At 49.3% G+C, this 69,031-nt stretch overlaps 1 protein-coding gene across 3 annotated transcripts; it reads right to left on the reverse strand.

The window, feature by feature from the left end:
• Nucleotides 1-21,146: 21,146 nt before the first annotated feature.
• Pcdh1 (protocadherin 1) lies at nucleotides 21,147-48,582 on the reverse strand. Of its 3 annotated transcripts, XM_070036272.1 has the most exons (6): nucleotides 47,892-48,087; nucleotides 38,683-39,545; nucleotides 32,853-35,048; nucleotides 27,422-27,641; nucleotides 26,438-26,476; nucleotides 25,104-25,186 (listed from the first exon to the last, which is right to left on the reverse strand). In XM_070036272.1, the coding sequence occupies exons 1-5, from the start codon at nucleotides 47,929-47,931 to the stop codon at nucleotides 26,451-26,453; spliced, it is 3,345 nt and encodes a 1,114-aa protein (XP_069892373.1). In that variant the 5' UTR covers nucleotides 47,932-48,087; the 3' UTR covers nucleotides 25,104-25,186; nucleotides 26,438-26,450. The 3 variants fall into 3 exon arrangements, with proteins under 3 accessions (XP_069892371.1, XP_069892372.1, XP_069892373.1); XM_070036270.1 differs by lacking the exon at nucleotides 26,438-26,476 and having other exon boundaries at nucleotides 21,147-25,186; XM_070036271.1 differs by lacking the exons at nucleotides 26,438-26,476; nucleotides 47,892-48,087 and adding an exon at nucleotides 48,575-48,582 and having other exon boundaries at nucleotides 24,095-25,186.
• Nucleotides 48,583-69,031: the final 20,449 nt, after the last annotated feature.

Here is a 69,031-nt window from a genome sequence, read left to right on the forward strand (position 1 = left end):
GCCTCTGGATACAGAGATGTCTCTCCATCTGTTTTTCTAACTGACCTAGAGTTTCTTGAATGCAAATGACAGAAGTCCAATTGGTATAAGCTTTTAGGCTGAGAGCTCAAGGATAGACTTCAGGCCAGCTAGATCTAGGGACTCAGACAATGTCATCTGGCCCTTGAATTGCTCTCACTTGGGCCCTTGTCCTTTGTGTTAGCTTTACTCTCTGGTAGTCCCACTCCCAATGCCTCAAGCAGCCCCAGGCCTACACCTTCCAATGCAGCAAACCCACAGAAAGAAAACAGCCTTTCCCTACATCAAAGGCTGATAATCTAGTTCTGTTGAGTTACTGTGGCCTAGAGATGAAGGCACAGATTGGCCAAATCCAGTCAGATGTCCCCAAGCTTAGATCTTTGGGTAAGGAAGATCAGGACTGTCCGTCCTCTGTAAACAGACCCAGGGAATGGGTAGGCGTTTTGGTCATGCTCACCAGAAGCAGGAAGCTGAGGGTTGGGCAGCAAACACCTGTACAACCAGCGCACTGATTCTGGAGTCGTCTTTACCTTTCTAGGTCTGTTTTCTAGTGTGGAAAACTGGGAATGAGATACACACTTGAATCTCTGCTCTTGGGACAGTCTGATAGCCCGGTTTCTTTTCCAAGCTGCCATTTTGGATGGATATTTCCGTTTGAAGGGGTTCCCGTAGACAGAAAAAGGAGAGGCAAAAGCTCGTGACAAATGTCCAAAGCTGTGCAGAGCCTGGACCATCTCTGTCCCTTCTTCTGCTGCCTGAATCCTCAGCCCCTGGGTGGTACGTGATGGCTTACTGATGGCGTAGCTGTGCCCACAGCCTGGCTGGGCTGGACTCCAAGTTCCTGATGCCTTGTCAGGGTGTCATTATCCCTGCTCTGCAGCTTTCCTCACCTGGAGGTTCTTTCTTCTCCTTTGGCCCCCAAGCCAAACCTCACAGGTGCTCCCTGCTCACCTCCTGCTCAGCCATCAGCTCCTAATTGCTGCTTTCTTTCAGGGCCCCCTCACTGCAGTCTCTGCCAACAGGCCAGGGCCTTTACCCCTGTGGCTGCCATCCCTCCCTAGACCCATTCCCTCTGCCTTTCCTCTCCCTCTCATCGCCTTCTCCACACTCTCTAAAGAGACCTAAGAACTTTGCTTGGTGGATCCACCTTTTCACCAGGGTGGGGTGCGGGTGAAAAAGAAGGTGACAAAGGTACTGGGTGCTAGGCAGATCCAGTTACATACCTCTGGGAAAACAGCATTTGCCACAGCCCAGTCTGGGATGCCCCCATAATCTGCCCCACAGCTTCCATCACCGGTGCCTTTACTGTTATCCCCCCATGTAGGATTTCCAAATTTCCCACTCTCCCTGAGTCTCCTGTCTGTCTCTAGTTTTGAAACTACACTTGGGTTTTCAGAGACAGCAAGCAGCTTGAGATCTATCTGCCACTCACTGTATAAACCCTACACAAATCCCCTCCTGGGTTCCTCAGTTGCTCTTCAATAAAGAAGTTGCAAGCTCAGACAGGCACCAGGCACTGGTGGCTCATGCCTATAATCCCAGTTCTCAAGAGGCTGAGATCTGAAGATCACAGTTTGAAGGCAGCCCCAAGTAGGAAAGCCTGGGACTCTTATTGCCAATTAAAGCCAGAAGTAGAGCTGTAGATCAAATAGTAGAGCACTAGCTTTGAGCACAAAGGCTCAGAGACAGTGCCCAGCCCTGAGTTCAAGCCCCAGAACTGTCTAGGGGAAAAAAAAAAAAGGAAGTTGCTAGCATAGAGGAATTCTAGCACACAGGCCACCCTTTTTGATCCATTGGCTATAGCACACATTGCTAATCAACAACTGCAATTCTCTTCTCCGGATGCACTGAAGGCAGCTGCTGTTCATCATTCCATATTAGCTCTGGACATTAAGCTTTGTTGTCACTCCTACATGGGCTGATCTCTGAGGGCCTTCCCACACAGACAGGCAAGGATTCTTTTGGCCTGGCCAAATCAGTATCACTGACTCCATTTCCCTGTTCTCCCTCTAGCTCATTTCTTTTGATCATACTCCCCCCTCCCTCTCATCTTGCTGTGTTTCCACCTTTCTGTTGCTGAGTCCCCATAAGCTCTAGGTGATGTCTGGGTCTCCGAGGTTCTGTTTGCTGTCACTCAATTTCAGACTCTTTGAAGGTTACATTTTCCAGGCAGTCACACTTACACATGTTGGGTGGTTTCGTGGCATCAGCTCAGGGAAAGAAATCAGTGATAGAGACACCAGGGACAGAGGAGGGCAAGAGAGATCGGACCAGAGAAACATTAGAGGTAACAGACTGGATAGAGAAGGGGCTAGAGTTCGATTTATGTATCAAGGTCACCCTGATATGAATAGGGAGGGGCAGTTTGAATGGAATTTTTTCTGGTACCCTAAGGGGGAGGATCAGGTAAGATCCTAACAGCAAAAGACAAAGGGAGCTGGGTGCTGGTGGGTCAGACCTGTAGTCCTAGTTACTCAGGAGACAGAGATCTGAGGATCACAGTTTGAAACCAAGGCGAGCAGGAAAGTCCATGAGCCTCTTACCTTCAATTAACCATCAAAAAGCCAGAAATGGAGCTGTGACCCAGGTGGTAGAGAATTAACCTTGAGCTCAGGGACAGTATCTAGGCCTTGAGTTCAAGCCACAGGACTAGCACAGAAAAAAAAAAAAAAAGACAAAGGGAGCGTATAAATTAGTAGCTTAAATGACAAACATGAAAGGAACAAGAGTTTTTGGTAGGTAGGGGGCAACTATAAGAATTGCTATAATGAGATGGACCTAACGGTGATTCATAGGCATAAAAGCATCCACCGATCAGAGGAGTTGGATACAAGAAAGTAGGTGCTGGCTAGCAGCCAATTAGAGACTTAAAGCAAAGCCTGAACCAGGTTACTGGACATGGTTTATCTCACTAGAACTGCTTGGAGCAATTTCAGAATTTCAGGAAATGCCAACTTTACCTGAGAGGCAGATGCACAAACCAATCAAGCAGGAGAATAATAATAAAAAGTAAAATAAAATATAAACAAAGTCTGAGGCCAGGCACTGGTGGCTCATACCTGTAATCCTAGCTACTCAAGAGGCTGAGATCTGAGGATCATGGTTCAAAGTCAGCTGGGCAGGAAAGTCCATGAGACTTTTACCTCCAATTAACCACCACGGACCAAGAATGGCGCTGTGCTCAAAGTGGAAGAGTGCTAGCCTTGAGTGAAAAAGCTCAGGGACAGTGCCCTGGCCCAGAGTTCAAGTCTCACAATTGGCAAAAAAAAAAAAAGTTGAAAAAATTATCAAGCAAACAAAGTCTGGGTTCAAACCCTAGCTACACCACTTACTCTGGTCTCAATTTTCTCATCTCTAAAATGAAGATGAATAATACTTAAGTCTTAGGCCTGTAATCCTAGATATTCAGGAGCTACTGAGCTTCTGAGGATCCTGGTTCAAAGCCAGCCTGGGCAGGAAAATGTGGTACTCTTATCTCCAATTAACTAGTGAAAAGCTGGAAGTGAAGCTGTGGCTCAAGTGGCAGAGCACCAGTCTGGACTGAAAAAGCTAAGGGATGGCACCCAGGCCTCAAAGCTCCAGTGCTGGCACAAATATAACCCACCAGGCATTGTTTTCTCATGCCTGTAATCCTAACTACTCAAGAGGCTGAGATCTGAGGATCCAGGTTAGAAGCCCAATGGGGCAGGAAAGTCTGTAAGACTCCTATCTCCAAATAACCACCAGAAAACCAGAAATGGCACTGTGTCTCAGGTGGTAGAGCACTACCTTGAGCTGAAGAGCTCAAGGACAGTGCCCAGGCCGAGAGTTCAAGCCCCACAACGATCTGGCTGGAAATGTAGCTCAGGGGCAAATCACTTTCCTAGCATCCCTGAGGCCTTTAGTATACAGTTATCCCAAGCAAAGAAGAATAAAAATACAAATTAGAGGAGGGGAGAGAGGAGGGGAAGGAAAAGGTAGAGGAGAAGGGAGAGGAAGAGGAAAGGGGGAGGAATAGAGGTGGAAGAGGAGGAAAGAATGAGGAGAAAAAGGTAGAAGAAGAAAAAGGAGGTGAAGGAAGAAGAAGAGGAAGAGGAGGAGGAAGAAGAGGAGGAGGAGGAGGAGGAAATGGATATAAAGTGTCAGGCTTATGGTTGCTGATATATCTATATTCACATTCATATATATGAACTAGTATATATGTGTGTATTTACCTATGTCATCAACTTTAAGGGTGATATATACATGTATTCATAGATACACATATGTTTATGTACTGATACTGTTTTTTATATGTGTGTGTGTATATGGGGGTGTTTACTATGTTATCCACTTTAAGGATGGGCTCTTGCCATACCCACCATTTCCCATGTGATAGATTAATTTGGTCTCAACCAAAAAGACTGCAATCCATAGTGTCTGCTCTTGGGAATTGTTCAGGGTACAGGAAGAGCCAGGAAGCTTCTGAAGGGCCTAAGGGCTAATTCTTCTCTAGGATGCAAAAGCCAGATGTGGCAGAACAGCACAAGAGCCGGCCTGACTGTGGCTAAGAATGAAAATACTAAGGGGAGAGCGTGGCAGCCTCTTAAATCAGTCTTTTCTCCCCTGCAATTGTGCTGAAGGATGCCAGACCTATCCAGCCCCCACCCTGAAGGAGACAGGAAGGAACACAGGATTTCTGCTCTTGGTAGGCTGCCACCCACCAAAGGCTGCTTGTCTGGGGTCAGCAAGGGTCAGCCGGCCCTGCAGGATACAGCAGACTACAAGGTGCCAGGCGCTCCAGGATGCTGGAAGGATCCTGGGATGAGGCTAGTGGGTAGCCTTTCAGAGCTCCTGAAGCTGGTCTCTGGCCATCCAGAGGCTTAAAATGAAGGTGGCCAGGAGTAGAGGGAACCAGAGATTCCCTGACCCCATGTCTGGTGCCCAGTAAATGTGCCACACAAGATAGAATAGGAGCTTTAGCCAGGTAGAAGAAAACTGTAGCTCCTAGCAAGCTACTCTCCTGGGGATACCATCAGAGCCACGAGAACTTGGGAACACCCCTGCTTTCCAGATATCTTTGCTTTCCTGCTATGTTCAGTACCCTGAGGCTATGGGGAAAAGGCTGTGGAGTCAAACTGACCTGAGTTCCAATCTCAGCTTTGGCATTTACCCAAGGGCCCCAGCTCGGCTCTGCGAGCAATCTGTAAATTAAAGATGATAAAAATTGACTTCTGGACGGGTGCTGGTGGCTCATTCCTATAATCCTAGCTACTTAGGAGTCTGAGATCTGAGGGTCATGGTTCAAAACCAGCATGAGCAGGAAAATCCATGACAGTCTTATGTCCAATTAACCACTGAAAAGCCAGAAGTAGAGCTGAGGTTCAAGTGGTAAAGTGCAAACCTTGAACACAGACGCTCAGCAACCAGACCTTGAGTTCAAGCTTCAGGACTAGTACACACACACACACACACACACACACACACACACACACACACACACACACACACACACACACACACACACACACACACACACACACACACACACACACACACACACACACACACACACACACACACACACACACACACACACACACACACACACACACACACACACACACACACACACACAGATTAAGAATGAGAAAATGATGCATTTGTAAAGGAACATTGATCCCAGGTTGGCCATGCTCCATACTACTTACTCTATAGTAAGGAATGATGGAAGGCTCTGTATGGGAAAAATCCTCACCCCAGTACAGTGTGGTAAGTCTCAGCTCTTTCTGCCACTCCCAAACTATGACCCCAGACCTCAGGGAGGAATTGGGTGACCTTTCAGGCTACAGTAGAGCCCTCCTTTCCCATGACCACCGGGTTGCAAAACTGGAAACACAGGCAGATCAGAGATAATCCAACCCCCTTTGGCTTCTGTGCTGGCTGAGGGCCCAGGAGGAGGCAGAGGGCTGGAAATGGACTTTTCTGAACAGCTGGCCCAAAGCTGTCCTCTTCCCATTCCTGGGAAGCAAAGCAAAAAGTCCTCAGGGGAACAGATGCAGATCTATAGAGATTTCCTAGGATTTTAGTCCTGACTGTGAGTGGTCAGGACTAACCTTTCAGGTAGGCAGTCTCCCATGTCTCAAGCAATTGCTGAGAAAGTAGGAGAGGGTAGTATTCATTTATAATGACAGAGAAGCTTTGTTAGGGAGCTTTGCTCAAGAGCTCCCTGGCCCCCAACCATGCTCTTCTTCCCCTGGGCCTCCATTCTCTTCAGGAGCAACTTTGTTCTTATACCTGGGGGTGGAGGCTGCTGAGTCTCTGTTGGTGGGTCCTTCCTTGTCCACTCCCCCCCCTCCCCACCTGGCGGATGCCTGGGCTGGATTGTATATTTCCGGAGTTGCCTACTTGAATCACAGGCTCTTTATTTTTAGACGATTACAAACATAGGGGCTGGGACCAGAGGACTGGGGGGGCCCACAGATGAAGTGTAGGAATTTGAATATGGTGACTGGAACGAGAGTGAGGGACCAAGAGGGAATACATAAATGGGATGGTGGGAGGAAAAGAAAAAAACGAGGTGAGGAAGTAGGAGGGTCCCAGTCTCCTAGTGCCTTGAGGGCCCTGAGTGGGGATCAGAGTCTTTCCCGGCTGGGGAGGGTGTGTGGAGGGCTATGGGTCAAGGGTCATTTCTCTGGCATGTAGTTGGATCCCCAGGGAAGCTGAGGAGCCTGGGAAAGAGCTAAAAAAGTCTCTCCCCTCCCCCCTCCCTAGAGGCCTTTGGGACTGGGAGAGTAGCTTCCTGTACAGAAAACTCCTCTTGTCCCCTGAGCTGGGGACGTCTTAACTCTTCAGCTGCTGCTGTCTGAAAAAACACAGAATGCAAGCCACATGAACACATATGTGTTCCTTCACTATTGGGTTGTGAAGGGACATCAGCTGGAACTCAGGAGCTTGAAGGGTTAGGGAAGTCCTCTTTGGGCAAAGAATGAGCAACATGTTGGCTCACATTTATAATCCTAGCTACCCAAGAGGCTGAGATCTGAGGATCGAGTTTCAAAGTTAGCCCAGGCAGTAAAGTGTGACATTCTTATCCCTAGTTAACCATCAAAATTTTGGAAATGGAGTAGTGGCTCAAGTGGTAGAGTACCATCCTTTAGAGAAAAAGCTGAGACAGTGCCTGGGCCCTGAGTTTAAGCCCCAGGAATGGGGCACAAAAATAATAATAATGGGAGCTGTGAAAGACCTGGCCACCTTAGTGTGTGACCTTGGGAGTTTTTTAACTGTCCTTCAAGTGCAGTCTCTAGAAAACAGAGAAATCAAAAAAGAGCTCTCTCACAAAAGACAGAGGAGGGACATCTTTTGGTCATTTATTCTCTGAAATCCTCCAACCAAAGCAGCTCCCAGTCAGTAGACAATAAACTCCAGGGTTTTCCTCTCCTGCTGCATGAAGGCAAGAAGTCATTTGCTTCCCTCGCCTCAACCCCAAATCCTCATGCGCCGCAGTGCACAAACCTTGCACACACTGGGCTTTCATAAACAAACTGAGACTAAAACAGATTAACAACTCACTCATCTGCAAGATGGGATGTTCACTTCCCCCTCCCCGCCCCATTGTTTCCTCAAGAGCACTAGCTAGAAGTCAGAACTGGCCTGGATTCAAGTTCTGATACTTAACATTAGGAGGCTTTGAACAGGTCACATTGTTCCTGTAAACTTCAATTTCACTTATTCATAAATTGGAGGTCAGAAATAAAACAGCTTTTTCTTTGATTTTTGGTGGAACTGGAGTTTGAACTCAGGGCTTGGCCCTTTCTTTCTTTTGGTTGATTGTGGGGCTTGAACTCAAGATGTAGGCACTGTCCCTCCTTGAGCTTTTTCACTTAAGGCAAGTGCTCTACCACTCTGAGCCACAGCGCCACTTCCGGTTTTCTGGTGGGTTAATTGGAGATAATAGTCTCATAGACTTTCCTGCATGGGCTGGCTTTGAACCATGATCCTCAGATCTCAGCCTCCTGAGTAACTAGGATTACAGGTATGAGTCACCAAAGCCCAGCTAGGGCTTGGCACTTTTGAGGTAAATACTTAATAGTGGAGTCATATCCCCAGCCCTTTTTGCCTTAGTTATTATTTTTTTTTTAGGTAAGATCTTTTGCTTTTGTCCAGGGTTTGCCTCCAATCAAGATCCTCCTATCTCTACCTCCTGAGAAAAGTGCAATCTTATTCAGCAATTTTTACTTGTTTGGTTTTTTTGGTTTGTTTGTTTTGAGAAAGGCTGGCATTATAGCCCAAGTTGGCCTTGAATTTGTGATCCTCCTACCTCAGCTTCCTGAATGCTAGGATTATAGGTATGTGCTACCACTCAAGGCTTAAACTCTTATGATAAAACAGCTACTCAAGATAGATGCAGAAAGCTTCTGCAAACATTAAAGGAATGTCCAAAAGGAGTGTACCAGCTATCATGGAATTGTTCTCAGTCTTAGACTGGGTTCAGATATTGTATAATGTATAGTTGTTTTGAGGCTGAGGTAGCTTGATTGATGTGTGTGACCTTGTGCAAATTTCTTAGGCTTTTATTTTCTCATCTGCAAAATAAGGATTCTTTTTTTCTTTTTCTTTTTGCCAGTCCTGGGCACTGTCCTTGAGCTTCTTTTGCTCAAGGCTAGCACTCTACCACTTGAGCCACAATGCCGTGTTTGGCTTTTTCTGTGTATATGTGTATTGAGGAATTGAAGCCAGGGCTTCATGCATGGTAGGCAAGCACTCTACCACTAAGCCACATTCCCAGCCAAGGATTCTAATAATACCTACAGTGAAGGGTTGCTGGGAGTGCAGATGAGAGGACGCACAAATGGCTTGTATGGTGCCTGGCACATGGTGAACTCCATAAATACTGCCTATCATTACTGTCACCTCCCCCATGAACCCCTCCAGCTGCTCCTGCCCAGCCTCCCACCTCTAGGTGGTGACTGTTGTACCTCATACCTTCCTTGCACACTCACAGATAACCCCCAGCTTTCTACTTTGGCTTCATTTGGATGAAAATATATTTTACAGAAGCTGTCTGCCTTACGGCTCTGAAAGGAGACCAAGGAGGGAGTGAGGGTGGCTGAGGAGAAGTCACAGGCTGAGGGTAGGTGAGGGTCAGAGGCCATCCCGATATCCCCTGCCAGCTGCCCTCAATGGGGCTGCTCAGCCTGCCAGGCAGGGCATATTGATGCTAGGAGCTGCTTATCAGGTTAAAGTGGAGCCTCTGTCTCTGGCTGTCTCTGCACATTACCCGACCCATCCGTCCGCTCTCCAGAGTGCCCTGCCTGCCCCCAGCTCTGCCTGCGCTAACTAGTTAATTGGATCTTGGCTAACATGGTTATGGGCCAAGTCAGCCAGCTCCTCTGCCTCCCTAAGCAGGCGTGGGGGAGGGGCAGGGCACTGTGCGTGCGCGTGCGTGAGCATGTGTGTCTGTGTGTTAGGAGCTTCTCTGAGATCTGATTCCAAACCTCCTGGGATCCTAGAACCCATAGAGACTGGTGTCTGAAAGCCCAGCACTGCCACTAACACAGTCTATTGGGGGCAGGGAGCATGGCTGAGCCCCAGCTTCCTCCTCTGTAAAACTGGATTATAAAACGGTTCACCTAGGCGGATTGTGTGTGAAGATCAAGAGAGAGAAACAACTTCCATATCTATGCCAGCACTTAGTAGGCACACTGAATGCTAACTGATCACCACATTAGTCCTTCTGGGTTCTGGCCACTTCCCTAGGATCCTGGAGGAAGGGAGCAGGGATCTGCGGTGGGGGTAGAGAAGCTTTCATTCACAGATCCTTGCAGGTGTTTCCTCTAAGGCACAACTCCAATCTCCTCAATTGTTCCTTATGCAAATGCTATGCTAATGAGCATGGCTGTGCACCCGTGTGCTGTCCAGCTAAGAGAAGGTGAAGGGTGGGCTGACTCACCCAGTTTCACTTAAACCAATACTGTCCCCTTCCTCCCCCAAAGAGAAGTCAATGCTGGTGATGCCCCAGTCACATCAGTCCTCAGAGCAAAGAGAGAGAGGAAGAGACCCTGGTGGATAGAAACAAAGAAAGGCTCAGTGTTGGTGGGAGAGGGACAGCCTAGTCATCATCATCGCCATAATCATCAACATCAAAAAGGCCTTTAGAAACGACAGTTCCTTCCCCGCCCTGTGCAGGCTACTCTACAATTATAGAGGCCCAGGCCCCCTCCTCCCCCCCCCCCCCACTCAGGGAGCTGGAGCTGGCAAGAAGGTGGGGAGGAGTTGAGGAAGGAGAGAGGGAGGCTAACCAGCTCTGTTTGCTAACAGACAAGAGGCCATTCTTTGCATTCTCCCTGTGTCAGGGATCTAATTCAGGCCTCCCTCAACATGCCTCCTGGTGGTTTCAGATGTTTGGAGGGCTTATTTCCATTAAGTGGAGAGACTGCAAGAAGTGATCACCCCATGCTTGTCCTGCCCAGCTGGTACTTTCTTCCCAGCTGTGTGACTTCATACTTTGTCCTCTGTCCTCAACTACAAAATGGGTCTAATAACTCAGGCTGTGCTGTGAGAATGGAGTGAACCCCATAGGCCATAGTGAAAGGCAATCCTAACTGAGGAGTACAGTATCAGCAAAGCAAAAGCAGATACCCCAGCCTAGTTCAGTGGCCTACAAGAGTAGGGCAGTCCAGTCTAGCTGTTCCCACTCTACACGTAATAGGTGATCAGTTTCCTGAGCCAAGGTAAATGCAGACAAATGCTGTATGCTCTCCCCACACTGGGTTCCACTAAGCATTTAAGCTGTGACCTGGATTAATGTTGGATAGAGTTTCCAATTGAAACTTAGTCATCAGACTCAATCATCTGTTATTTATTTATTTATTTTTGTGCCAGCATTGGGACTTGACCTCAGAGCCTGGACTCTGTCCCTTGACTTCTTTTTGCTCAAGGCTGGTACTCTACCACTTGTGCCACAGCTCCATTTCCTGCTTTTTGGTGGTGGTAGACTTTCCTGCCAGGGGTGACTTTTGAACCTGGATCCTCAGATCTCAGCCTCCTGAGTAGCTAGGATTACAGATATGAGCTACCACACCAGGCTGGACTCTGTCTTGTAGATGGTATAAAACAGAGTGAGTGTAGGCACAGATAAAGGAGGCAGCCGGGTGCTGGTGGCTCACACATGTAATCCTAGCTACTCAAGAGGCTGAGATCTGAGGATCACGATTCAAAGCCAGCTGGACAAGGAAAGTCTATGAGACTCTTATCTCCAATAAACCACTAGAAAACCAGAAGTGGCACTGTGGCTCAAGCGATAGTGCGCTCGCCTTGAGCTGAAGAGCTGAGGGATAGCGCCCAAGCCCAGAGTTCAAGCCCCACGACCTACCAAAAAAAATAAATAAATAAAAATAAAGGAGGCGGCAGCAGCGGCGGCAGGGGCTGCTGATGAAGCTGATGTAGACTCGGCCTCTCCCTTGGGAAATCCTGTGTTGCCCCTGTCAAGCTGTTTTGTTGAACTGCCCTGGCCTATAAAGAGCTTTCCTTCTACCCCTTTATCCCTTGTAAAGCAGAATTCTAGCACTTGGTATCTACTCTTGGGCATCTCAGGCCTTTGAGACATAGTAGATGCTCAATAAATACAAATTAGATGGACCAGAGAACTAGCCCCAAGGATACTGCCTAATAAATAACAAATTGTGCAAGCAGCAGGCTGCTGTAATTAGACCAAGGAGGACAGTCAGTTATTAATATCAAGCACACAGGCAGGGTTAACAGCCACTGAGGGTGGGGATAATGAAGAGGGAGTCACTTCCTGTGTCCTCAGGGACATTCCTCCACAGTGGCCTTCAGAAGACAGCACATCAGCACCAAGCATCCTTGTTGCCTCGGGGTCCTGCTGCCCTCCGGGTGTCCCACATGGTCTCTGCCTTCGTGCTACAAAACTAGGAAGGATCCTGGCCTCTCTCAAACCTGCTTCCCTCCAAGAACCCACATAACCCTTGATCTGTGTCTCTATTCCCTTGTGATGCCTGATCGTGAGGATGGAGGTCAAATTAATAGTTCCTTTTACCTACACCTTATCTCCCTAGTCAAATTCTAAGCTACCAAGGGTGGACTTTACCCTCTGTCCACTTCATGTCCCCTCCAGTTGGAGCAGAGCCTCTGTACCATAAGGGAGACTTGTGTTACAGATGTTGGGCTGGAGTGGGAGTGGGGGTGCAGGAGAGAGACAATAGAAAGGGAGGGAAAGAAGAAAATTAGGGAAAAGGAGCTAGTTCAAAGAAGAAAGATAAAGGGAGAGGAGAAAGGGGAGGAAAGAATGGGGGGGGATGACAGCAAGGCAACTATGTGTGTTCTCTAAGTCGAGGGAACACAAGCCATTTGGGGTAGCTTGTAGTCTTTCTGGAAAGACACTGTGACCACACACACCCTGCTCTGCCTTATGTCGGCTAGGGCTGGCTTGGAATCCTCAGCGGGAACCTGCTGGCTGTCCTGTCAGCCCAAGCTCCCCTCACAGGCTCCCCTTGGCAGCCTGCCCCTGAGGAGGCTCTCCTGGGTCCCGTCCAGGGAGGTGGGGGCAACGCCGAACCAAGCCAAGCAGAGGAGCACGACCAGGAAGGAGTCGCAAAGCAGATGCCGCCCCTCTCCTGCTGCCTTGATTAGAGAAATTGAGATGTTAATAATATTCTGAGATGCAAGGTGCTAATTAAAGTTAATTACTGTTTCCTTGTGAAGTAACCTCTCCTCGTGTTTACCAGGAACAAGGCTGCCAGCCGCTCCCTTGGCTCGTGCCAATCACGATGCCCGCTGCTCAGTGTACCCCACACCCTCACAGGTGCCCTCAGCTGCCCCAGCCCAACCCAGGCAGGCACTAGATCTGAAGTTCCCAGGCCTTGCCACTTGGCATGGCACCCAGTGAGCCCAGAGTGACCCATGGGGCCTAGGGATGGGACTCATGGCTTCAGGGGCTGGCACCTGTCCTCTGTCTCCTCCCTTCCTGCAGTTTTGCCCTGTCTCTTTCCAGTTATAGACTTAGAACAAGCAAGCCGGTTACCCTCCTGCTAAATCTCAGTCTTCTCATCTGTAAATAGGGCTTATAATCCTTACCTTGCACTGTTGTTCTGAGAATAAAATGGGATACTGCCTGTAAGTGCGTACCATAACTATAGAGCTGGATTTAAATAAACTCTCAATTAAGGTTAACTGATTATTGTTGTCTTTGTTAATAATCGTCTCCCTCCCAAATTCCCCTCCTGTGTGGTCTGGCTTCAGGAATGAGGTGAGTATGTGCCTGAGTACACGCCTGTCCTCTACCCACACTGGGACACCAGCCTTGGCACACTGCACATGTGGTCCCCCCACACCCTTGGGAAGGGTCTCCCTAGTCTAGTACCTCAGCAGATACAAATTCCCTCATGGCCCCCTCTCTGGTCTCACCCACAATAGAGAAAACATGGAAAAGTAGCCAACACTCTCCTAAGAATAGAATTCTGCAAAGCTCTGTGTGTGTGTGTGTGTGTGTGTGTGTGTGTGTGTGTGTGTGTGTGTGTGTCCAGCTTCACAGGGCTTTGGGGAAGAGACTACCCCCTTGGGATCCAGGTTCCAGGTTGGGTTGCCATGACAACTACTGCAGGAGCTCACCTCCAATCTCTTTGCTCACCATCACCTCCCAGTACACATACATAGCCATCCTGGCCAATTCTGGGAGAACTAGTCTCTTTGATGGGACTTGAGTCTCCAGTCCCACTCTGGGCTACTTCCCTGGTCCCTCACTTGCTTTTGCAGGAAGCCCCTGAGCTGTAGAGAGTGCCAAGTGACTAGACAGTCCTGTGAGCAATTATTGTTTCCAACCCAGTTTCCTGTGGGCACTTGGTGCTAATGAGTTAATACTGCTGTCACCTTTGATTTGGGAGAATGGAGGCTCCCCAAAGGGCTTCCATGGGGGAGAAAAGAGCATAGCATGGGGGAAGAAAGGGGTCAGGACCCCTGCTTGGCTTTCCATGCCTACCGGTTAGAGGAACACTCCTGAGTTTTTTTCTCTAGAGACAGGCACTGGTCAGTGCAGCCGGGGACATTTCTGTATATGGGCTTGAAAGGACAAGAGGATAGCTTAGGTATCCAGTATAGATCTGAGGGTGAGGGTGATCTGGAGGGACATGGACAGAACCAGCAGGCTTTGGGAAGTACCTACGTCTCAGCTGCTCCTGGTGGGCCCTGCATTCCACCCTCTGTAGCCTTAGACCCCAATCTTAGCCTTGCCCAAGACAGACTCTGTCCTTGGTTCCCTATTCCAAATTGGACTTCCTCCTCCCCAAAGCCCCTGCCTCTAGTCCCATTGGGGACCTGTATCTTTCTCCCTGAAACTCAGGCCTCCTGGTTCTGGATCCTCCCATCTGCTTCCACCCCAGGTCCTTCCTGAGCAACTTTCCTCTTCCAGTGTCATCACAGCCTCCCCTCCCCCTCCGCCCTCTCCACTTTCTTCACCTTCTCCAACAGAGTCCACAATCATATCCCTTTTTGGTTTGTCTTTTGGTGCTGATCCTGGAGCCTGAGCACTGTCTCTGAGCTTTGTTGCTCAATACTAGCACTCTACCACTTGAGCCACAGATCGGTTTCTGGCTTTTTTGATGGTTAATTGGAGATAGAGTTTCTTGGACTTTCTTTCCCTAGCTGGCTTTAAACAACGACCCTTGGATCTCAGTCTTCTGAGTATGTAAGATTACAGACATGAGCTACCGGCATCTGGCTTACCTATATCCCTTTTATAGTTCCTCTGCTGCCTCCCCAAGATTTTCTTTTCATTCATTCATTCATTCATTCATTCATTCATTCATATATTCACCAACCATGTTTGGTGCTGGTAGTGAATAAGTTAAACAAGGTTTATGCCTCCTACAAACTATTATTTCACCAAACAAGAAATTGAACAAGTAAGCAAAATAAGATAGACTGGGATAACATCAAGAAAAAGGCCAAAAAGGAGGCCTGTTGACTAAGGCATCTCCTACTCTGCTTCTTAGACATGGAGTTAGGAAGCTATCATAGAGCAGGCCCTCTATGGTAATAAAGGACACCTAAAGGAGGCAAAGGCAGACCCCAGCTCAACTGTAAGCCAAGGCATAGATGCCATAAGGACCCCGTTGCTATCCACCCATCCAACCTGCTCCTTGCTCCAATGGTCACCTCCTTGGCCTATTCCTCACCAGTCCACTGCTTATGCTCCTAACCTAATCTCACCCAGCATTTACCACCCTTCTGATAATGCTGAGGTTATAAGGGTTAAGAGTACCAAGTCTGTGGGGAATTTTAAAAAGGCTAGGTAGCTGGGCTCAGGTAGCTCATGGCTGTAATTCTAGTTACTCAGGAGGCTGAGATCTGAGGATTGTAGTTCAAAGCCAGCCCGGGCAGGAAAGTCTGTGAGACTGTTTTTTTTTTTGCCAGTCCTGGGGCTTGAACTCAGGGCCTGGACACTATCCCTGAGCTTCTTTTGCTCAAGGCTAGCACTCTACCACTGTTTTTTCTGTTTATGTGGTACTGAGGAATCAAACCCAGGACTTCATGCATGCTAGGCAAGCTCTCTACCACTAAGCCACATTCCCAGCCCTGTGAGACTATCTCCAATTAACCACCAGAAAACCGGAAGTGGTGCTGTGGCTCAAGTGGTAGAACACTAGCCTTGAGCTAAGAGCTCAGGGACAGCGCCCAGGCCCAGAGTTCAAGCCCCACGACCAAAAAAGAAAAAAAGAAAAAAGAAGAAAAGAAAACAGCAGGTAGTGTAGCTCAGTGGTAAAATACTTGCCTAGCATGCTTAAGGCCATAGGTTTGATCCTCAGCACTGATAAAAAGAAAGGGGAGGATAGTGAATACTATCTAGTGAATACTAGATGTGACTAGGTAAAATATATCCTAAAAGCTGTATAAACTCCTACAGCTGTAAAATAAAATAAAATAAAATAAAATATACATTTGCTGGGAGGGATTCAGAGGGATCTTGGCTAGGAAAAGGTTCACAGGGAATAGTTTTCTTTAGGTGCAGGGTTTTCAGTGCTGGGGGTACAGAGGGCATTCGGTAGATGGAATAGCTCCAAGCCTCGTGAAGGAGTCACGCACACACACACACACACACACACACACACACACACACACACACATACTCACTCACTCACAAACACAGCTCAGGGACTTTGTCCTTCCCAGTGCTGCAACCCCATGAAATATTTAGACTTCTGGATACTGTTCATCTCTTATTGTCCCCCTCAGCAAGTCTACTTCCCCTACATCATTTATGGCTGTCCCCTTTCCTCCCCCTCCAAGGCCTGCAGAGAAGGGAAAAACAGACCCTAGGCTGCAGGAAGAGTTTGTCCTTCATATCCTGTGGACAAGGTGTATGACTCAAGTCTCCCCCAGCATATACACAGCTACTACCCTGCTACCTCTCCGGTCTCTGTGTCTAAGTCTAGCTTTAACTCCCTCCTACTCTCCCCCACATGGGGATATCACTGTGTTACTCAGGAGTAAGGCAAGGAGACCATCAAGGAAGAGGTCATTCTGGCCCCCAAGATTGGGGAAACAGCAGGGCGAAGGGATTTGGATGGTTCATATGGTTTGGCTCCCAGAAGGGTCCTGAAAAAGGAAAAGAATCTGAAATGACCATAAAAGCTGCCATTCATTGAGGCTTTATAATGCTAAGTAGTTGGGGTACATTAAAATCTTAAATCCACAGGATAAATTTAGGATTTATTAAGCCCATTTAATTGCTAGAGAAACTGATGCTCACAGAACTTGTGCATGGTGGACAGTCCAGCAGATGAGCTCTCACAGACCTTGTCTTCCCAACAACCTTCAAGTCGTGAAATAGCTGAGTTTGGGGTTGCAGGTGTGCATACATGTGTTGCCTGGAAATCCTACCCAGCCAGGGTCTGCCTGATTCCTTCTTCCTCCTCCACACCCTGGTAGATTAGCTCCAATCAGGATTCCCTAATTCCTTACCTGCTCATTAACTAAACTTCATTGGTGACCAGAAATCATGAAGAAGGGGAAAAGGGAAAGCAGTGGAGGGGAACAAAGGGGAGAGTAGAAGAATGAGAGCTAGAATAAGATAGAGACTGGAGAGGAAGGGGTGGGGCAAAGTAGAAAGAAGGTGAGCTCAAGGGAGCACAAAGACAGCTATAGGGGCCAATGTTAGGGTGACCAGTCTGGAAAGGTACATCTCACCCCTTCCATTGATGTGTGAAAGAACAGATGAAGGTTGGAGAAGGAAATCCCATCCCCACCTCTTCCCTGCTCTGTCTCCATCCACCCTCCCTCCCCCTGCAGAAACCCCTCTTCCCTCTCCCCCATCATCTTCTCCTGAACAATTCTAATTAGACTAAGTGACTAAGAGGTGGTTTCAGCCTGAACAGCCAATTAGGCCAGGAAGAAAGAAAGTAGCTCCCCCAAGTCGCCTACCCTGCCCACCCTACTTATCTACCCTTTAACCAGACTGGGTATCCTCGTCCTCAAATTCCACATTGTCATTCAATCCTCCTGCTTCTATTCCTCTCCATGTTCACTGTGCCCCCTTACCTACATCCATACAGCCACAGCCACTTTCCCATGCTTAGCCCACCTTGAGCGACTCCATCCTCAGGCCCAAAGTCCACTCACATCTTCCTGGCAAAAGATGTATGGAAAAGTAGAGGCCTCCTCAGGAGTCTATCTTCCTAAGTCTCCTTATTTCTGATGTTTCTCTTGGAATTCCTCCCCCTCTCCCCTTCTTCCTCCAGCACTTATTTCTAACATCCATGGACCAGGCCTCCCGGTTGCCATGGAGATGCAGTGTGCAGCTGGATAGTGAGTGTGTGAGAAGAGCTGTATGAGCTCTGCAGTAGGGACCGTGGCTCTGTGGGAGATCTATCTGTGTGTAGGAAGTATTTTTCTAGGGAGAATTGGATAAGAATCCAGGTCACCTCCCTGAAGTGAGACCCAAAATAAGGGGGGAATTCTCAAGGTCCTAAAACCTTTCAACACTTTAGCCATCCTCTTCAGCCTACTTTTCTCCTGGGCCTTTGCAGGTCAGATTTAAATTCTGTCCAGTCCAAGCTCTGAATTGGCAGATTCTGGAAGAGCTCAGTCTGCTCCTCTTGCCTAAGGAGAAAACAGAACTCTAGGGAAAAAATAGGAGTGGGCTGAGGGCAACTGGCCCTGGTATTGGAGGGAGATGGCTGTTAAACAGCTGGAATGAAGATTAAGCTAGACAGATGGGCTGATACAAGGACAGCAACAACCCCAATACCATTCTAGGGCATAAGGTATATGAGAGATGATTCAGCAACCAGAAATTCTCCTCTTCTAGTCACTCCACCCGTAACTATCCACAAGGTTGGCACTGAGAGTCTCAGGTAGCTGCCTTCAGGAAGTTTACCATTTTAACAGGATTCAGGCAGAACTCTGTCCAGGGCTTTTGAAGTTGCAATTCCTGGTACCTGGAATGTTCTTTCCTGAGCTCCAAATCTATGGGTTTCCTCAGAGAGGCTCCCCTGACTGAATAAAAGCAACCCAGTCCCCTGCCCCACCTCCAGTTTTCCTCCTTCTTGTCCCACTGTTTGTTTCTTTACAACACTTGGAACACAATCTATAATTATCTCATTTGTTTGTTTGTTTACAGTCTATTCTCCACTAGAATGTAAGTTCCAGCAGAGAGAGTATGGACCCTGCCTGTCTTCTTCAGTGGCCTATTGTTAGCACCTGGCACAGGGCCTGACACATGGTTGCTATAAAATACATATTAAACAAGAGTGGACAAACGACTTCATTAAAGCCTTACAGTAACCCTCATTAGCATTTACATTTTATATATGAAGAAAGTAAGGTTCACTCACCTGCCCAAGATCTTACTGCTAAGAAATGGTACAACCAGCTTTCTAGTGGCTCTCAACTCCAGGTATGATGGAAAGAGGTGGGACCAGCTTAGCTAAAGTGCACCTGGTTCCTCTTCCTGTCTGTCTGCCTGTGTTTGTCACCACTCCTAACCCAGGCATCACCAGATAAACTTGGGTAAAGGGAAAAAAAAAATCTGTAAAGAATGGAAATCAAGGGCTGGGAAGGTGGCTCAGTGGTAGAGCGCTTGCCTTGCAAGCCTGAGGCCCTGGGTTCGATTCCTCAGCACCATATAAGCAAAAAGAAAAAAAAGCTGGAAGTGGCGCTGTGGCTCAAGTGGTAGAGTGCTAGCCTTGAGCTGAAGAGCTGAGGGACTGCGCCCAGGCCCAGAGTTCAGGCCCCACGACTGGACTCAAAAAAAAATAAAAAAAAAAAAAAAGAATGGAAATCTGGCCTTTTACTTCAGAGGTTTGGGATCACCCCCCCCCCCAGCCCTCCTCTTCCCCTCAATCCTAGGGTTGATCAGCAAGTCCTTCTAGTTCTGGCCCTTATCCCACTTCTATTGCCTTCCTGAGCCACATCATCTCCTCCTCTTCCACTTTAGGCCCTGGCACACTGGTTCCTTTACCAACAAGGCTGTTCTAGTCACTTCCTCAGTGAGCAAGCTAGCTTTGCCCTTTGAAACTCAACCTGAGCACCACCCTTCTACAAAGCCTCTGGCCTCTGGAGAAGTCAACTCCTTTGATTCTTCAGCCAGAATTTCCGGCTCAAGACAGGACTGAACACCTGATGTGGTCATTGTTTACCTGTCTACCTATCCCAGGGATTATGTGTCACTCTCGGGGTATCCCTGTACTCTGTGCTGGCCTGGCACGAGGGAGGGGCTCAGGAAATGTTTGTAGAATGAGTAAAGAAACCAGGATCGGGACTGTGGTACCAAGCAGGCCACCCCCATCTCCTTGATCGCTGACATCTTTTCCCGGGCTTGCTCTGAACAGGAGGGACTCCGCATTCTGCATTCTCCATTGTCTGATCAAGTCAAGGAGTGGGGATGATCATAGCCTCCAGGCTGACTCACGAGCCTCTCAGATTAGATGTGGGTCCTCTCAAGGTTAGGGGTCCATCACACCGCCACCGGAAGGGAGCAGGTTTGTGGTTCTGCAGCTGGGAGACGGGTGCAGAACACGGGGTTGTAGACTGAGATCTGACCAAACCTTTGTAGATCCAGAGGTTGCCAAGGGCCTTTGATTTTCCTTCCTCCCTCCCAGCCTCACTTTCAAACACCAAGCTGTGCTGTGCTAGATCTGGCAGTACCTTTTCACCACGCCCCCAGCCCCGCCTTTCCCCTAGAGCCCACCCAACCACAAGTCTTCAAAAATACCTTGGGGACCTGAGGTGGTCTCCAGGCCCTTCCCAAAACGCCGGCCTGGAAATTCGTGAAGGGGTGCCATCGACCCCCACCGTTCCCAAAGTCGATCCGGGTTTACACGGAAGCTCATCCGGGATTAGTCCCTGCTCTTGGCTAATCCCCGTGGCTGAATAGACCCCGGGGCCCGGGAGTGAGCCCACCGAGAGCTGGCCAGGGGCGAGAGAGGGTACGGGGCGGGGGGGGGGGGGGGGCGGGGCGGCGCCGGGCTAGCGAAAGCGCGCGGGGTGGAGAAGCGCCCCGAGGCGCGCGGGGCAAGGTGGGGCCTGGAACCGGCTGATCCGGTCTCTGTTCTCGGACCTCTGCGGAGCCAGTCAGTGTTTACCCAGGAGCCGGACAAAGGAGGCCCGGGACGCTTGAACCCGGAAGGGGGAGGGGAGCGCAGTCCCAGACCGCCGGGGAGACCTTTTCGGTCCCCTTCCCCGAAATCGACTTCTCACCCTTCTTCCTGAACGTGGGGGGAGGCGGCAGACAGACAGATGTCTCCCGCCCCTTCTCCCATCTAGTTCCGCAATTCATGCTCGTTGCCAAACGAGCGGGGAGTCATCAGCCAGGGAACGACAGAAGGGCCCCAGTCCCCCACCGGCAAGTCCGGGGAGGGCGCCCCGAGCAGCAGAGCAGAACAGCATAGCCCGGCCCAGAGACCCCTCCATCCGTGTTGACCTACTCCGCATTCCGTGCGCGCGGGGTGCCCGCTGCGGGCGGGGCCGCCAGGCCGTGCAGGCTTCACTGTAAGGCGGGCAGACTAGGGGTCTGTCCTCATTCACCACCCCGCTCCGCGAAAGGGGCCCAGGAACCCCGGTGCGGGTCGGTCCCTCCTCTCCAAGACCTCCACCCCGGACTTAGCTCCGTTCTTCACGGGACGCAGCCCCGGGGGCCTGGAAGAAGCGCAGTGGGGTCCGGTTTTCACACTTTTATTGTAAAGCTCGGGGGATAATTACAGGGTCTTTCATTGACAGCTCAGCAAACAAACCGGAAACGAACCGAACCGGAGGGAGTGGGGGCGGTGCCTGCGCATGCTCGCGGCGGGGAGGTGGGGAGGTCAGGGAAAGAAAGACAGAAAGAGACAGAAATCATTACAAATCAACGGGATTGTGCTCGCAGCGCCAGGGGTGGGGATGGAGTGGGGGCGGGGCGGGGGCCCTTCCCGGGAGGAGCGAGGCGGTGGGAAGTGGCGAGAACCAAGAGAAACACGACCCCAAAAATGGGCACCCCACGCACCCAGCCCCCCCTCCCCAACCCTCCCCCCGACACACGAGAGAGACACGGCCCCCCTCCCCACTCAGATAACCCGAGGAGACACAGTCTCCTCGTCCCCATGGGCAGGCACACCCGCCCTGGAACCCCATGGGCGAGATACAATCCCCACTCCCAGAGAAGTCCCGAGTGGAGACGCCTCCTAAGAGACTTTCTCATGGCCAACACAAGCCCTCCCAACACCCGGAGACAGCCCGCATCCAGGGAAGAAATGGCTCCAGAGGCCCTGTCCTCAGGAGAAGAGGTATCCCAGAGCCCCCTGGAGAGAAGACAACTCAGAGATGCCCAACCCCATCCAAAGTGCTGCCGAGCAGAGACACCCCCATAGGAGAGAAGGGGAGGGCTATAAGCATCCCTTCCCAGGTACTTCAGAGATTGCTCCCTTCCCTGGAAAGGGAGATGGCCCAAGACTGACTTGTCTTAAGTACTCCCAGGTACCCTGGGAGGAAACAGGCTCCCCAAAGAGCCTGGGTAGGGAGGGGGAGACATGCTTCCATGGTCCCCAGTGGGAAAACATGTTCCCCACAGACTCCCAAAGGGAGGCATAGGGGCTAGGAAGCCCCCAGGTCAGGGGTGCCTAGAGACACCCCCCTCCATGTGAAGAGATGCTTCAAGGACCCTACGAGAGAACTATGTCCCCATATACCCTCCCCCTACCAAGAGACATGCTCTGCAGTAGGGGAATGGGGACCAAGTAGGTCCCCTCTAGGAAGACACTGACTGGGTCAGGCTGGGTTTAGGGGGTCTCCTCTGGCCAAATGTCGCCTATTGGTACATAAAACTGTACGCGACACAAGGCATTGGGAGAGGTTTCACAGACCTAGGACCAACAGGAGTAGTCCCCAGTGCTGTCACCCATCCCCTGCCCACCTTTGGTTTCACCTCTTGAGTGCCCAGGGAGTGGCAGACGCAGTGCCCTGACCCCAACCAGGGGGCCGGCTGGGTCTCTGCCTTGGTTGGTGGAAGGACTTCTGCTCTGTGCTTCTCAGTCCTCCCAGCCACCTGGACTATCCCCTTCCTTCTGGCTTCTCCATTGTGCAAATGCTCCTCTGCCCTTCCACTCAGTGCTTAAGAGTGTCCAAGGCCAAGGCAGGGCACCCAGGTGATCAGAGGCTTCCAGGGGAGTCCACTGGCCCTAGGAACGCCTCTTGCCTGGGCCAACCTCTCCATCAAGCAAATGGGCCTCATACAATCTTTTTGTCCCAATCCTGACCTCGGAGACTCAGGACAGCCCTAGAGGACACTGCCTCCCCAGCTGGGCACCTCATTCTACCAATTCCACTGCTATTGCACCTGCCCCGTTTGTGCAGGGGTAAGAGGCTGTCTCTTTAACAAGCCCCTGGCCCACCTTCTGGGCCTGCCCCAGGGAAAGGAGCCTTTGGCCAACCCCTAGACCTGGCTGCTGCCTCCCCAGCCCATTCTACCCATTGCCCTCCAGAGAAGGACTGTGGATGCTGGAGCTAACAGCCTCATGATGCTCTCCTTCCCAGCACTGTTACCCCAAACCAAATTAGGGGTAAAGGGTCAGAGAATAGGGTAAGTCTACAGCCCCCTGGCTTTTCTGGGGTGGGAGTGGGGTCTCTGGGGTTACAGGAGTCAAGACCCCAGCACACAGCTCCCAAAGGCACCAGACAACCCAGCAGCCTGCACCCACCCTCCCACACTTGGGCCATCCCTTCCCCCCCCCCAGCTTAGACTAAGTCAAGCAAAGGCCATACCCTGAGTCTCCAGCCTCCCAGCCTGGGCCCCTGGAGAGCTGGAGAGGTATGGGCCAAGGCAGTGGGGGTTTCTGGAAGGAAGAGGGGCTGAGGCTTTAAGATGGCCACAGTGGGAAATGGGGGCTCTTCAGGACGCCCCTCACACCCTGGCCCCCTGAGGTGAAGAAGAGACCTTCACCTCATCATGGCTGACAGGGCTTCTCTGCCCCCCAATCTCCCCACCCCCTCCCCCATGGGACCCTGGCCTTGGCATAGGGAAGCCCAACTGGAAGAAGGGGGCCTGGAGCCCAGGGTGCCCTGAGGCAGCCCTTCCCACCCCCTGAGATCAAGGCAATGGTGGTTTTACAGGCTGAAGGGTCAGTCATGGCAGGGGCTGGGGGCAGAGAGGGGGCAGGGGGCAGGCCCTCCAAATTGGAGGCAGCAACCAGCCACCCCCTGAGCAAACCTTCCTGCTCCCAACTCACCCAACCAGGCCAGAGGCACAGTCATCCCACCCCTGTCCAGCTGCCCCCCACAGCTTCAGGGCCCTTCTTGTGATGCTCATGTGGGTGTGGGAGGCCAGCCTGAGTGGAGATCCCCCCCACCCCAGGGCACAGCGCAACAGTTCCAAAAAAATAGAGATTTGTATTCTTAAAAAAAAATTAAATAAAAGCCCAGCTCTGCTGATAGGCAAATGTTACCCCCACCCCCACCCCCACCCCCGTTGTTTCCCTGGCCTGCACCCCCATCCCACCACAACCCCAGGGGTATTTACAACATGGAACAATAGAGGCCTGGGGTGGGAGCATCACTGGGGCAGGGAGTAGGGGACACAGGGCAGGTTCCCCCCCCAGAGGGGTCCCCCAAGACAACACAACATCAACAAGTAAAGTTGCAAATCAGGCAGAAATGGGGACATCATTCCAAGGTCCTTATATACAGACACTGCATGACCAGAAGGGAAGGGGAGTGCCTAGATGGGACCAGGCTTGGGCATGTGGCAGGCAGGTGGGCCAGCCCAGAAGCAGTACTGGAAGACAAAGCCTCCATCATGTTCTCACCCCCGTCCCCATCCCACCTTTGGTAACAAAAGCCCTTCAGGGCTCCCCTGGTGGTCAAGAGTTTCCTCTGGGAGTTTCCAAGGAGAGGGGCTCCCCAGTTCAGCCTTGGTTCATTCAGGACTGAAATGGGGCCAGTTATCCCCACCCTGGTCGGCCATGTGGGAAACATAGGTTGAAGTGTGCTGCTCACCCTTAATTCCACCATTTGCCCAACGTGAGGGGGTGCTCCCTGGAAGTCGATGGAGGGGAGCCCAGTCATTGCAGAGAAGCCCTCTTGGGCATCAGCTGGGAGGAGCCCCATAAAGGGGAAGAAGGGGCTCCTGGGAGCTGGGAGGTGGAATGGCAGGAGAGGACCTGGACCCTGCGTGAGGGAGGGGCCAGCGTGGGCAGGAGGCCAGTATTCCCCCAACTTGGGGCCCTGGCCACGTAGTCCATGCTGGAGGGGTTGGAGGGTGGGGGCCCTGGAATGGGCCCAGCTGGGAGCTGGCCGGCGGCTTGGGGAGGGGTGGCCGCCGGCCAAAAGGGAGCTCACAGGTAGATCTCGCGCTTGGCCGTCTGGGCAGATGCCGGTGTGGCTGCGGGTGGGAAGTCCGAGGTCTGGGTCAGGGGGATTTCCTCCAAGGTGGCCGAGTCCTTGCAGGAGTCATGGCTACTGTGGGAGAAGGCACTGTAGGAGGGCAGGAGGCGCACGGGGGCCGTTTTGGTGTTCCGGTCTTCCGGGGGGCTCGGGCTGCCGGCGCCCGCAGGCTCCTGCCCTCCTCGGTCCTGGTAAGGCACGAAGGTGGAGAGTTTGAGGGCGCTGCTCTTGGTCCGGCGGCTGGGAGATGACTGGCCAGGCATCCAGCATGTGTCAGAGTGGCCAAACTCACTGCACTCCCGGGTACACGTGCCCGTCATGGCAACATCAGGCAAAGGGCGCAGGTCTGCCAAACAGAAAGGAGGATAGTCATCAGGCAGGGTAGCTTTGAACGGCTCTGCCCCACGGCCTCCCACTGGCATCCATGCCTTGCCTCAGAACAGAGGTGCGACACAACTCCTGCCACTGCGTTCACAGGCACACAGCACCTCAAATAGACACAGCCTCCCACTACCCACCTGCCTGCCCACCACACACATTTACACCACACACACACACACACACACACACACACACCATCTTTAAATAAACTCCTTTCTTCCAGTGCTCTACTCACACTCCTACCAAATGTGCCCTCAGACAGGTGCACAAACACCACAAACACACAACATCACTACACTCCATCATCTGTCTCCAGACAGGCTTCAACATGCAATCTGCCCTAAGACAGGGTTGAGTGAGGAATTTCCCATCCTCATTAAGGACACAACTGTTGTGTTCTCTCTCTCTCTCTCTCTCTCTCTCTCTCTCTCTCTCTCTCTCTCTCTCTCTCTCTCTCTCTCTCTCTCTCTCTCTCTCTCTCTCTCATGCATACATATACACAGAGTTAAGTGATAGGCATGGACACACAAATTGACTCCACTGGACAATTCTGTTCTCAGACACAGATGGGTATCTTCCTTCTAAAACCATCTCAAGCCTTACATGCTCCCAGCTGTCCTGCGATCCCACCCACCTCACACAGCCAAGCCTTGCTTTAAAGCCAGAGGGAGGGGATAAAGATCTATGTGGGGTGTTCATACACAAGCACACACTCGCACACCCACAAGCACGCTCATGCAGCCCCTGCCCACCTCGCTCCAGCCCCTCACCAGCCACCACCCTTGGCCTTGTCCCGGCTCCCTGCCCAGAACACCCACGGGAACAGGAGTTGGCCGCCTGACATCAGCAGTAGCCGGTGTGGTTGCTGGGCAGCGGAGATCTCTATGGGAACGGCTGGGCCATGAGCACTTCCTGTCACAGCTGTCCCTGTCCCGCCCTCACTCAGGGACAGCACCAGGCAGTGACCCCCTCCTCAGGGACAGGACTGATCAGCACGGCCTAGGGCAGGGGCTCCCCTGGCACCACCCACCGTGGATTGGCCTCCTGCCAGTGCAAGGTGAGGAGGGGCAGCTCTGTCATTAACCCTCAGAATGCCAAGGCTCTTTAGCTCAAGGCAGGATTGGGGGACCCAGTGTGGCACGGAGCACCGGGTGGGCGGGGCTGGGTGCTGGGCAGAGTCCCACAGACCCCAGACCCCAGAGCAGCTCCCACATACCTGGCACTCCGCCTCAGGGCCTGCTCCGGCCAGCCGGCTCTGCGCGGGCACAAAAAGGACGAGATGGGCATGAGATCAGGCATGGAGGGGCAGGGAGGGGACAGAGGGCATTCTGAGCCTAGGGCCTGGGAGATTACACAGGACCCTGTGACTGAAGGGTGGAAGAGTGGAGCTTTTCATCTGTTGAGGGGAGGGAAACTTCGCATAGAGAGACAGTATGAGACCCAAGGACAGCTCTACTTCGCAAAGAGAGACAGAATGAGACCCAAGGACAGCTCCAAGCTAGACAATCTTTCCAACCCAAAGGCTGGCCTATTTAGACTCCAAGGCCATCTTCAGGCCCATACTCCACGCACACACATGCGCAGCTCAGGCTCATTCTGACAGCACGCCTCACCATCCATTCTCACACTTACCTCTGCTCTGACCATCTCCCTCCCTCATACCTCCCCCAACTCTTCTTCAGTCAGACCTTCTCCTAGTCTCTCCCAAGGGTCATCACATCATTCTCTGAGCTCCCCATAGCATCAGGGGCCACTCTCTCTTCACAAGGCCCTTCCACCCTCTTTGGGGACCACCATCTACTTTCCCAAGTTTCCTTACCATTACCTGAGCCTCCTGGCCTCTGTTCTAAGGTCCCTGTTGCCAGGAAGGCAGTGTTAGGTAATATTGTGTGCTAGGGCTCTGGAGTCAGAGAGATTTTGGTGTGAATCCCTCCCAGGTCTGTCACTTCCTAGATGTGTGATTTGGGGAAAGTGATTTAACCTCTCTGAGCCTCAGTTTCTTCCAGAGTAAAGTGGGCATGAAATGCTTTTCAGATAAGAGAGTGCTTGTGAGGAGTAATCCAATTACCTGGGAGCACAGCATGGTGGTTACTATTGAACACATAAAGAACTCATAGATAGAGGATATTTTTAAGGTCTTGTCACCATTCCTGGACTTGTACTCATTCCCAGAGTACCTCACCATGCTGACATTCCTCACCGTTCTCCGGGTGCTCCATCTCGCCTATGCTGCCATCGGGGGTAGTGCGTTCATAGTGATCCTCAGGCAGGGCTAGGGGACCAAGTCGGGGCCCTGAGGATGACTTGCTGGATGGTGTCTCAGACTCCTCCAGACCACTGTCATAGTAACTGTGCTGAGATGGGTCTTGCAGCTCCTGGGCCTGGCTGGTGGCTGAGAAGGTGACACGGCGGTGAGGTAACTGTGGGGAGAGAGAGAGAGAGAGAGAGAGAGAGAGGGAGAGAGAGAGACAGCGAGGGGATAGGGTGGAGAAGAGAGGGTGGGAGGGAGAGAGGGAGAGAAAGAGAGAGAGAGAGAGAGAGAGAGAGAGAGAGAGAGTCACTGCGGGCTGGCCAGCATGCTTCATGAGGCCCAGTACCACACCAGGTCCCAGCCTCAGCAAGGCCCTCCCAGGCTTCAGCAGCAGCCAAGAAGAGGCCTTGCCCCCTAGCACAGCACAGGTCCCAGAAAGCACAGGCTCTAAAGAGGGCCATCCCTTAATTCTAAGATAGCGAAGTCCACACACTGAAAGTCCCAATACAGCACATGCCCCCATGTTATATTACAGCCCCCAGGCTCCCACGATAACCTTCATCCAGCATGGCCACTTGTTACAGCACAGCGCTTCTAGACCTAGCTCAGCTTCCCAACATGGCCATAGCTGCCCTTCAGTTTCAGAACAACCTTTAGAGTAGAGCCCAACAGCAGAAGAGCACAATGCTAGCCCACGCCTAAAGGCTAGCATGGCCTCTAAACACTAGCACAGCCTCCAACTTCTAAATAGCTCTATTTCTATAAGCAGTAGACGTCTACCTCCCAAACAGCTCTCACCAGAACACCAGAACAGTAGTCCCCTAGCATTCCCGCAGCACCCTTCCATACGCTAGCTCCTCACCTGTCTCACTGATCTGTAACTTCACATCGCCTCCATCCACATGAGGTGCCAACCTCTCTCTCAGCCTGTTCCTCATCCCTGGTGTGCAATTGGAGGCAGCCTCAGGACTCTCGGCTGAGGCCCCTTCCCACCCTGTCTCTGCAGCCCCATTTCACTCCCATCCAAAGAGGCCTGGGAGTAGAACAGGGCAAAGGGAAGTAAGAGAAAGAGCCTGATCACAAGCCAGGGCATGAGAGGTAGGGGGCAGAAGTGGAAACTCACCAATGTTCCAGGTCAGGAAAGGGACTGCAGGGGACAGATCCCTATGAGGAGCCCCACTCGGGGGGGGCATAGCACCTATCAAGGACTGGGAAGGTTATCTTCAATGGAGACTCCCATCAGGAGATGTCAAGGAGCTTCTCTGAGGGGCTTCTGGCTTGATGGAGCCAGCCTTGGAGCTTAGACTCAGTGTTGGGGGTTGGAAGGGTAGAGTAGTGACAGGCTGATCCCAGCCAGCAGCACTGTTCGCTTGCCACAGGTTAATGATCAGCCCCAGAACCTGGCAACCTCAGCTTGGCACTTGGCACAGTCAGCCAGCCACCCAAACATCCACCTGGGACTGCCACTGGTTTTCCTGCCAACCAGAAATTAGGAATTGTAGAGGGTACAGACGCAGGGTCCCTGAAGGCCAAGGGGAGAGCAGCAACACCCAGGCCCTGCCGGTAAGTCTCCAGGCTCTTCTAATCCTTTAAGACATTTGTACTTTTTCTTTTCTCTATAAGCGTCCATAACAGGTTATGAAGATGGCCAGGGACATGGTGCCAAGTTTGTAGACACATCCTCCCGATCCTCCTGCCCCCAATCTCCATCCTACTGCAGACAGCTAGAGTGAGGCAGCTGTCAGGGCAAGGAGTTCTGGAGCTGGTAGGAAGGCCCCAGAGCTCCCTCCCATCTTCAAGGACCCATGCTGTGATCCCAAACTGAAGGACCTGGGTGATCAGAAACAAGATCCCCAGACCTGCACATTTGGGGCTGGAAGTTATAATACAGCGTTCAGTTGGTGTTGAGGTAAACAGGATCCAGGAGAACTCTAAGAGGCACAGGGCAGCAAGGCTGATGGTGCTTTTCCCAGTTTTCTTTCAACTCTGGCCAGCAGCCCTCCTTCCCTTCAGACCCAAGCCTGGTAACACAGGGCATTTACCAGTCCTCTCTCCCAGGCAAGTCCCGAGGGCTCTATTCCTGATTCTTTTCTATGAAATAGAGGGTTGGGTTACACTTAACACTTACAGTTCCCTGTAATTCTGTGACTATCACATCTTAAAAGTTCAGATTCAAAATGTCTCTCATCCTTGTCCCAAAGTTCTGGGCCCTTGCAGAATGTTTTTAACTGGCTGCCCTTGCGGATTCTTCACACTGTCTGAAACTGAACTGTATTTTCCTTAATCAGCTATTCACAGGCTATGATCTCATCACTAGCTCATCACCACATTCACATGGCTGATGTCTACCTGGGAGATCCTCCATCATTCTTTGTCTTCCTATGCTGTGTCCAGATGGCCCCTTCTGGCTAAGTTCAGTCATATCCATCTACCTATCATACCCACTGCCACTCTTAGTCTAAATCTTAGAGGCTCAATATTGTACTTTAATCTCTACCGCCTTTTAACTCCACCCTACATTCCAGTGAACTTTAAACTCAGTTCATCTAGGAAACTCCCGAGCTTACAAGGCCTTCCATTTCCTGTTGAGGAACTCCCAGCAAAGCATCCTTGTCCTGTACAAGCTAAGTTCTTCCAATCACAGCTGCTCCTACACCCGCTGCTTCATGCAGAATACCTTTCTGCCTGTCCCTGTCCCCAGCACACCAAGGCCCACTCCTGCCTCAGGAGTCTGCTCACTTGGTGACTTGAGGCTGTCTATTTACTGCCCAAATCTTGCTCATCACTGACAAACTGGTTTTCAGCTCACATTCTCCTCCTAGCAGAAGACCATTTCCATGTCCTATGCAAATTTTCAGGCCACTCAAAGAAAGGAAGTCTTGGGAAAGTCAAGAATTATACAAGTTTACAGGTTCCCCTTTATTACAGGGCTGTGTAGAACCTTTAATCGGCCAACGTGATAGTGATTCTCCTAGTACCCAAACTTAATCATGCATTTTTAAAATAGCATAGTAGATAATGGCAGAGTCTGGAAATCTGATTTCCTGGTGCTTTGTGTTTAAATCCTGGCTCCATCATTAAGGTTTCACTTGTATCAAATGAGTAGTCAAATGATCTACAGCACAGAGTTATAAGCACTGGAAGCAACAATTCACAGGAAGTACTTAGCATGGTACCTTGCACTTAGCATGACCTCAAGAAATAGAATAACTATAAAAGTAGTCATGAAATTATTTGGGGAAAGCTTTACAATGGCAGTTCTCACTTGATAGTTGGGGTTTGTTTCACTTGTGTTTTGGACAAGTGTGACCAATTTTTTTCATCAGTCTAATATGTTGAGCACATGGTAGGAACTTGACTTCTATATTCTGATGACAACAGGTGGAGTGGTTGATTATAACCAAATGTTGGAAGAGGGTATTTGGTGCAGCTCCATGGTGTGTTAGGGTTGGACTGGACTGAAGTAAGGAACAGTCTTTCAGATCCTGTGAGTTGGGAGGTTGGGGAGAGGTGCAGGAGTCCAAAAAGAATGGAATGGAAGCAAGAAGAAAAGGATGTACAGATAGAAATGGAAGAATGGGTTATTGGGAGTTGCTGGAGGTCACTCTACTGATACCTGATTTATCCAGAAAAAAATGAGATGTAACTAAATCTCACTTACCCATGTCCTACTCCTCCAAGATCCTGGGAGTTTTCACATTGGGGGTACATCAGGGCACTGGGGAGTTTGTGGATGAAATCAAGGAGAGTTGGCACCTCCTGGGAGTGTCTCAAGCCTCTTCAGTCACCATGGAGATGGGTTGCCTCTGGCCTCTGAGACTCCCACAAGATCTGAGGCCCCTCACCCACACTTTAGCCTCCCCTAGGCACAACCAGAGACAAGGCAGACCCAGGAGAGCAAGAAGTGAGAGACGGAGAGAGAGAGAGTGAGAACCAGCAGCCCAAGATGGCTAGAAAAAGGAGCTTAAGCAAGGGGAGAAAGGTGGCCTCATGTGTAAGAGGCAGACCAAGAATTCTCAACCTCTCAGAAAGAACTCAAGAGTGGGGGGTGCAGAGCAGGTCACTGAAAAGTGCAGGAAGTCTCATGTCTCTCTGGGCTCTCCTTCCTGCAGCCCAGGGTAGTGATCATGGTGGGGAGATAAAGGGCAGGGCTCATTAATTGCTGGCTGTGGAATATTGTTTCTGTGAAGAGCTGGGAAAGGGACTTAGGGGAAGATCTTGCCCTGAGGGAAGGTGGCTGGTGTAATCAGCAGGCTTTCTGGCTTCACCTGAGGCCAGCAGGCAGGCTGATTGTCACCACACAGGGATGCCCTGGTGTGAGGCCTGTCAGAGGCGACTCCATGGACAGGCTGGGACAGTAAAAGTCTTGAACTTTGGAAACTGGAAGATTGAGTGCATCTCTATCAGCTCTTTCTTGGTCATTCCTAGGGAGAAGGTCTCATGAACATGGAATGAGAATTCACTACAGATGCCTCCTGGTCTGGAAGGCACTTTCCTCAAACATGGGAAATGGGTGTGGGGGTGAAGAGGAAAATAGTTGGCTAAAATAGGCTGGAACTAGAGTGGGGTGGGGGAGTCTAAGGAGGGTAAGGGTAAAGATTAGGAAAAGGAAACCTAGGTCTTTAGGTGAGGACAAACGGCTGCTTCCAGTCTCTCTCACTACTTCTCTCAGTTCCAGAAAAATAAGAAACCAAAACTCCAAAAATAGAGAACTTTATTATCAGGGACACGTGATAAGGCTGGGATTGTCGGGGGAGGAAGGGAGGCAAGTTGGGGGCCCAGCCCCAGGAGCCTGGGCATGAGTAAGAGGTTAATACACAGTACACACAGAAGGCACAAAGTGGAGAGGTTATCACTCCCCCAGCAGATTCCCAACCCAGCTGCCCACCAGGACCTCAGGTTGCCTGTTTCCCTCCAGAGAAGCACCTATGGCTGGTCTCAGACAGAGACCCAGCTTTAGATTAAACCTGTTTCCACTTTCCTTGCTCTCCCCGACTCTGGCTTTAAACCTTTCTGCTCACCTGACCTTCAACTTCCTACCCACAAAAACTGTAGCTTGTCTAGCATGCCAAATGTGAAAATCACAGGCCTCTCCCTAATGGGGAGGGGACAGGGAGGAGAACACAGAACACCCTCCCTCAGTTTCCACTCAGCCTAACCCCTCGTGACTGCGCTAGGCAGCAGGGTTCTTCTTACCAAGGCTTCCACAACCCCAGATCAATGGTCCCACCTCCCACTGCTAACTCTGGTTGGCCCCCATGTGATCTGGTGAGGCAGGCATGCTACAACTGCTCCATCATTCCCATACCTCGGTCCAGATGGCACCGTGGTAAGGATGGGGCGGGGGCTGTGGTGTGCTAAGCCGAAAGGGCTGGCCTACCTGCTTGCTGGGGTATTTGGGGGGGTTGGTACGGTAGCTGTAGTCGGAGTACTGCTCAGAGCCTGTGGATGTGGTGTCCCCAGTGCCCACAAATGTGTTTGCAGGCGGCAGGTCCTGCACCACCTGGTGCTTCTTGGAGGCCGAGGGTGACTGGGGCTGCAGCTGGATGGAAGGCAGTGGGGAGTTAGAACGATAGTGGCGGCCCAGGTCAGGGCTGCCTGGTGGGTAGTTGAGGGGTAGGTGGATGCGAGGACTGTCCCCTGGGGCATCACTCATCAGGTTGAACTTGAGAGACTTCTGCAGCCCAGCTTCATCTTCATCCTCCACTGGTTTCACAGGCTTTGGGGACTTACTCTTCTTGCCTTTGCTTTTGTTTCCTTTTGAGGCTTTGCCGCTGGGCTTGGGGGCATACAGGTCCTTGGTTTCCTTCTTACCAGCCTGGTAGCCACTCTTGGCCTCCCGCTGCCGGCAGTAGCGCACAAGCACTGCCAAGGCAATGAGCAAAGCCACAGCCACAACACCTGCCACGACACCAAAGAGGATGTTGCCACGCTGCTTGGAGCGCTCATACTCTGGATCTCCAGCAATGTCAATATCCAGTGGTGTGTCCATGCTATGGCCAAGTAGGGTCTCCAATAGTGTGCGGTTGGCTAGGGTCTCATTGACATAAAGGTGAACCAGAGCTGTGCCATAGCGCGGGGGCTTGCCTCGGTCACTGACCTTCACCACAAGACGGTGTAGCCCATGGTGGCGCCGCTCAATCTCTTTCTCTAGGGTGATGGCACCTGAGTGTGGCCCAATCTGGAAGAGTCCATAAGGGTTGCCGCCAGCGATGCTGTACGTTAGCTCAGCATTGACACCAGAGTCCATGTCCTCAGCTGTCACTTGGCTGACTGTCTCACCAAGACGGGTCTGTGGGGTCAGCAGCCGGTGAGAAGTGTTGGAGGGGGCAGTGATAAAGGGGGCGTTGTCATTCTCATCGAGCACATTGATGGTGACTCCAACGTAAGCTGAGCGAGGTGGAACACCACCATCCACTGCCTTCAGCTGGAAGGTGTAGGTGCTCTGTTGCTCTCGATCAAAGCTCAGACTGGACAAGATAGTGCCTGTGCCATTCTGGATCACAAAGTCACCATTGTCCTGCTCCACTGAGAGCTGTACGCGAGCATTTTCCCCCTTGTCCCCGTCAATGACAGTCACCATGCCCACTGGACTCAGTGCCGGCATGTTCTCCATCACTGAGAAATTGTAGCCACTCAGCATAAATTTGGGGTCATTGTCATTGCAGTCCAGCACATTGACAAGGACAGTGGCTGTGCCCTGGAGACTGGGGCTGCCCCGGTCAGCTGCTACCACCTTTAGCTCATAGCTGTCTCTCTGTTCTCGATCAAGGGATGTCTTCACCCTGATCTCTCCATTCTCAGGTGAAATGGTAAACAGACCCTGGGCAGCCGGCTCAGGCTCCAGAGAGTAAACCAGCTCTGCATTAGAACCCGAGTCAGCATCACTGGCAGTGACCTCGGCCACCACTTCACCAGGCTTGTTGTTTTCTGGGAAAGCAACTTCAGTCACACTCTGGGTGAAGACCGGAGCATTGTCATTGACATCGACTACCTGCACCTTAAGGGAATTGGTGCTGGAGAGTGGGGGGTTGCCAGAGTCCACAGCCACAATCTCAATGGTGTAGTCTCTGACCTTCTCATAGTCCAGTGGGGTAGTAGTCTGCAGGAAGTACTTCTTCTTGCTGTCACTGCCCGTCTCACTGGCCTGCCGAAGCTGGAAAGGCACATCACCTGCTACCACACAGGTGACAGCTGCGTTCTCTCCCTCATCTCGATCAGATACCTGCACCAGAGCCACAGCTGTTTCCTCTGCCACGTCCTCCGAGATGTTAGCCATACCATCTTGATGGGTCACCAGCCCTATGCCTCGGATCTCAATGGTGGGGGCATTGTCATTCATGTCTTTCACAGTCACTACCACCTGGGCCCGAGCACTCTTGGGGTTGGCGCCTCGGTCCTTGGCAAGCACTGAGAAGCGCAGGGTACTAAGGTCTTCACGGTCCACAGGACCCTGAACAGTGATGAGTCCAGTGTTTCTGTCTAGTCTCAGGAGACGCCTCACAACTTCAGGCGCCTGGTGGAACGTGTAGTCAATCTCTGCATTGGCACCTTGGTCTGAGTCATTGGCCTTCACCTATAGAGTAGGAGCAAAGCACAAGGAAAACAGCAATGGTTAGGCCCAGGATGGCAAATGACAAACACTTGTACTGCCATTGTTCTTTCCAGTGAGCAGGGCAAACACAATGCATCTAACCTAGTGCCCTTTCCAAATCAACACATGTAATGCCCTTTCCCCAGTCCTGACACTCTGGCAGTACTGACCTATTTTCCTGAAGAGCCCAGATGCAACCTATAAGTCCTTCTCAGTCCCACAGGCCACTACTAGAGACAGGACAGGGAAGAATTAAACTCCACTTGTCATTTAATTCTTATTTATTTATTTTTTGTCAGTCACGGGGGCTTGAACTCGGCCTAGATGCTATCCCTGATCTTTTTCTTTTTTTGTTCAAGGCTATTGCTCTACCATTTGAGCCACAGCTCAACTTTCAGCTTTTTGGTGGTTAATTGGAAGGTCAGAGTTGCACAAACTTTCCTGCCTGGGCTGGCTTTGAACCATGATCCTCAGATCTCCCAGGGTAGCTAGGATTACAGGTATAGGTTACTGGCATCTAGCTCTACTCTTCATTTTTTAACTGGTCTTCCCAAATATGGACATAAAGATTGAATAAACCACCCTGGAAACCCTTTCATGAAATTAAGTCATCCCCCAACCTTCTGAAGAGATGAAATGGTGCATTAATAGGGAAGTGTGCATGCACGCACTTATAAACATACCATGTGTGCAGGCACGCATCACACACGTCTGACTATGCAGGCTGTGTGACAGATAGCTGTGAGAAGATGCATGTTTGTGTATAAGTATTTGCATGCATGAGTGAAGACTCTTGTGCCCACCTGGAGGCCACAGGTAAGGGTTTTTCTATGGAAAGCAGCCAGGTAGGGATGTGGGTCAGAAGAAGCCCATCAGGCCTGGCTCAGCCACTGTCCTAGCCACTGTTTTTCCACCCAGCCACTGCTCTGTCAAACCGGGGAAACCTGTTTCAGAAGCTCCTTGACTGCTGGCAGGCGCTGGCAAGACACCAGTGTCAGGAATCCGGCCTGAGCCTGCGGCCAGGAGGGAGGGGTTGGTGTTGGCCACAGAGCTTGCTGGCAGCAGGCTGGGCTCCCAGCATCAAACAATGAACTGTCTGTCCCTTTGCAGTGGGCACGCCCTCCCACGCCAGCCAACGCTTACTGGGCCCAAGTCTATACAAACATGGATAGTAATGGAGCAACAGGAACCAGGTGGGAATGGCCATGAGGGACCACTGGTCAGGAAGACAAAGACTACAATTAGTTCATAACCAGACAGAATGTGATGGTAGAATGGGTAGGGGTGAAGGTGGGGGACAGACAAACTTGGCAGAATCTGTGGGGAGCAAAAAGAGCTCAGGGACAGCATCCAGGCACCAAGTTCAAGTCCCATGACCGACAAAAAAAAAAAAAGTCTTGGGTTCAAATCTCAGCTGAACCACTTTTCAAATTCGAATGTGACCTTGAGCTAATTATTTAACCTCCTCAAGTCTCAGTCTACAAACATATAAAATGAGGATTAATAAAATAACTTTCCACAGAACTGCAGTAAGGACTAAATGGATATTACATAAAAATTCCTAACATTGCCCCTTTGTTTTTTTGTTTTGTTTTGTTTTGTTTTGGTCCAGTCGTGAGGCCTGAACTCTGGGCCTGGGTGCTGTCCCTCAGCTCTTCAGCTCAAGGCTAGCACTCTACCACTTGAGTCACAGCGCCACTTCCGGCTTTTTTCTTTTTGCTTATGTGGTGCTGAGGAATCGAACCCGGGGCCTCAGGCATGCAAGGCAAGCACTCTACCACTGAGCCACCTTCCCAGCCCCCTTTGTTTTTTTTTTTTGTGTCTGTCATCCATCCATCCCCGTCTCTGGAAAATCAGCCAACACAGCTAACACTGTGGGGTCTGCACCTAGTAGGCCCCTAACTCAGTGCTAGTCTTCTCTTCTTCCCCTTAGGAAGGAAACTCCAACTATACCTTCTAGGGCTTTTTCTAGACGAGACTCCTGAGCTACCATGGTGTTCACTCACATCTGTGAGGGCTAAATACTAACAGCTTCTCCAAGTCCTGACCCAAGCCTATTTGTTAAACCAGACATATGGTTATGCTCCTACCATTTCCTGTCTCTGGACTGGGTACTCAGATTCTTTTCTGCCTCTTGTCATATGTCTTTATCTCTGTCTATGACTCTTGTCTTCTGTCTGTCTCACATCTCTGTTCAATTCTGACTCTGCCTCTATCCTCATATTCCTTTCTCATGCCTTTAAGCCTCAGCCCATTCTCTGACCTGCTTTCCTGTATATCTTCCTGGGAGGAGGTAAAGCCATTCCACACATAGGCTGTGGAGTCAGACTGATATCAACTGTGATCTTATACAAGTTTCTTAATTCCTAGGGGCTCAGCTCCTCATCAGTAAGATGGGTATAATGCTTACTTATACTTCAAGGATTAAATGATACACTATACATAGTGCGTTTAGAACAGTGTCCAGGACCGAGACTATTATTATTTGCTATCTTGACTGACTTCCTTTTCTTTCTCAGCCACATTTTCAGATTCTAGTCTGCTATTTAGCCTAACAAGGTAGAAACTCCCACCCACCCAATTCAGCTCCAGGACTTAGGGCAAAGGGTCTTCCAGGATGGGTAACGGTATCCAGGGCAGCTAAGCCCTCCTAGCTCCCTCCCACCACAGCTTCAGCCCATGGGGAAGGAGAAAGGAGCTGGGGCTGGCAGGAGGCCAGGCAGAGATGACAGTGGGAGATACACCCACCTGTCTGTGGGGACGCTTTCTTTGCTCCCTCCCAGGCCCTAGCCCCACCAAGCCACCCAGCCCCTGGGGCAGTTCCCATGGAGAGGGGTGTTGAGAACTTCCACAAAGCTTACTGACTGACCCTTTCTTCCCCCATGTGTGTCCCATGCCCAGGGGAAGAGGCAGGTATAAAAACAGCCCCATGTGGCTTGTCAGAACTCTGAGGATCCCCTTGGCTAAAATGATCTCATCTGATTTTGTTGAGGAGCAAGGCTATGGCCCCAGCTTCAAGAAAATATAATGTGGCTAAAGGGAACCTTGCCTTGCTTAGGAAAAATTCCACCATCTCAGGAGAGAGTCAACAGGATCAAAGGTGATCTATTCTGTCTCAGCTCCCCTGGTCTGAAAAGAAGGTCTTTTTGAAACTGGGGGGAGTTCTGTCAAGAGCATTCCCTAACTGGAGTCTGCCTGTGGTGGTGGTGGGGAGCAATTAAGAGGGGGTATTATTCCAATGTTATCACTGTCACCTAAGAAGCTTAACAGAGGAAGATAATATCACCAGTCCTAGTGGGGGAAAGGAGGTTGGTGGGAAGGCCTATCCTAGGGGAAGGAGAGAACTCTCACCAGACTCAAGAAGACTCCTCTTTCTTTCTTTCCTTTTTTTTTGAGCCACAACACCATTTTTCTGGCTTTTTTTTTTTTTTTTTAGTAGTTTATTAGCGATAAAGAGTCTCGGGGGATTTTTCTGCCTGGGCTGGCTTCTAATGACAATCCTCAGATCTCAGCCTCCTGAGTAGCTAGGATTACAGGTGTGAGCCACTGGCACCCAGCTAGGGTTCCTATTTCTAAAGGTGGGTCCTTTGATAATTTACACAGAGGGGCCTCTCACCTGGATGACTGAGTGGCCGATGGGGCTATTCTCAGACAGCTCAGCCTCATAGGAGGGCCGCTCGAACTTGGGAGCGTTGTCGTTGGTATCAAGCACAGTGACACGCAGCAGGGCACTGCTGGCACGTGGGGGGCTGCCTCCATCCTGCACCTTGATGGTGAGATCGTAGGAGTCCCAACGCTCACGATCCAGGTTCCCCATCACAATGAGCTGTGGCTGCTTCTCCTCCTGGTCCTCAGCCACCTGCAGCCCAAATAGCTCCTGGGCCTCAGGCCCAGCCTGTAACTCATAGGAAGCCACACCATTGGGGCCAGCATCACGATCTGAAGCCAGTGGGATGGGGAAGAGGGAGCCAATGTTGGTGTTCTCAGGGATGGCCAGAGTGATGACAGGTGAGGCGAAGTTCGGAGTATTATCATTGATGTCTTGCACCTCTATCTGGCCCTCCAGCAGCCGGGGGCTGCCATTCTGCACAAGGTCTGTGATAGACACTTCAAATTCCAGGATGCAGGGTTCACCAGGGAGCTGGTTCTGGCATTCACGAAGCCCCTCACGGTCAATGGAGGTCTCTGTGGTGAAGATGTCACCCGTCTTGCCATCAACTCGAAGGTATGGAGCACCTACCTCTAGTTTGTACAGATGGCCCACATCTGGAAAGCCATAGTCAGCTGCGAGGCTTCCAATGAGAGTGTTAGGTGGCTGTTCCTCTGGCACCTTGTACACTACCCGAGTGGCATGGCCTGCAGATGGAGCTGACAGGAGCAGCAATGCCAGCAGCAAGAGGGGCAGCAACAACTGTTGCCCCCCAGGGCCCGAGTTGGGCCTCAGGGGCCCCATCCTGGCAGGCTCCAGAATCAGGAGAACTATAAGAAAAAGCAAAACAAATGCCATCAGCTAGGAAGAAGTTGACCCTGAGACACTGAGGACTACCCAGAGCAACCCCTCCTCCCTTTTTCCCACCTATACACTATTTCCCCATAAGAAAAGTCAATACCACCTCAGAAATCTGATTCCAGAACTCAGAACCCCAAGTCTCACCCTCAGTGGGTGTAGCAGCTGTGTCTGGCCCAGCTGGAGGAGCTGGTAAGAGGCCCGGCAGGTCTAGAGCAGTTCCTGCCCATGGAACGCCCTTATCCACCTGACGTTCTTTGGGTACCAGCCCTCCCTCCTTCCCTCCCTCCCTCCTTTTCTTTCCCTCCCTGTTCTCAGCTCTGTGCTTTGCACAACACCTCCTTCTCACCAGCATCCTGCCTTAGTCACCCATGGTAATTACCCTGATACTGAGATAGGGAGAGAGAGAGAGAAGTAAAAGGGTTAGGCCTTGGACACCTCTATTTGAAGCGTTTCCCCCAACATCTGTAGGAGAAAAGTATGCCCCCTAGACACCCCAGACCCTGTGGTCATTACTGACCACACTGGAATGAGAGAGCAAGAGTCTCTCATTTCTCTTTCTTTTTACAATGTCACATCAATGTACATGTATGAGATAGGGTATCTCAAATCCACCTTTTCTGATAATAATCACCCATAGGGCCAATGTCCTCCACCTCTAAGAACAGTCTGAATTGGATAACAACCAAGGTAGCTTGGATCGGACACCAATTAAAGCTTGTAAAAACAGCTAGCACTGAGGCGTTTTTCTCCAACTCCCTTCCCACAAACATGCACACTGCTCAAGGATTGTTCCTAGGGCTCTTCTCCTCTGCTTATTGCTATGAGCAAAATGCATAAAAGAAGAGAGCTGAGGTCAAGAGTGGGGTCAGGACTGTGGTCAGGACTGACTGGCCCTCAAATTGCTATTGGGAGCTGCCCTGGCCTGTCCTTAGAAATTGGGAGCCCAGCAGGTCTAACTGGGACAAAGCTGTGATGACACCACCAGCCTTCCCCAGGTTCCTCCTCCATCTCCACTCACACACTATGTGGACTGTACAGATGATCATCTGGCTTCTGCTTTTTTTTGGGGGGGGGGTAGGGTTTTCTTGGTTACTTTCCAGGGCTGGGGATGGAATCTAGGGTCCTACATACACTTAGCAGGCAAGCTGTCTACCACTGAGCTAGATCTCTAACCCTTGATTTTTTTGAGACAGGGTCTTGCTAAGGAGCTCAGTCTGGTTTTGAACTTTCAACCTTCTACATGCACCGCCACACCCTTTCTAGCTTCTATTTGACCTTTATCCTCTACATTTAGGTCCTACGGTATACTCCTACTCCCACTCCCTAACCGGTCCTGTCCTATCTCACACCTGTCTCTCCTTGCCCTCCTCCAGATCCTTCTAGCTAGTTATAAATGCCCAGCCAACCACAACTGCGCCTCCACTACAATAACCCTATTCTATCACCCAATGCCCCAATACCCCCACCCCCAGACTTTGTGGCTGTCCACTTAAGCCAGACCTGACAGCTATCTATCCAGTCTTAACTGTCTCTTCTTCTATTCAAATCCAAAATCTCCAACCCAGCATTTTCTTTGGAGGGTTCAGGCTCTTACTTTTCTCACTCCCGGAATTTCCACCCTAGGCCTGCCACCTACCACACCCATCCCACAGAAGGCACGTTGCAGCCACCCCATGATTCCTTCTCACAGTAACCTCTCCTAACTCACAGCCCCTTATTGTCTTTTCCAATCTTAAGGCAATGAATCACTGGGTGGCCTGGGATAACACCTGCCCTGTTATTTATTCAACTGGTGTTGTACACCTATTCCAATGTCCTCCATCTCTACACAAATCCTAAACATCCTGAAGGAAGGGACACAACTCTGTATATTCATTCAACTTCTTACCTCCATAAGTGCAGTTTGGCAAAGCTGGACACACAGAAGAAATAGGTGCTCATGTATGAATTTAACTAAACTCTTGTGTCAGACTCTAGCCTAGGTACCAGGAGTAGATGCCTAGTAACTTAGGCCTCCAGACCAGTCTGCCATGACAACAATTCTAGCTCAATGGTTGTGTAAATTCTGTTGAGTTGCCTGTGTACCCATTTGACATTCCTAAGGCAACAGCGTGAAGGACCTGGGCTATGGCACTAGACAGCCTGAGGCAAACCCCAGCTGCCCAATCCCAGGCCATCTAACTTAGAACAAATGATTTAGGACCTCAGATGCTTCAAAGCACTTAGCACAGGGCTAGAGATATAGTACAACAGTAGAGCCCCTGCCTGGCAAGCCAATGCCTTGAGTTCAAACACCAGTAATGCCAAATAAATATCAGGGACCTTCCTGGGGTAAAATGTAAGCCTTCTCCACTTAGGGCACAGAATAGACCTCAGAAAACGCTCAATGAATGTACAGATTCTCTACACAAGTCAAATGCTTCACTTCCTCTTGGGAGCCTTCCTCAAGTACAGGTCCCTCCCTCAATTCGTGTGAAGCCCTTATCAGATTAGTATCTGTGTTTATTCTCAGCTGCAACCTTAATCTCTTTAAAGGAAGGACTAATTTATCTGGTGCCTTACATAGATCCATCTTACAACTACCTCCCCCTCTACCTGCATGGACCTGGCACAGGGTTCATTCTTTTGTGTGTATTTGCAGGTCCTGGCCACTGTCCTGAGCTTTTGTGCTCAAGGCTAGTGCTCTAGTACTTGAACTACAGCTCCACTTCCAGTCTTTTTCAGGTGTCTGTGTGTGTGTGTGTGTGTGTGTGTGTGTGTGTGTGTGTGTGTGTTTTGGGTCCGGTCATGGGGCCTGAACTCTGGGCCTGGACGCTGTCCCTCAGCTCTTCAGCTCAAGGTTAGCGCTCTACCACTTGAACCACAGTGCCACTTCCGGCTTTTTTCTTTTTGCTTATGTGGTGCTGAGGAATCGAACCCAGGGTCTCATGCATGCAAGGCAAGCGCTCTACCACTGAGCCACCTTCCCAGACCCATGTGTGTGTGTTAAATAGATTGACTTCCCTGCCTGGGCTGGTTTAGAACTGAGATCCTCAACTCTCAGCATTCTGAGTAGCTGGGATTATAGGCATGAGCCCCGGCATGTGACACAGGGCTCATCTTTAAGACCCAATCCAACCACATCCCCAAGGGACTTCATTCCCTTCTGGGTACTTTTACCCCTCTGCCCTCATCCTGGCACCCTGATTCTCTATGTAAGTATAAGCAGGCTAGTGGCTACATGGGAAGCCTGTGGGGATTACCCTAAACCCAGCAAAGCCACTTACTTCTAGCCCCCATCTCCAGGCCAAAAATAGTCAACTTTTTGTGGTTGTATTCCTCTTTAAGAATCTTATTAGAAGCCGGGTGCTGGTGGCTCACGCCTGTAATCCTAGCTACTCAGGAGGCTGAGATCTGAGGATCATGGTTCAAAGCCAGCCCGGCAGGAGAGACTGTGAGACTCCTATCTCCAATAAATCACCAGAAAACCAGTAGTGGCGCTGTAGCTCAAGTGGTAGAGTGCTTGCCTTGAGCTGAAGAGCTGAGGGACAGCGCCCAGGCCCAGAGTTCAAGCCCCACGACCAACAAAAAAAAAAAAAAAAGAATCTTATTAGAACATTATGCAGAGTTTTCCAAGAAAAAGTTCACTCAGAAATTTGGCTACAGATTTAGGGGTCCATAGCCTAGCATAGTCAGGGTAACTCTGATTTGTGTCTATTCTAAGAGATATAGATTGAGCTGCTATCTTGGGGCTTTCTCCCCATCTAAGGTCACAATCTGAGACTTCAGAACTTTGAGCCAGTGCCCTGGCCCCTTCAAGAAATCCCTTACCTCTAGCCAAGCGTCATGGAAGAATTATAGTATTCTGTTTGAGTATGAAGAACTACAGAGTAAAATCCAAGGTTAGGAAGATGTAGGGAGAGGGAGATTTCCGAGAAGTAGAAAGAGTGAGGAAAACAGGGCTGGAGGGAGGGTTGTCTAGAGTTGGGGTACCGGTTGAGGAAGGTTTAAGCCTTAGAAGCACCTTCAATATTAAGGATTATCTGGCCCCACCCTTAGGAATTTTGATTGGAAGGTGGAATCTGGAGAATACCTCAATGCAACTGTGATATAAAGGACCCAGAAAGCCTGGGAACAATGTTCAGAAAAAGCCCGAGGTCCTGCAAACCATATCATCATCATCTTTTCCTCGGACATCACTCAGCACCACCATTATCCCAGTGAACACTAAGGTTTTACTAACATATTGCTAAAGGAACGTGCATGAAACGTCATTGAATCCTCCCAACCCTCCAAAAGGGATATATTTATTATTACAGCTTCTCTCTCATATTACAGATGATCAAATTGAGATTCAAAAATATATTAATCATCTTAGGTAGCAGAAGTAATATGAGAAAGAGCTAGGATGTAAGAAATAGAGTACCTCTTGGAATCCTAGGATCTGGAGAAAAGGCTGGGTTGGCAAAGTGAATCAACAGAAATCCCCAAGCCTGTAATATGATGTTTGTTATGGGCTTCCAGGAGGGAAAGAAGAGGGTTTAGGGTTCCAGGACAGAATCCAGGCTCTGTTGCAGCTCACCTGGAGGCACACAGGGTCATGTGGCCAGGAAGAGCATGTGGCTAGAGTCATGTGGCCAGGAAGGGCAATAAGTGGCCTCATCATCTCTACCCCCACCAGTTTTGAACTTTGTCCCCAGCAGTTGGTACAGAGAGTCATTAGGCTAAGGCGGCTGCCTTTGAAGCCATTAAGGCCTTATCAGCCCTGTCAAGGCCTGCTGCCTTGCTGGGCAAGGGTGCCCAGACCCTGAGAAAATAGAACCTAAGCAAGTGACCCATCTTTCTCAGGACTGAAGCAGAAGATTCATGAAGGACGAGAGTCCAAGAAGTTCAAGGAAAACACATCTGTATAACATCTAAGCAGAAATGAGGACAGGTGAGTTCACTCAGAATCTTCAATTCCAGAACAACTGGGGGTCCAAGGTTCACTTCCTGCTGAGTACTATGAGAGCTATCACTGCCCTAGTGACCAGGTCAGGTCTGAGCCCCTGTCCTCACTCCAGGACTATTATACAACAGCCACTGCTGCTGCAGGCAGAAAATACCAAGGGACAAAGGGACCATCTGAGAGCCTGGGAAGCAAGTGGGGCTGCGTGGGGTGGAGCTGCTCAGAGGCCTCCCACAGTGAGCAACCCTCAGTTCCTCTCCCAGATCTTTCACAACCCTCTATTAGCCTCTGCAAGCTTCTGGGCACCTGCATTCTTGAGCCAGATTGTTGGATTTGAACCCTATGCTCCACCATTTCCTAGATGTGTGTGTGTGTGTGTGTGTGTGTGTGTGTGACCGTACCCACATGAAGTCACTTTTCTGAACCTATTTTGTATTATGAAATGGAAATAATTCTGCCCCTTGAAGTTATGTGGGAGGATTAAAAACAATCCAATGATTAAATAAAACATTATATTGTGAAGAACACATGTGAAAATAAACCAACCCCGCATTGGGCACACAATAGGTGCTTGCCGGTTCGGTGACTATATGAAGCAATGCCCTGCAGCTGGCAAAGTCTATGAAAGCAAATGATATATATTTTACTACTGCACCTTCACCATTCACCATAGACCCTGACAGAAGTTAAACAGAATCCCTGTTTGAAGCACTGAACTCTCTTTGCTCATAATATGGACAGCTTTCACCCCTACATTAAAGGGTCGCCCTCTTAGTTATCAGGCACCCAATTCTTTCCAGCAGTGCTCACTGACTCTTGCCCACCTCTGGGCTGAAGTAACCACAGCAAGCTTCTCTTCTGCGACGAAGAAGCCAGACCAGCAAGACGCCCCTTTTCCAGCTGAAGTCCCTTCTGAGTTGGGAATTGGGGGTGTGAGGAGAAGGAGGGAAAAGTAAATGTTGCTGGACTAGAACGCAGGCCTGTTCCCCGACCAGCCTGCCTCTGGTGGGGGCTGCTCCTTGCGCTTCTCTCCTGGATTCCACTACCTGTCATAGTCGATTATACACCTCAATCCCCTCAGACCCCTGTAACAAAAAAAGTAGTACCTGCCCCCATACCCCTCGACCAATGGCACCTTCAGGGCTGCCCCTTTCCTGGTAGCTCCCAAGGGACTGACCCACAGCAGGTACTAGAAGGAGCCTGGCGTCTTCCAATATGAAGTCCCGGGCTTCGCCGGCATGAGCAGCCCGGGAACTCACGGCCACGGTCAGCTGGCGCTCCCTGCACACACCCAGCGCACCGAGCGTGCGTCTCCTCCCCGACGATGCCCAATGTGGTGGGGGGCGGCGGCGCTCCCGGGGTTCGGGTGGCCCCACCTCCACCCTGGCGACGCCTGGCCTCCCCAGCCCAGGGCGAGGCTACGCTAGGGCGCTGATCGCGCCTAGGCCAGCCGGCCACTTGCGTCCCTCGCCTCCGGGGTCGCCGCGGGGAATCCCTCTCTGTAGCGATCGCTGGCCTCGGCCTAGGGTCCCCCCCCCCCATCCCTACCCCCCTCCACAAGCCGGCGCCGGCGCGGAGCGGCGCAGCGGGCGCCGGGGAAGGGGGTGGGGAGGAAACGGGCGCCGGAATCACAAAGCCGAGAGAGCCTGGCCGGGCGGGGACATTCCCAAGAAACCCGTCCTCTCTCAGCGGGAGTGGGGGAGAAGGGGGACCGGCCCCGCACTCAGCATAGGCCTCGCCCCCAATCTTTCTGCCAGATGGTATAATCGCCGAGCACCACTGGGGAAACTGAGGCCAGAAGTCGGAGCTACCGGAGGGTAGCCGGGGTGAGGAAAGGGTACGAGTCCATCTCGCCAACAAATTTTGCTGCGGCACTGGCTGCGACCTCCCTTCTAGCCCCAGGGCCTAGCCCACTCACACGACTGGCCTGATTGGGGACTGGCGGAGGGGGAGGTGGCGCCCAGGTGTGCTGGATCCAGGTGTACTGGTACCCAGGTGGCTCCTGTAATTCAGTTGGATGGCCTGAAATGGGGGAGGGGGTCGCCCCAGGGTTGTACCTCAGGCTCCGGAGCCCCAGGCAGGCAGTTCGGCGCGGCCTGCCAGGTCCGGCTAGTTCCGGGAACACACGGCTGGTCCGGCCTTGGAGTGGAGGTGGGGGAGGTGCCCGCAGGAAGCCGGTCGGTCCGGCCCTCGGGTTCCCGCTGTGCCCATATTTACCATAACAATGTCCCAATTACGGAGACTGGGCTCTCCGGGGCTAGCCAGGAGGCCCCCGCTGGCTACTCCCAGCCCAATCTCTCCTCCCAGGGAGAGGGGCCGAGTGTGTTGGTGTGCACGCGCCGCGGCAGGGTGTAAAGTGACACGGTCGGTGTAAGGTGTGTGGCAACCCGTGTTTAAGAAGCGTGAAGCGGCGGGTTGCTGTGACCAGGAGGCGCTGTGGTAGGTGCGTCCTACTGTGTTAGGGTGTGTGCCGTGAAGGCGTGTGCTGAGACACTGGGTTGTGTGTGTGCGTATGTGTGTGTGTGTGCAGCCTAGTGGAGCCAAGGAGACCTGTGCTGTGTACCTGTGTACTGGCCAGGGAATGGGTAACAGTATATTAGGGTGTGTTCCTTAAAGGAACATGTGTAGGAGGGGGTCTAGGTCTTGAGGGTTCGTGCGTCTAACTGTAGCTGTCACACTCATCCAAAAGGGCACGGGGTTGTTTAAGTTGCCCAGTGTCACACCTGATTGTGTTGTGCTCTCGATGGCCACGGGTTGTGTGTCCCTGCTGATCGTGCAGATGCTGGAGCAGATTCTAAGCTGGTGACGGAGCCCCAGTGGGCGCTGGTGTGCGGGAGGTAGGTCTGTGTTCATGTATGTACGGATGTACGTACGCATGTGTATGTCGGTGGTATGGCCCTCCAGGTGCCCGCGGTGAGCTGGACGCGCCTGAGTGAGCCGAGCTCGTCGCCCAACAAGTGTGTGTGTGTGTGTGTGTGCGTGCGTGTGTGTGTGTGTGTTGTGGATAATGCTCCTGGCTGGCTTCGTCCCCGAGGAGACTCCACGCCAACCCCGAGGGCCGCGCACTTCCCCCAAACCATCTCCATTCCGCGCGCTCCTGGAGTCTTCCCATCCTCGCCGCTCCAAGCGCGCCCTGGGTGCCAGTGCCGGGCAGGGGTCTGACTCCGCAGCACCTCCCCTCCTTCTCCCAGTTCCCTGCCGTGAATCTTGGAGGCTACGATGCCTCGGCCGCAACCCCCACTCGGTGGCCCAGCACCCCCCAACCTCAGCCCCGGAGCGCTGGACACCGGCCGGGCCCCCGCGGCCTCGTTCCACTGAGCGCCCCTCCCTCAGCTCCCGCCGGCCATAGCGGCTCCGGGCTCCCGAACCACCGCCGCCGGATCCTTACCCGCCTCGGGGCAGCACCGGCCGCCGGCCCTGCTGTCCATGAGCCGCCGCCGGCCCCGGCCCGGGCTGCGGCTCGACACGGCTGGGGCTGGCGCTGCGGTTCGGGCTCCGGCTCCGGCTGGCTCTGGGCGCAGCAGCCCGGCGGCTTCGCGTCCGCGCCGCGCTCCCGCTCCCCGAGTGTGTGAGGCGGCAGCGGCGGTGGCGGCGGCGGCGGCGGCAGCGGCGGCGGCGGCGGCGGCGGCGGCGGTGGCGGAGCCAGCAGCGAGCGGAGCGCACAGCCCGGCCCGCCCCCTCCCTCCCCCTCCCTCCAGGCCCGCCCGCCCGCCTCCCGCCCGCCTCCCCGCCCCCCCTCCGGCCGGGAGGTGGAGCTCGGGACCGCTCCGGTCCCGCTGGGAGGGGACCCTCAGCACCGCTCCCCCAGATCTGACTTCGTCGCGTTTGCGGGCTCCCTTGCCTGAGACGGGGATACACATTCCCCCTACCCCCCACCCCCGCCCCGTCTGCACCTCACCCGAGCCTCTGTCCTGGACCTTCGCGATCCCCCCCCCTCCCTGCGCTCTCCGACACCTGTCCCCCATCCTGCCCCCTGGGAAGTCCGAGCTGGGGAAGTGTTCTCCCTAGGGCCTACTTCCCCTGCACCTGCCCTCCAGGTCCACCCACCTCCCTCCCAGACCCCCTACTCACTCCGTGCGGCCCTCCCTTCCCGCTGCGCTCCGGGGAAGTGCACCCCTCCCCCTCCGGCCGAAGCCGCAGAGCGGTCAGCCTCGGTGGCCGCAGCAGCCGTGGGGCGGGGGTGGCGGGGAGACCGTGGAGGGGACCGTGGGAGGGGGGATGGGATCTGGGAGTTCTCGAGTGAAATGAGGAAGGTACACGAGTGTGAGGATGAAGTGGCGAGCCTGATCTCAGATTATTCCGAGGGTCCCCTAATCACCTGCCCACCGGGCGGTGGAGTGCTGCGGGTACACACATTTGCCCGGGACACACACACACATTCAGAGAGTCACACGGGACTCTGCCCCTCGAGGCCGCGCAGTGTCACGGCCTGTGCCACACGCCCTCACGGTGCCACACGCTCCCTGTCACACTCACACTCAGCAGTCACACACGGTGTCACACGCAGTGTCTCACACACTCCAACACTCGGTTTCTCGCGCTCAGCTCTGGCTCTCTGGCGCCATCTGGAGGTCTCTAAGCCGCTTAGGAGCTCCTTCCTCAGGGTTTGTACCCCGGGCTGCCAAGTGCCCCAATTCAATCAGACCTCCCGCCGGTGCCACCTGTAGTCCCAGGCAGGGTGTTCTAGGTCAGAACGATGAGGGCTATCTGCTAGCAAGGCCTGGTACTGGGTATGGAAAAAACCCTCGATATGGGAGGACCCGTCTCTGGGTTGCTGCCATGGCTTCTGTTCCTCATTCCTGTCCTCTCTGTGTGCTCCATTCCTACCATTCTAAGATCCCTTGTCTTTTTCTTCTGCTTCTACCTCTTCCCAGCAATGGCCTCTTTATGGATAGCCTTCAGGTAAGGGTGGATTCTGTGGCTAGGTAAGGATACTAGCAAGAACTTCCCCAAGATCTCACCCTGAGAAGTCTCTCACCCTTTCTGGACTGGACTCTATTTTCACCCTCAGTTCTAGTCCTTGGCCCAGGATCCCAAGTGCAGGGCTCTGGATTGAAAATGCTATATGCCAGTGAAAGGAGGACCTGTCCTTTAAGTGGCCTCTTGGTCCCTGCAAAGCTTGTACTTGCTCCTGTGGCTGAGTATAGCGCCAAGGAGGAAATCAGTGGCCCAGAGAGAAGAAATCTTCCACAGCAGGGCTGCCCCAGCCTCCCTGCCCCCAGCGTGTGCCTGCTGCCCACTGCAGCAAACCCTCCCCAGGCTGCTTGCTGGGAGCCATTCAAAGGCTCCTCTGTTCTCCTCCCTTGCTCAGGGCTGAGCAGGCTCAGCAGCCACCGAGCCTGGCAGGAAATGCTAATCTCCCAGATGTTCTCCTCCATCCTCCCTGCTCCATCACCATCAAACCCAAATCCTGCACCAAGTGGTTGGAGCAGAACTGGGCCAAGGCAGCCACATCACGGTGTGCCTACCCTTCTTTGCTTTCTATCCCTCCTACTCCAGCTACCAGGCTGGATTATGTGGGGACCTAATGGGGCAATGTAGGTATGGAAACTGGGTCCTGTCTTCCTTAAGAAGGAGAACTGGGAAAGAGGGCTGGGATTGGAAGGAAGATTATTGGAGAATAAAAGAGGTGGTATCTGAAGAGAGAAGCTAGGCTTTTGGCCTTGCACCAAACTAGGAGGAGGACTGGTTGGCATGTGAAGCATTGGGGGAGGCTCCTGAATCTGACAGTAACTGAGAGTCTAGCTGGGACTGTATCCAGAGAATGGAGTCTGGTTGATATCAGGTGTGGAAATGGTTGGGATGCTTGATGTGGTGTGCAGGTACGTGGGATGGACTGTAGCTAAGAGGACAGGGATGTTGTAGGACCTGAAACTAATAAAAAGTCTGTTGCTTCTGACTGAAGCTGGGAGACTGTTGCAGTGATGTGATGCTGATGTGCTGAGGTGCCTAAGCTAATCCGATTACCACAAAGGTGGTTGCCAAACCATGTATGTATGTGCATGGGTGCATAATGAGGGATGGCTATAATGAAAATGCCATTGTACCTGAAGCTATAGGTGTTGGGCTGGCACACCTGAGACTGGCTGTAGCCAAGAAGCTGTTCTCCATTAACAAGATGTAGGTGGAGCTGTAGCTGAATCCACTGTCCAGATCCTAGGAGATAAGAAGCTGTTGCTACGAGGCTGTACCTGGGAAGCAGGATGTTACCTGGGATAAGAGCAGAGCTACTATTGTGTATAGAATTGTAGCTGAGATTCTATTGGTCCTGAAGCTATAGCTGTGATGACAGCATACTGGGGATTGGCTATAGCTAGGATGCTATTGCCCAGAATTGTAGCTGGGCTGTTCTTACGTGCAAGACTATCTGAGATGCTGTTATGCCTGCAGTTAAAGCTCCAAAGCTCGGGTGTAGCTGGGAGGCCATTTCTTGCTAATATAGCTGGACCACTGTTGTGTGGGGGCTGTATCTGGGACTCCGTTGTCTAGGAGATGAGAAGCTGTTCACTGAGATGCTGTTCTGGGAGGCAGGATGCTACTTGTGATGGGAACTGATCTGCTTAGGATGGTCCCCAAGTGGCTTTGCTGGATCTGAGACTAGCTGGTTAGGGGAAGAGAGTGAGTCCTGCCTGGAGGTCTGGGAGATTCCAGGAGCCCCAGGTTGGGTGGGGGCTGCTGCTCCATGGAGGCCTGAGCAGCTGCTCTGCTGTGGAGCTGGGAAGCCTGTTTTCATTACCGTTTTAACTCTTTTTTTAACCTTGTTTTTCTCTCGGCTGCACTTTCGCTCACTCATTAATTTTGGTATTTTTCTCACGGTGCCTCAGCCCCTGTCACGGCTGCCATGGCAACAGGAGGCAGTGTGCACAGTGCCAAAATATCTGATCAAAAAATAACCAAAATAAGCAAACACCAAGACGACTGTGCTAGGGACTGTGGCCGAAGGAGAGCCAGTGGCTTAGATCCAGGGAACCCTAGTCTCCCAGGAGATTCCCTTCCACTCCCCTCTTCCCCCAGGGAAACTTTGCTGAACCTTCTGATAACCCGAGAGTCCCCTTCCCAAGGGACCCCACAGCACATTCTCCCAGGACGCAGATTTCCAATAGTCGCTGACCAAAAAGCAACTTTGCCTTAGGTTGGAACATTGAGAAGGAGTGAGGACTAGGATTCACGTTCTAGGAACTGACAGTTAACACTTCTCAGAGATTCCCTGTCTGCACCCACCCCTCCCCAGGCCCTGCTCAACTCCCACTTTGCCACCCCCACTTTCTTCCTTTTATAGCCCAATATCCTGAGGGGATGGACAGAAAGAAAAAAGCTCACATTCCAGGCCTACATTACCCCTAACTCCTCAGTGGAGGTTCCAGGGACAAGATATCATTAAAGTACCTGGCATGCCTAGGTATCTGGCTATCACCTGACCAGAGGCAATTCCTAAACACTCTTGAACTCATTCCTCACTCTGACTTCCTTTTCCATTTCTTAGGCACCTTTTAGTTCTGGAGGCCTCCTTCCCCACAAGGGAGTGAAAAAAATTTTTTTTGAGTTTCATGCAAGGGAGAAATGGTCAAAGTTCTTGCTACTCATACCCCACTCCTTCACCCACTAATTTCCCCTCTAACGGAGCTTGTCTAGATGTCTGGTATACTGGCAAATAAGAGAAGGAGGAAGCTCTTAACCATGCAATTGCCCCTCCCCCATCTATCCACCCTCTCCCCCACACCCATGAAAAGTCTCACTCACCACATGTGTCCACTGCCTTTTGGGGGTAACTAGAACTCACCTCCTGCTCCTCACTTTCAATTTCTATCCTCCCCTCCCCTCAAGAGCTGTAGTGGCCTTGGCCTTCTGGCAGAGCCTTCCTAGCCCGTTTCCATAGAAACCTGATAGGCTGTACAATGCAGGAGCCCGAGGGAAGACAGAAGAAGGAAAAAGGGATCAGGCCTCAGGGACAGCCCAAGATGAAGGGACATGAGCACTGAAAGAAGGTGGGGAACGGCCCCATCTAAACAGTGGAACCCTGATTTGGGGAAGGAGAGAAGAGATAGCAAAATCTTGATAGATTCCCTCCCCATGCCGTTTGCTCTGCTGCTCCGGAGAAGGGGACAGAGAACCATCCCCTCCCCTGGCACAGGGAGGGGATATTCTTTCCTCCTCAGCCTCTTCAATATTTCTTAGAATGTTTCTTTACTAAGAACGGCCTGATTTGGGATGGATCTCTTCCCAAGATTCATCAGACAGGGACCCGAAGGATCCTTTTTCACTCACACAAGCTCCCCTCCTTCCCCAGGCTGGGGATTCCGTTCCTTGATCCGAAGGCTGGGCGGCCCCGTGGACCCAGTGGCCGGCGCTGACCCCATGGCGTGCTGCTTTCAAAGGCCCCATTCATGTCTGGGGGCTGAAGGCACCATTGTCCCCCGCATGGGGGGAGTGTGTTGTGGGGACTAAGGGGGTCTCGACTCAGAAGGAAGGAATGCGTCTGGAGAAATTGCCCTCGGGGATGCAGTCTCAAAGTCCCTACCAGATATCCACCGGGACCTTTTCATGACCCCAGCCTTTTCCCCAGGAGCTCCCAGCAGCCTTTGCGCTTCCCCTAAGGGTGGGGGCCCTGGACGCCGCTGGGAAGCCTCGCCCCACCCCTCGGGTGCGCGGAGGCGACCAAGGTTGAGGCGGGGAGCTGTCCAGCAGCTCTGGTTCTGACCGGCCTCTGATTCACCTAAGTGCCTTTGGACAAGGGGCGCACAAGGCCAGCCCTGGTGCCTCAGAAACTCTTCCCCACCCAGGCAGGCTAAGACCACAAACCATACCTGGCCTGAGTGGGCTTGGACGCAGCTCTGGAAGTGGGGATTAATCCCTGCTAAGAACTAATCCAGGGAGCGACCTCACTCCTGCCCTAGGTGAGCAGAATCAAAGAATCAAGACCAAAACCTTGGAACCTTGTCCTAGACCTGGGCAGAGAAAAGAACAAGGAAGGTCAGACCCTGCCTCTTCCCCCTTCCTCCATCTCACTCCAAGCCTGCTTCTGTTTTCCTCCCTCTCTCCTCCCTCCTCTTTCTCCCTCCCTGCTGGGTTGGGGGCTGCTGAATTATCATTTCTCAGCTCTGCTAATGTGCTCCCTGCTGCGGGGAGGGATCATAATTCTGGGAGATGATTAAGTTTCAAATTGTTTTTCTTTCTGTTGTTGAAGATGAGGTTTTAATATGGTCCCTCCTCAGCTGGGGTGCACCTACCCCCATCCCTTTTCTCCTAGTATGCTCAGCACTGATTGGTCAGGTCTGGGACTATATCTTTTGGAGTCCCCTCTAAACTTTTGGGTACACAGGGTAGGGAGAGGTGGAGGGCCTATACCTATACTTGACTCAAGGGGAACACATACAATATACTAGTGATAAATGTTGGTTTTGAAGTCAAACAAGTTGGAATTCAAAAATTTTTTTTTTTTTTGGTCGGTCATGGGGCTTGAACTCTGGGCCTGGGCACCCAAGGCCAGCGCTCTACCACTTGAGCTACAGCACCACTTCTGGTTTTCTGGTGGTTTATTGGAGATAAGAGTTTCATGGACTTTCCTGCCTGGGCTGGCTTTGAACCGTGATCCTCAGATCTCAGCCTACTGAGTAGCTAGGATTACAGGCATGACCACCGCCACCAGCTGGAATTCAAATCTTGATTGTCACTTACTGCCCATGTGATTGAGTTACTTAAACTACCTGAGCCTCAGTTTCTTTGCCCATTAAATGGATATGCTACTACTGTTGTTGAGGAATTTAAAATAATGCTTTAAAAATATTTAGCAAAGTTCCTGTCTTATGATAGACCCTAGTAGCTGTTAGTAGTTATTAATGCACATAAACTCCACAGTGTCGTCTTCCTCCTCCCATCCCCCTGACTTTGTTCTTTGGTTCAGTAAATGTTTATCTAGGGCCTTGTGTTTTCCAGATATTGTGCAATTGAGATTGTTAGCCAAGAGTGAGGGAGCTGGGCGTAGGTTCTCCTGTTTTTCTTTCCCTCCAACACTTTAATTCACCTCCCTTCCTCCCTTTAGCTTAAATTCACTCCCATTTTACCTCTCATCTACGTCTAGCTCTCTCTTCATTATTCTATTCCATGCTTCCTTCTTTCACTGAAGACTTACCACTTCACCTGGATTCTGACTCTAATACACATGTGTCTTTTACCTTTTGTATCATTTGAGGCCATCAAAATTAAAACATTTGAGAGAATTCTAAGTCATACTATGTGTCTGTGTGTGAAAGAGAGGTGTTAATTCATGTTTAACAGTGAATGTATAGTATATTTCTGAAGTCTCAGATGTGAAGAGTGAGCTTGTTTATGTGCACAAAACTGACTTCTACAATAAGTCATAACTTTTGAAAAATGTTAATTTCTTTGCCCACCTTTCATTCTGCTCTGTCCTTGACTGTATCTTTACTTGGGATTTATTTTTTTAATCATTGTTATTGACATGTAACTGATATACCAAAACCCTGTAAATATTTAATATTGGATAACACTGTTATAATCTGAATGAGTAACTTTACCAGTTATTAGTAAGAGAGGCTGACTTTGGAGGGGAGAATGGGGAGATAGAATTTAGGACTCTGTGCATGCTACACAAGCACTCTACCACCAAGCCACAATCTCAGCTCTATGATAATTTGTTTTTATGTCTACTTAACACTGACCTCCTGCCTTTTATTGTCCTAGTAATGGATTTAGGACACACTGCTCCAAAATATACCATTTTGTTAACAACAGGAAGGTCATTCTCCCATGCTTCTCTCTCCCCCATCTTTCTTCTTGAAGAAAGGCCTGAAGCAGGCCATAATACTTTAGACTTTGTCCCTTCTTTCTCTCCTGAAATAAGTCATAAAACCTTCATTCCAGACACCCCTGGAAGGAACAACCTTGTCTTCAAAGTCAGAATTATCAAGAAGAATTTGAACAAACATGCCTTACTAAGACTTAACCCTATTTTATTTTCATTAGGTCATATCTTTCTCTGTCTAATCATACCTGTGCATGACTGTCCACTCTGCATTAAACTTAAGCATAAAATTACGCATTTCCTTGTTTCTTTGAGTCTTTATATCCTTATGAAGACTTTAATGTTCTACAAAATTTATACTAAATAAACATGGATTTTTTTTCTTGTTAATCTGTCTTTTGTTATAGAGATCTCAGTAGATAAGAAAAGAAATGTTTTCTACTTAACATTGGCTTTATTCCTCTTTCAATTTAGGGCCTTTTTTTTTTGGTTGGTCATGGGGCTTGAACTCTGGTCTGGGTCTGGGCGCTGTCCCTCAGCTAGTCAACTCAAGGCTAGCGCTCTACCACTTGAGCCACAGCACCACTTTGTGTTCTGGTGGTTTATTGGAGATCAGAGTCTCACGAACTTTCCTGTCCAGGCTGGCTCTGAACGGTGATCCTCAGATCTCAGCCTCTCCAGTAGCTAGGGTTACAAGCATGAGCCACTGGCTCCTGACATATAGAAGGTTTAGTGCAAGTCAAGAAACAGAAAGCACAATAGGCATTTTTAACTGGAGGGAATTTAGTAAAGGGAATCATTGAAATAACTTCTGGAAGAAGCTCCATTTTCAGAAAGTGCACCAGGAGTGCTAACATGTTTGTCATGATCAGTAAGGCAGAGTCAATGCCACTGCTGGACCTATTGATTTAAAGAGCACATTGTCAGAGAGCTGACATCCAGGAATTAGGGAGTAGAGATCAGCAAGCTGGGATGGTTGCTATAAGAGAATCCCATGTCTCCAAGGTCCCAGTTGCCAGCAAAATGACCAAAATAGCAGAAAGAGGGCTTCTTCCTTCTTTCTGCCATCTAGTCACACTAGTGCACCTGAGGATAAGGGAATGTAGGCTAACTCTTTAGTCTTTGTAACACACGAGAAGAAAGTAGGGTAAGAAGATGCATGCCAGTGGACCATATTGAATCCTAACTTGCATCTTACCATTTAGGAGTTCACCAGCTAGAAAAGATAACATCAAGATCCCTGCAGGATGGGGCTGGGAAGGTGGCTCAGTGGTAGAGCGCTTGCATTGCATGCATGAGGCCCTGGATTCAATTCCTCACTACCATATAAGCAAAAAGCAAAAAGCCGGAAGTGGCACTGTGGCTCAAGTGGTAGAGCGCTAGCCTTGAGCTGAAGAGCTGAGGGACAGCGCCCAGGCCCAGAGTTCAGGCCCCATGACTGGACCCAAAAAAAAAAAAAAAAAAAAAAGAAAAGAAAAAAGAAAGAAAAAGAGAGATCCCTGAAGGTGAAAAGGATAAGTCACAAAATGTCTGTTTCAGACCAAGTTTCAGGGCCATGAGCTGGGACCATCACAGTCTCAAAGGGTTTCCAGATCTAATTTGGAGCTATGAAGGTGAAGTTCTGAGAATTACTTAAGAATGAAGTTAAAGTCAGTATACTCGGAAAGAAAGGAAACAGAGGCGACATGCTTCCCTGCATCACGCTGGTGGCTCATGCCTATAACCCTAGCTACTCAGGAGGCTGAGATCTGAGGATCTTGAGTTGAAGCCAGACTGGGCAGGGAAGTCCATGAGACACTTACCTCCAATAAACTACTCAAAAAAAGCTGAAAGTGGAGCTGTGGTTCAAGTGGGAGAGCATTAGCTAGCCTTGTGTGAAAGAAACTCAAGGACAGCACCCAGAACCTGAGTTCAACCCCCCCCCCCAAAAAAAAACCCTCAACTTCCTGCAAGGGGCAGTACACAGAAATATAGGGTTTGAATGTAGCTTCCAAAAAATAAGGCCTATCTACATGGCAGTTTTTCTGTGTGACCCATGTGACTCATTTGTCACCTACTTCAGTCATTCTGAAACAGGCCTCCAGGATTACCACTGGGAGAAGAGAAGTATAGATGGAAAAGATTCATAGTGGGCTGTTCTTTCAAGCAAGGAGACCAGGAGTATAGAAGTGTTTTGGTGGGGAACATCTAGCAACTAGCACCTTCCAGCTGTTGATAACTTCTTTCTCCAGCAATTCTAGACGTTTTGACATCTCTGATCTTTTGCTCCAGGAATCAGGAGCCAGCTGGGGTAATTATAAGATAGATAATTATGGGATAGTGCTATCTCCCAAGATCCCATTTTGTATTCCAATCCATTAAATGGCACCAGTTTCTGTTGAGGGAGAATGGAGCCTAAGAAGAAGGGGATGTAGCCTCTCCTAGAGGGCTTAGATGAAATGCAGCCTCTCTTGGTGGTAAAGTTTGGCCTCAAAATTCTGTCCTGGCTCAGGTGTTTCCTATGGTATGACTTTAGGCCAATTATTTATTCTCACTGAGCTTGTTTCTCTTGCTGTAGAATGAGAATTATTGTGTACCAACCCTACAAGGCAGTTTAGAGGATTATACATATTTATTTATGATAATATATAAATATACATGTATATATTATATATAAATAAGCATAAAATGCTTACCCAAATATTTAGCATATAGTGAATTTTGGATAAATTATAGTTGATAATATTTTTTTCAAACATTATCAATACCATATATCCTCAGCAACAAACTACCTTGATTTTTAATTACCAGGAAATATCTGAAAGAGAACATTTCTCACACAAGACTTACTTATTCTAGAACTATGAAATCTTTACATTCCGGAAGAGAGGGGAGCCAGACTAGGCCAGACTAGGCCAGGATGCCCTTTGAGCCTGTTTCCTTGAACTGAGAAATTTCTGTCTCCTCCATCTTATTGTGGTCCCTTCTGACTTTCTTGGGCCTCTTAACATGACATATGGAAGGTGATACCATGTGAGAGACATGATGTTTGTAGGTTCAGATCAGCACAGTTTAGAATGATCTGTGCTGATCATCTGTGTCCCCCTCCCTCTTCCTCAAATACACCAATTTCATTTAAATTTTGTTGAATAATCTCTCTGTAGATAGCACTGGGGGAATAATGAAAAATGAGAGAAGAGCAGCTAACTGCTAGGTGTCAGTGGCTCACACCTATAATCTTAGCTACTCAGGAGGCTGAGACCTGAGGATCCCAGTTTAAAGCCACACCAGGTAGATAATTCCAAGAGACTCTGACCTCTAATTAACCCACAAAAAGCCAGAAGTAAAAGTGTGGTTCATGTGGTAGAGCAACAGCCTTGAGCCAAAAAGCTAAGCAACAACATAAAGTCCTAAGCTCAAGCTCCAGTACCAGCACCAAAACAGTAACCAAACAAAAAAATCAGCTAGCTAATTGAGGCCTCCATCCATGATACAAATCACAAACTATACCAGTATAACCAGAGCAATATCTTTAAATTATACTTACAATACGTATTACTGGGGAAAATGGTAGAGAGTAATGAGAGTGTATTAATGGGAGAACTTACCCTCCCTTATGAAGGAGAAGGAAGTGAGCAGGAAAGGTTGGATCAGACCTGAAGAACAAGTAAGTCTGCAGAGCAAGGCAAAGGTTTTTTGGGCAGAACTGAGTGCTTGCCAGAATGTTAGATGATAATCTTATAGTGTGTTGCCTCAACCAGAGGTATTTGATTTTCAACTGGGAACTCCAAAAGGGATAAATATTTAATGATGGGATTTTTGAGAGGCATGTGACCAGCTGATAAAGTCAGGAGGATATTTCATCAGACTTCCAACCAAACTTTAAGTCCAGGAAGCCTGTCTCTTTCAGTCCATGAAGAGAAACATACCTGGAAATTCAGGAACACAACTGAGTGTAGTGGTGCATGCCTGTAATCTCAGCTATTTTCAAGGCAGAGGGAGGAGGAATTTGAGGCTGGCCAAGGCAAAGTTATCAGATCCTATCTCAAAGACAAATATAAACAAAAGGGCTAGGGGTGTTACTAAAATGGTAGACTGCTTGCTTAGTATGTGAGATGCTCTGGGTTCAATTCCCAATACTGTAAAAAAATAAAAGTGTGTGTGTGTGTGTGTGTGTGTGTGTGTGTGTGTGTGTGTATCAGGAACAGTCCACTTCATCTGTCTTCTCTTATGTACACAGAAGCCTCTAGCATTTTTATTCCTTGTCCTTAACCTTAGATATTCTAGGTCATCCATCCCTGCAAGTATGGGGTGCAAATTAGCCAGCACTTCTACAGAAGTACTGGTGTTGAAGGAAGGAAGAGGATGAAAAGGCTTACACATAGTCTTTTGGAAATCCATTCTTTAAAACCATTCTTTAAAGCTGGTGCCAGTGGCTCACACCTGCAATCCTACCTACTCAGGAGGCTGAGATCTGAGGATTGCAGTTCAAAGCCAGCCCAGCCAGGAAAGTCCATGAGACTCATCTCCAATTAACCACCAGAAAACTGAAAGTGGTGCTGTGGCTCAGAGTGGTAGAGAGTTAGCCCTGTGCAAAAAAAATACTTGCATAGGGCCCAGGCCCTGAATTCAAGACCCATGACTGACAAAAGCAAAACAAAACAACACCCAAAGCCAAGCGCTGGTGGCTCACGCCAGTAATCCTAGCTACTCAGGAGGCTGAGATTTGAGGATGATGGTTCAAAGTCAGCCTGGGCAGGACAGTCTGTGAAACTTTTATCTCCAACAAACCATTCAGAAAACCAGAAGTGATGCCGTGGCTCAAGTGGTAGAGTGCTAGCCTTGAGCTGAAGAGCTGAGGAACAGCGCCCAGGCCCAGAGTTCAAGCCCCATAACCAACCAATAAACAAAACAAAACAAACAAAAACACCCCAAAGCAAAGAACAAAACAACAACAAAAAACATTCTTTACACTCAGCTCCTGCTGAGTGTAGCTTAAGACTGAGTGTATGTGTGTGCATGTTGATGGCACGTGCTTGTGTATATCTTTGCAACTGCAGGATAAATTGTGATAACTAAGATCCCCTTGGATTTAGAGGTCAGTGTCTATGTTCCTGGGCTCCTCTTTTCTTACTCAGGGGCTTGGCCCTCCTACTATGCCCATTTCCGCTGCTCTCCTGATAGAAAGAGGCTGGGATGATCTGCCATCAGTGCCCAATCCCATTGAATTAACCACAAACTGAAAATGTACTGACTGCAATAAGACAAACAGAAATAATAAGCTCACATTCACCTCCATTCCATAAAGCAAGTGGAACTGAGGCCCATTGCAGTGAATGAGCTTCAATAATTCATCCCAGTTGCCAATGTGGTATTGACATAAAGCTAATTTAACACGGGGGGAACCAGGGGAAGTAAGGAGCAATTATGCCTTCACCTGCAGCGAAGGCTCTCTGGTGCTGCCGGAAAGCAGAATCCCAAAATAGGAAAAGGGCTGGGAGGGCACTGACCCTCTTCTCTCCTTGAAAGCCGTTGATTTTCTGAAAGTGTGTTTCATTTTTATTTTTTTCTTGATGATATTCTTGAATTTAAACATCCCTATCTTTGGATACAAACTTCTCAACAGTCAATGAGAGGTTCCTTGGGTTAATCAGACCAAGGCCTTTCCTGCTTCTCTTTCCCTGGGGAATGAAACCATTGGTACTTTCTATGAGGCATGACAGATGAACTAATGAGGTTGAGGTTCTCACTGGGAAAGATGATATCTTAAATGATATCCAGCAACCCATTTGACTTCCTCCTTCCTCAAAAACAAAAATCAGTTATGTCAGGCAAAAATGATGCACATCTGTAATCCTAGCTACCAGGAAGCGAGATCAGAAGGATTCTGGTTCAAATCAAGCCCTAGCAAAAAATTATTGAATTTTCATCTCAGACAATGGTTGAGTGCAGTAGTACGTGCATGTCATCTCAGTTATGCAAGAGTTTTGAGATTGGAAGATCAAGTCCTCAGGCCAGACCAGGCAAAAAATGATTGTAAGACCCCATCTCAATAGCTGAACCTGGGCATGGTAACATATGTCTGTAATCATAGCTATGGTAGGAAAGTTATGATTCAGGCTGGCCCCAGAAAGAAGCGGACTTTACATCAAAAATAGCCAGAGGAAAAAAGGTTGGAGTTGTGACTTAAGTGGGAGAGTACCTGCCTAACAAGCATGAAACTCTCAGTTCAAACCCCAGTACCTCAAAAACAAATCATTCAACATTAAAAAAAAAATCTTTAAGTCCTGTCTTCATTTATTCAACTAATATTTAGTTAGCAGCTATCAGTGTCAGGGAAACCAAGCAGATTTGATCTTTGCCATCCCAGGATTGATAGCACAGTGGGACAAACAGCATTAAACATGTAAACATATAAACAAATATTCAACTGCAAATTGTTGCCAACGCTGTTTCTATTCATTGACTCATGCTATCACCAATAGAGAATTATAGTAAAGACTAGCTGTGGAATGGGAAGGCAGAATGAATAGTTTGGGGAAGACAGTAGGAGAGTAAACCAGGGACAAGGAAGGACATTTATTTAATATTTTGCTTCTTACCATAAGCAAGAGATTAATTGCTATAGGAGCCTACTAGAATAAAAATAATGGGGGGAGGTAGGGGAGAATTTGAGTTCAAATCCTGATTCTGCCATTTTTTATAGTTGTGTGGTTTTAGGCAAGTTACTCCTTTCAACTCTCAGTTGCTGTGTCAATAAAATAGAAATGATCATCTTTCTTACTTTATCAAGTTATTGTGAAAAATTAAGTGAAATCATGTTCTAAAGTGCTTACCAGTGCTTGGCATATGGTAAGTGTCAATAAATTACTATTATTGATATTATGATTACCCTCATCTACTCCAAGTTCTTTATTACCACCATGCTTTGACATTATTTCATCTGCCTGGATCATACCCCACACTTTTAACTCATTTATATCTGTACTTCCTAGAACAGCTGGAATGGATTGCTCTGCAGAAACTTTTCTGACCAGTAGATCAGTGGCTCTTTAGCATACTGATAAATGAAGACTCATTGCATGAGTTGGAGTAATTCAGTGGTGGAGCCTTGCCTAGCATGTGAAAGTCTGTGGCTTCCATTCCAGAAGTGCACGCACGCGCTTCTGTTCACTTACCACAAAGCAGATTCCCAGATTTTTATGAAGCACCATGCTAGCTGGACGATGACCTTAGGGAAAATGGGAATGGAAACTGAATGAGAGATATGCAGAAGTTCTCTTAAACTATCTTTGCAATTTTTCTGTAAATCTAAAATTATTACCAAAGAAAAAGGTTATTAAAAGAGAGTGGATTCCTGTGCAAATTAAAACCACAATGAGATATCACCTCATACTATTAAAAAATTGAAACTTGCATGCACTATTGGTAAGAATGTAAAATGGTTCTGCTTCTAATGCAAAAATAGTTTCATGGTCCCTCAAAAAATTAAAAAAGGAATTAACCATGTGATCTGGCAATTCCAGTTCTGGGTACAAACCTGAAAGAATTGAAAGCATGGAACTGGGTATAGTAGTTTATATCTGTAATCCTAGCTACTTGGAAGGAAAGGAAGGATTGGAGTTTGAGGCCCGGCAGGGCAAAGAGTTCTTGAGACAATCCTCCTCCCCCCATCTCAACCAATAAAAACTGTGCATGGTGGCATGTGCTGGTAATCCCAGTAACATGGGAAGTACAAATAGGAGGATCACTATTCAGACCAACTGGCACATAAAAATGAAACCCTATTTAAAATATAAGTAAAACAAAAAAAGGCTGGGGTCATGGCTCAAGCAATAGAGCACCTGCCTAGCAAGAGCAAAATCCTGACATCAAACCCCAATACCGAAAAAAAATAGGAGGGTTACATTGTGGGATTCTGCTACAGAGAGGGAAGAGAAGGAAGAGAAAGAACACGAAGATGAAGAAGAAAGAAGCCTAACCTCATACCACATAAAAGGATCTGGAAGCCATATGTCCCCTCCCACATGTCTTCCCTAGACACCTCTTCCAGATAGCTGTTTTTCTGTATCCTTTAAAGTGTCCTTTGTCACAAATGGGTAAATGTTATACATTCCCTTGGCATTTCAGGCCAGCCACTTATTATCTACCAGAGCCCAGAGACAAACCTAGGAACTATTTTCTCAAAACGTGAATACATTATTTGTATAAGAAGCATAACTGCAGTTAAAAAAATATTCTAGGAGTAATATCAGCATTCTCCTATCAGGGATTCCCAGATGCATCTGAGTTCTATCTGCAGTAGACATTTGGAGCACTGTTGAATCTGCTGGCTCATAAGACTTATGCAGGAAAACAATGTAAACTATACACACTGACTGTATCTACGCATCCCTTTCTTGCTCTGGACTGTATTGGCTTTCTACTGTTAGTATCCAAAACAAAAACAAAAAGCTTTACTCATTATGGATCAAAGACTAAACTTAAGAGGGAAAAATCCCTATAAAACTATTAGAAAAAAAAAACATAAGGAAGAATCTTCATGACCTTAGACTTGGCCATTTCTTAAATAGGACACCAAAAACATAAGCAAGAAAAGAAAATTACATAAAATGGACTTCATCAAAATTTAAATTTTTGTTCATAAAAGAACACCAGGATAGTGAAAAAGACCTTTTCCATGTTACGGATCTGCAAACAATTCATTCAATAAACTCCTGGTATTCAAAACATGTAAAGAACTTTCTTTTGCTCAAGGGTAACACTGTACCACTTGAGCCACAGCACCACTTCTGACTTCTTCTGAGTAGTTTATTGAAGATAGAAGTCTCATGGACTTTTCCTGCCCAGGCTTTAACGTGTGATCCTCAGATCTCAGCCTCCTGAGTAGTCAGGATTACAGGCATAAGCTACCAGTGCCCAGCTAACAACTCAATTTTTAAAATGGACAAGGACTTGAATAGACATTTCTCCAAAGAAGATCTATAAATGACCAATAAGTATATGAAAAGATGTTCACATCATTAGTCATTAGGGAAATGAGACACCACTTCATACCCACTGTCATACTGTAGTTAAGGAAATTAACAAATGTTGGCCAGAATGTGTAGCTATGGCAGCCTCTATGGAAAAGTTTGTCAGTTTCTTTAATAAATTTAAAATAGAATTAACATATAGCCTAGCAATTCCATTCTTATGTGTATACCTAAGAGAATTGAAAACAGGTACTTAAGCAAACACATATACAAGAATGTTCACAGTGGCAACATTCTCAATGGCCAAATATCCATCAATATATAAGTGGACAAAATTAAGCACTAAAAAGAAATAAGGTACTACCATTGCAACAATGAGATGTACAAGATGCTATGTTGAAAAATGAACTTTACAACTTTGGGGGGTGTGGAGGGGAGTGGGGAAGTGTAGTCATGGGACTGGGAGGGCAGGGATGGTAGGGGAAAAAGAGGAGGCTTGCTAAGAAATGTACTCATTACCTTGCTCATGTAATTGTAATCTCTCTGTACGGTATTTTCACAATAAAAAAACTTATTTAAAAAAAGAAATGAGGTACTGATATGGACAGCAATATGGATAAACCTCAAGAACATATTAAGTGGAGCAGGCTAGACACAAAAGTTCATGGCATGTCCAGAATTACTTACTCCATAGAGACACAAAACAGTTTGTGGTAGCCAAGAGACAGGGGCCATTGGCAATGAGAATGATTGTTTAATGAATATGGAGTTTCTTTGAGGGATGATGAAAATGACTTGGCACTAGATGATTTAGAATTAGTACATTCAACCCCATGAATACACTAAATGCCACTAAAGTGTATACTTTTCAATGGCTGATTTTCACTAATTTGAATTTTATTCCCCGTTTTCATCTAAAGCATATAGTTTAGGTCTCATTTTCAGAGCTTTTGACATAGTATATTTGTCATCAAACCCAGGATCTGAATTTTCAGCAATTACCTCAGATACTTCTGATATAGGTAATCCAGGGACCATCCTTAAGAAATATCAATAAACCATGTTAAGCCTTCTAGCATGCATCATACATAGATCCTTAAGCCTCTTTTTTGCTAATACATAGTAACTGTCATCATTATTCTGTATCTTTTCCCCACAAACTACGAACTTGGTGAGAGCAGGATTTACATCTCCCTTGCTCATCATAGTATCCTCAGCATCTAGAAAAAGCACCTGGATAGCACATACCTCAGTAAATACAAGGGGAATTGAATAACTGGTTGGCTAAGTGTAAAAGGATCAGAGTAAAAGTGGAAAATCTTAAAGGGTCATGAGCTTAAGAATCCACAGTCTAAGAAATGGGGCAAAGGCGTGTACATGAGTCTCTGTGAATTTCACTGTGCCAGGAAGCCTACCAGCCTGTAGTGTGGAAATCAGGTGGAACAACAGTTTCAATCTGCCCCAAAACTTAAGGTGTAAGGGCATCAAAGTGGTGAGTGGGTTATGGGGATTCTACAGTTTCAATCTGCCCCAAAACTTAAGGTGAAAGGGCATCAAAGTGGTGAGTGGGTTATGGGGATTCTGAAACAACAGGCTTGTTATAACCTTGTTATAACCTTGGCTGGCTTTCCATCTCTTTCTCTTGTCTCATGCATGTTCACCTGCCTTTCACCATGCTCTGATAATAGCAAGAAGGCCCTCCCCAATGCAGTCCCTTCATTTTGGCCTTCTCAGCCTTCAAAACCAAGACCCTAATAAAGTTACATTCTTTGTAACTTACCAAGTCTACAGTATTCTTTTATAGCAGCAAAAAGAAAATCAAGACATCTGGGAAACAAAGACTTCTCCAGTACCCTAAACTGGGCTCCCCTTGGAGAGGTACATCTGGAAACTCATGGCCACGCCTAGGCAGAGTAGTCTGAAACCCTTGGGGTTCATATCCAGAGGTGCTCAGCTTTGTTGGCATCTCCTAGCTGGAAGACTCTGGCTGATCCCAGTGCCTTTTTGGCTGGGTGGCCACTCTTAATCTTGGCTACTTCTACAGTGCCATAGAGCACACAGTCAGCAGAATGACTTCCCTTGCCATCACTGAGCTGGTTCAAGGCCAACTGACTGTCGCCTTGGCTGGTTCTGAGGTCTCATGCACACTGCAAAAAGCATAATGCAGCCAGGAGAGTGTAAGTGAGATATCCACAGTCTCAGATCTGGTCCCCTCATAGGGAGACAACACAAATTCTTCTCTCCCTTCTTGTTTTGTCTTCTCTGAAGGGCAGAGTAAAGTTCCCCAACCCTACACTGTTTGTGATCCTCAAAGAGCCCTAAACCAATCAACACCTCCCATCCCTATACATACACACTTAAGACACAGGATCTACAAAAACAGTCAACGTTCTTTAAATAAAAACAATAGGATCTTTCTTAATTTAATCACTGGTTAATTATGTAGCCTTTTGCAAGGCTTCAAATCCTTCCCTTAATATGAAAAAGTCACTTCCATTGAGTCCTTACTATGCACCAGGCAGGGGACCTGAGAGCTTTACGTGCATTAATTACCTCATTTAATTCTCATGCAACTCTACCAGCTCAGTTATGCCTTAATCTAACTGTAAAATAGCACATATATGTAGGAGATGTCTAAAACATGTACACAAACAGTTAAATAAATAATTATCCTTTATATTAACATATCCATTACATAGCTATAATGAAAACTCTCTTCTTACCTTTTGCTTAAGATCAAATCCAGGACCTGTGCTGAGTGCTGAGTTAGAGAGCTATCACTGAGTGAACTATGTCCCCCATCTCCTTGTCTTGTATATATTTTGGGGTGGGGAGCTGTATTGGAGTTTGAACTCAGTACCGTGAGTTTGCTAGGTTGGTGCTCTACCACTTGAATCAGATCTCCAGCCCAGTTTTTTGCTGATTATTTTCATGAGTATCTCACAAATTTTCCTGCCAAAGCTGGTCTTGAACCTCATACTTCCACTCTCAGCCAGCACCCAGCTCCCTTTGCTTTGTTTATAGTTTATAATTTTAGTGTCATGTATTCATCCCTAAATAAAATAGTCTACTTTTTGCCTATTTTTAAATATAAACAGAAACATAGTATGTGTATACATATACTTTGAATTTTTATAACCTACTTTTATCTTTGTGAAATTAATTCATTTATGTCATTTTATGGATTTCATGGATTTTAATGAATAATTAACCATCTTATACTGTATTAACCACCTCTCATGGTTTCTAGGGTTACTTCTCTGCTTATTTTGGCCAATAGTTTTCCTCTTCTTTTCTTTTTCTTTTGTTGTTTATTGTAACCTAGGCTGGCCTGAAACTCACTATGTAGCTCTGATCCTCTTGTTTCTTTTTTTATCTCATGGAAATCTTGAGGACAAATCATGGGTGAGGTTTCCAAGGGCTTTAGTTCTAGATGAAGTCAGTGGTTTCATCTAGTTATTGCACAATGAACAGAAATGCTTTCTTACACATCCTATTTTCTTCATTAAATACTTTGGAAGTTTTCCTGCTGTGAGGTACTAAGCACATGTAAAGATATCAGGAAAGATAATGTGCATGGCTGAAGATTAAGGATGTATGCATAGACAGGGTAAGCTTACACGGGATTTCAGGTATCTAGCCATAATTTATTCAGCAAAGGAAATCTACATAGCACAAGAAGAGAAGGGTGGACTGGGCAGGATATACATAAGGAAGGCATCTAGCCCCACAACAGATGATACTATGGGATAGCTTAAGACTTTGAGCTTTGGAAATTCCATTCTATTCAGAATGGGATATAACTACCTTAACAATCATAGGTCTTAAAAGACTTGGTCTGTGGAAATGGTGGCTTCATACACCCAAATAGTCCTACTGGGCAATCTAATACCTAGGGACATGTGCCAATAGAAGAGACTGCCCTGTAAAGGTCTCAGAGGGAACAGATGGCTTAGATAAGAGACTGAATGGGATGACCTCTGGGTCCCTTCCAAATCTGGGCCAATGTTTGAAGTTCAAGCGGATATTGCTCTAAAGTGTCAGACATTCTGAACCACGACCTCTACAGTCTTTTCTTCTGCTTCATAGAGTAAAGGCACCCCGGACCCCACCCCCACCCACCCTCCCTGCAGGCCAACCTGGCAGATGGTCTGTCCTAGAGACCTATGGGAGCAGCTGGAATGAGGGACTGGTGGTGAAAGAGGTGGGTAAGGATCAGTTAGGCAGCTCTCTTGGCCAGTCTCAGCCTCCTGCAGGATGTGCCAGTCCACATCGGAGACAAAGGGGGTAATTATTCCTACTTCACAGATGAGCAACCCAAGCTTCTAAGAAGTTAACTTGCTCAGGAGCTCACCATAAAAAGCAGAGTCAGGATTCAAGGCCAGGCAGTAATTACCAATGGATCATTATTGGGATGGAGGGGTGATGAATGGGGAGGAGGAAGAAGACACAGTATCACATTTAACATGGACATCCACTGTCTGCTGATTTCCAAGTTGTTGATACCTGAGTGTTTTAGCACAAAGGGAATGGGTATTGTGTGGAGGAGCAGGAAGGCCTTTCTTCATGCTTGCTTTCTTGGATGCACAGTATCTGCAGGCCCCACGCAGCAGAATCTTGGGCCTGGAGCTTCGGCCCCCTAGCGAGGACGCCCGGCAACCCTTTTCTGCAGGACACCCTGCCCCCAGCAGCCAAGGTCTGGAGGAGGGATGGGGGGTGGGGGGTTTGTGTGTGCAGCCATTGCCACGGTTTATGCTTCTCTAGAGCTTCGGAGTGAGATTTCCCCAAAAAGCCATATTAAATAAATAAAAG

Source organism: Dipodomys merriami, unplaced genomic scaffold (genome assembly GCF_024711535.1).
Source record: "Dipodomys merriami isolate MVZ:Mamm:240054 unplaced genomic scaffold, mDipMer1.0.p SCAF_27, whole genome shotgun sequence".
NCBI classification, from domain to species: Eukaryota; Metazoa; Chordata; class Mammalia; order Rodentia; family Heteromyidae; genus Dipodomys; species Dipodomys merriami.

Bases quoted from the DNA above. Each gene is read 5' to 3' on its own strand.
- Pcdh1 (XM_070036270.1), bottom strand. From the start codon at position 47,931: ATGGACAGCAGGGCCGGCGGCCGGTGCTGCCCCGAGGCGG. The intron at 35,049-38,682 runs GTGAGAGGCCCC...CCTACTCTATAG, and splicing joins TCGGCCACTCAGTCATCCAG to GTGAAGGCCAATGACTCAGA. The intron at 27,642-32,852 runs GTAGGCCAGCCC...CTCTCCCCACAG, and splicing joins CCAAATACCCCAGCAAGCAG to TTACCTCACCGCCGTGTCAC.